Below are 72,089 nucleotides of genomic sequence, written 5' to 3' on the forward strand. Positions count from 1 at the left end.
TTCATACTGTATGAATCTATGTGTAAAACAATCTGAAAAGGGCAAAGCTATAGAAAAAGAAGAGTCAGACAACAAAGCAGTGGTTGCTCGGGACTTGGGGTGGGGAGATAGTGACCCTGAAGGAGTGCAGAGGAGACTTTCAGCTGATGGATAGTTCTATACAGTTGGCCCTTCATAGTCTCAGGTTCTGCATCCAGGAATTCAGCCATCCACAGATCATGTACTATACTAGCTACATCTGTGGATATGGGCGTGCATACTATGGACTTGAGCATCCATAGGTTTTGGTACCTGAAGAGGGTCCTGGAATCAGTCACCCACAGATTATGGGGATGGTTGTATCTTGATTGTGGTGGTGGTGGTTACAGGGATATGTGTGTTTTCCAAAGCTCATAGCACTATACTCAGAAAAAGATAAAATTTATTGTTTGCAAAAGTGACCTCAATAAACCTGACTTTAAAAAAGAATGAGGCACCTGTGTTTTCCTAGAGGAAATTTAAAAAAAAAAAAAAAAAAAAAAAAAAAAAAAAGCCCAGAGTTCAGAGAATAGACAGTATAATAGGGGGTAGGGGTTTAAGGGAAAGATCTCCCATGGTCTTTAGAGTGGTCAAAGTCGTAAGGGTAGGCTTTATTTGATTGGATAGGTGTTCTTAGAAAAGGCATAGACACAAGCAAAGCATGCACATAGAAAAAAACACGGAGGACCCAGTAAGAAGCGGGTTATCTACAAGCCCGAGATACGCCTCAGGCTGAGAAACCAACCCTGCCAACATGTTGATCTTGGACCCACAGACTCCAGAACTGTGATAAATAAGTTTCTGCTGCTTAAGCCACCCATTCTGTGGATTTTTTTTAATGGCAATCTTAACAGACTAATAGATACATAGTACACAGATACATAATACATAGATACTACACTAGATACACAGATATGTAATCATACGTAGTTATCTTTGCATTGTTAATCTGAAAATTCCTGAGATAACCTGTAAGGCCTGAAATCCAGTAATTGCTATAATATATTACATAATATTAGCAGGATCAGTATTATTGATTTAGTTATTGATACTGAAGTTTAGGAATATAGGCTTGGTCAGATTATAAAAGACCTTGAACATCACCTAATAATTTATATTATTTTCAGGGGCGAGTAGTGAATCATCAAAGACCCATGAGCCGGGAAAGTGACATAATCAGAGTTGTACTTTAGAAAAATTAGTAATATCTAGGAGTTACAGTTTAAAAAGTTTTGCACCTGGGAAAGCAGTTTGACAGCAAGAGAAAAAGAAGAGTTCTAGACAATGCTGAGTTTTCAAGGCTAGTTTATAGGGATTGTAATGAGAATGACAGTCTCCATAAAGAAGTCGCAGGCACATGAGGACAAAGCTAGGGTGAAGTGGAAGACGCTCTTGTCTACGGATGTGGCAGACCGCAGCTTGTTGCTGTTGTGGATTAACTGATTATAAGCTTTCAAATATTAGCATATTACAGCAGGATCCTTATTTTTTTAGAGGGCACAAAAATGCCAAAAGGAGCGGTGGTTTATAATGTTTTGCACCTCTCACAGTAGTAGCAGGATGAATACGACAAATAAGATCAATTCCGTGTGCCAGGTGGCCAAAAGAGAAAGGAAATCTCAGGCTTCCTGACTTGACAATGCCAAGAGCTTTGAGCAGGAACAAGCTGCATCGGACACTTTTTAACTGTGCAGAGTTGATGAGAAGAACTCAGAGAACAGAGCTGTTGGAGCCAACAGCAAATACATGAGGGTTGTAACTGTGGTGGGAAGCAGAGCAGCAGTCTGGGCAGAGGAGCCTGGCAACACGGCTGCCAACCTCTGTGCTTATCCTGATCTGAAAATCAGTCCTCCTGCAGGATGCAGGAGGATGACTGCTCCTTGGCAGGGAGGGGAGAAAGTAACGTGGCCCTGGGTACCTGGAGAGGCAGGCTGCTTCTGCTGAGTGCTGAGTCCTCAATTCCCCCTGAGATGCAGCAGCTGCTCCATGCACTCCCAGAAAGACCCTTCTGCACTCCCCATGTGAGTAGAAGCACAAAATGAAGATGGCAAATTTCATCACCATTCTGGTAGAAGAGCTTTTTTTAAAGGGCCCCTGGTGTCCAGCCGTCTCTTCCATCTTGTGATGATTGGCCTGACACTTTGTGGCTATTTCTGTGCTCTTTGGTCAGGAGAGCCTTCCTGCTGTGACTAGAATAGCTAAAGGGCTTGCAGATCTGGGGGCACAGAGTTGCTAGCACAGGCTGGGAGCAGACTGCCTGACACTCCTTCCATATGGTAGGTGATTTCAGCACTAACAGTGTAAGACTGGGAGGATGCAGGGCCACCCTGAGTGGAACTCTAGGTGCAATTTTAACCTAAGGCATCCACCAGACTACTTATGAGAAGTCTTCACAAAATGCAAAATTATCCTCTCTCCCTCCCTCTGGGGAAGGTGATGTCAAGATCCGAGCTCCCGGAAGAAAATCAAGAGACCTCAGTGGTGTAAAGAGCAGATAATTAATTAGACCCTTAATGACAGAGAATCTACTGCTATTTTCTGTGTAACCTGGGGCATTTGAGTTAGAGTATGCCTATTACCTAAAACATTTCCAGATTGGTTTGGAAAGAATTCAGCCTCCTCTGGCGTGCTCTTAGCATTCTTTCTTAACTTGGCTTAGAAAAGAGAAAAAAAAAATGGAGAAAATGCTTCTTAATTACTCATTGCTTTATTATGTTCTCTAGGACTGTGGACTGGACCTAACTAATTCATTTTGCCTTCCTTTGTATGAGATGGGTTAGGAGGGAGCATCAGAAGAGTGGTAAAGATTCAATAGTATAACCTTTTAATATACTGTGGTGTAAACAATTGACCGTAAAAAAAAAATCTACTGATGACTTCCTCTGCTTCAAGTTCACCCAGCTCTGCTGCTTTCTCTGCCTTCTACTTACTTGCCTTCCCTCGACCTCCTGCTCAGGAACAGACATGTTTTACACGGCCCACGGCCACTCTGGGGAAGGTTTCAGACCCATCATTCAACAGTCTCTAGGTCTGTGAAATTCTTCCTTGCTTCAGTCACCAAATTCCCACCACAACACTCATTCTTCTTGGTCCATAGCTTTCTCCACATCCACTCGATGCCCCCTCGCATGTTCATGTTACTGAAAGCCCCCGTACTCATCTATAACTGCAGGTGCTTGATAAGCTGCTCAAACACAAGGGCCTCCCTTTACGCATCCCTGAAATGGGGAATTGAGTATTACGCTTCTTGCACCCTGATATGACTATGACATAGTGAATATTATTATTAATATTACCCTTTTCCCATTATCTTCATCACTATCATCATTGTCATCCCGAGTCAATTTACATTTGTATTTCTAATCCTTCAAACACCATGGTCTGAAAATTTCTCTGTCTCCTTATTAATCATGAATGTGCTTCAACTCATCATTTATCTTAAAATGCGAATAGCAACAATGACTCCGTATATCTTGTGAAGTTATTTAGAAACTAAGAAGAGATACATTTTTTAGACTCGCCTGGTATATTCTTAGATACTGCCACTATTGTTATTACTATAACTAAGTATTATAAATACCTCTGTTTCTCCAGGCCACTGCAGTCTTTTATTTTTATTTTTTAATTGACATGTAACATTATATTCGTTTCAGGTGTATGTAATGACTTGATACTTGCATGCAATGCAAAAATGATCCCCACAATAAACTAGTTACTATTCATCATACTACAAAGGCAGTAAAAGTTTATTTTTCCTATGCTGAAAACCTTCAAGATCTTCTTTTTAGCAACTTTCAAATATGCGATACAATATTATTGACTGTAGTTATTACACTGTACATTACACCCGTATGACTCTCTTAAAAATTAGAAGTTTGTACTTTTGATTGCTTTCATCCATTTTGCTCAGCTTCCAATTCCCCTCCTCTTATGCTAAGTGAACTAAGTCAGACAGAGAAAGACAAATACTCTATGGATTCACTTATATGTGGAATCTAAAACACAGCACTAATGAACAAACAAAAACAAAGCAAAATTCACTGCAGTCTTAATAGAAATCATCAAGATCTCCTAAATGCTTATTTCTAGGACTTCCAAACATTCTTTCTTATCAGCATGAGGTGGTATAAAAAAGAGAGAGAAAACATGGATTCTATGGATAACTAAAAGTCTACCTCATCACAAATGCAGGCATTGTAGAGCAGGAAAAATCCTCAGCCCATATCCTTCCTTCTTGACCATTGTTCAAGTAAAAAAGAAAGTGTTTTAACCTCCCCTAAGCACATGAAAACTGTAACGTAACGACAGTCAAAACGCGTTCTCTGCTAGCTTGTCTTTCTTCATTATACCAGATAGGAGATGAAAATACATGAAGTAATTTTGAAAGGCAGATGTGGGTAATATTTTTGGATAAGATCATCTCACACTTTTTGAAAAAATATGTTTCTTAATTTTTAACTGAAAATATTGATATAACAAAAAATGGTTTAACAGATTTGTGGAAGAAAATATGTGCAGCCTCACAATATAAATAAGTGTAGGTTATGAATAACTAAAAGGTGCTTTTCCTTCTTGCCTTTCAGAAATGTGAATGTTTTATTCTCTCTGATGGTAATATACCGTTACCACCATTAACATCCAAATGATTATAAAAGGTGTCTTTTGGATTTCATTTACAATTCAAGTAACTTTCTCTCTTCACTTTTTAGGCAAAAGATACTGTCAGGAATTACTCAATGTTCCCAAATTTGATTGTTTTCTTATATTGTAAGCTGTCAAAGTGAACCACATCGCTTCAGAGAAGCAACTTCAATTTGGAGGTAATATCTCTGTATTACACGCACACAGTGATTCTACTGGGAGAATGTGTGTGGACATTCCCTGAACTGTGTAATTAAGATATAATGAATTTTGTATTTTCATAAAGTCAAAGGAAAAGAATACCTCTCCCTTTTTACTTTTTATTTAATTAAATTCTCTCCACGTTGCCTATTTATTCTGTAATCTAAATGTCAATTCTTCCCCCAGAGGTAAAGATGAAATTCATAGATGGCCATATTCTACACCCAGGAGCAAACCAATACTCTTCCTATAAATGTTTGCATTTCCAGGTGCTTGAAATCCCCTGGTCACTTCTGGCTCCTGGCTCTAGTTTCCAGAGTGCAGTCTGTGGTTTTCCTCAAGTGCTTTGGGCATTGAACCTATTTTTCAATAAAACAGATTGAAATCCACACTTTCATCCGCATATAAATAAGCACAAGCAAATAAGCAAACAAAACTTTTCTGTGTAAGGGAGGATAACATATTTATCTGAAAATTGGTAGGGAAGAGGGATCAGAGATCTTAAATCACAGCCGACAAGCAAATTAATAAACAGAGAGCTCGATTACATAGAGTTGGGAGACCAGAAGAGGGCGCTCTGTGATGATGATGATGGTGATTGCAGAGACCAGATGGTAAGATGCCTCTTCTTCCCTGCAAAGCTAAGCCAATGCAAAGCCCTCTGAACTTCCTTTTCTCTCTAGCCAAGCATTCTCCTTACCCTGCCATGCTGGGACTTGCATCTGGCTCGCACTGTGGTTGCACACTCCCAAATGCTCGGCTGATCCCAGATAAGCTCATCTGCTGGAGAACTATCTGGCAGTCTATTTGTTTCAGGTCAACAAGTCAAACCAACTTAAAGTAGCATATAGAACTTTATAGAACTTTTGTTTATATATATATATATTTTTTTTTTCTTTTCTTTTCTTTTTTTTTGTGCTAACAGTTACCAGCCTTCCGTCAAGTGTTTTGGCTCCTCACCTCCTCCTCTTTGGTTTTTCTCTCTCCTCTTTTTTTCCTGGATGCACCATCAGATCCCCTCTCACCATTAAGAAGGAACACTTTTATTCACTTTTTAAACTCTCAACCTCTCCCCTTTTTAAAGTGGCAAGTTGTGTTCTCTAAAAAGTTGGTTTGTTCATTGTACAACAGCCAATCATTGCTCCTTTACCCCCCCCCCAAAAAAAGACAGCTAAAGTGAAGGTAACTGTAAACCTTTGATTAAACTTCTACTGTAGACAGTAACTTCTCTCTTCCTCCTGGTGGGCAGGGGACGGGAAGATGGGGGCAGGTGTTCGCACTGCTCAAAGCTACAAGGACAATTGTGCAATGAAGAGCTCAGACGGTTGTGACAGAATATTTTTCTTAAAGAATAACGTGAAAATTTCATTCTTTAAAAAATATTGATGGATCACAGATATTGCTGAGGCACTCCTCCAGGGCATGGAGGTGACTGCAGGGAAAGTTTTCAGAAAGGGAGGACAGCAAATAAAAGTCTGGGACAGGTGTGCACCTGGTAAGTTGAAACCCACAGATGTGTGGGTGGAGCTGAGTGAGGGCAGGAGGATATAGTAAGAATTAGGTCGGTGCATTAATCATCTCAGGTTTTCATAACTGAGAACCACAGACCAGGAGCTTAAATTACAGAAATCCATTTCCTCCCAGTTCTGGGGGCTGGAAGTCCAACATCAAGATGCTCTCTGGGTTGGTTTCTGGGTAGAGCTCTCTTCCTGGCCACCTCTGGTTTCCTCTGTGTTCTCACATGGCTTTTCCTCTGAGCAGCAGAGAGAGGGAGAAAGTCCTGGTATTTCTTCCTCTTTTGATAAGGACCCCAGCCACAGACGATTAAGACACCATCCTTACGACCCACGTATTTATCTCCTTCTCTGAGGCTGTATCTCCAGGTCTTGTCACATTGGGGGTTAGGGCTTTGACAGATGAGCTTTGGGGAACACAATTCAGTCCACATGCATCAGACATAGTGGGACCAAGTAATGCATGACCCATGACTTTTAGTCCTAGGCAGATGGAAAGTCACTGAAGGGTTCTGAGCAGAGGAGAAACACAATCTGATGACCTCACTATGGACCACTCTGGTTTTGCTGTGAAAAATGAACAGTGGGTAAGGTGGAAGGAGCTGAGACACCGCAGCAGCTACATGAGAGTTCAGGAGGAAGATAAAGGTGGACTGCCCCAGGGTTATAAACATAGTCTCCTCCAAAAAGATGGTTGAGGAGAGTTGCTAATGGGCTGGATTGGGACGTGAGGAAAGAGAGGAGTCAGGGAAGGCTCTGAGTTGGGATCTGGGCACCTCAAAGGAGGCACACAGGTGCAGTGCTTCAGGAGCATTCGATTTGAAGGGAAAGAGCGTCTGGAGTTTGGTTTGGAACATGCAAAGTAGTGCTGTCTCCTCCAGATCTATGTGAAAGTGATCTGTGGGTAATCAGATATGCGGCTCTGCAGTTCAGGCTACATTCTGAGAATAAAAATATAAATTTGGGGTTTGCTGGTTTACAGTTGATATTGAAGCCATGAGATAAGATGAGATCACCAAGGGCTGAGGATAAAGGGCTACATTAACATGGCCTCGTGTCAAGATCTGGTTCATTTTGGCCACGTGGGGGTTGCTACTCTTCTCAGCAAGGCCTGTTTCAGTGGAGCAGTGGGGGAAAAGCCTGATTGCAGCAGCAGGAGAGAATGAGAAAAAAGAAAGACTTACAGCAGGAGCCCTGCTCCAAGGGAAACTGAAAGTTGAAGCAGTCCATGGGAAAAATGTGAAGTGAAGCAAGAGACTATTTCTGTTTCTTCGTTCTATAAGACAAGCATTGCTGCAGAAAAATTGAAGGACAGGGACAGGGGTGATCTCCGGGTTGAGGGCTCCTTAACAAAGGAGGGGACCGCAGGGGGCAGGTTTGCTGTGGCCTCAGTTCATCCCAATTACAGGAGGCAGAACCGTGGGTATGGTCAGGATGCCGACTGGCGGAAGAAGATGCGTGTTCATGGAAATTCTCTTCTGGCAGCTTCTAAACTCTCAGTGAAAAAGGAAAAGCTCAGAAGCCGAGAGGAGAACAAAGACGTATTGAAGGACCGAGGAGGAAGGGAATGGAATGGAGTGGGCAACCAGAAGAGTTGGGGAGTGACCGAAAAATTAGAAAAAATTAGGTCTTTCCCTTTAGACTTGACTAAGCTAAAAATATTAGCTCTTCTGAGAATTCAAGAATCAAGTAATTCACTTGCTATGTAAACAGTTCAAGAGAAGATAAATTTATTCTATGACATTGGTTTAAACCTGTTGCAAAACCCCACCAAGTATTTGTGTATTTATATTTTCAAACTAAGCATATTGAAATAATAGAAATAAAACTCTGCATAAAATAGAAACAAATTGAATCCTGTGTTAAAAAAAAAGTAAGCACTGTAATCAGGTAGGCTTTATCTTATGAATACTACCATGCTAAATGGTAGCAAACCTACTTACGTAAGTCATTGGCGCAAAAGATCCATGATTATTCATCAAAAGATAGGTATAAAAAGTTTTGAAAAAGTTTGTTAAAACTCCTGTTTCCCAAATAGATTAGGATATGGGGGCTATAATGTTATTATTGAATTTAACTCAATTACCTCCTGATAAGAATACTAATTCTACATGTCATCAATATGTTTATAGTAGTTGAGTCTTTGTAGCCTACTAGTTGTCAAATTTCTGATCTATTTTTGGGAAAAAAAGTGTACTCTCTAATCATAGGATAAAAGATTGAAAATATCAATTACACCAGTTTTGCTTACCATCTTGTTTGACTCTTAAAATTCTTATTTTTTTGCCTGCTTGATTGATCATTTTAACATTTCTATGATACATTCTCTAATTATGGTCCAAACTCATCAGTGTTACTTAAAATTTTAATTTTTAAATTAGGTTTTTTGCTGGATTGGAACAAGTGTAGAATTTTTTATATCTTCCCAATGAATTGTACCTTTGATTAAGTGATGATTATATTTCATGTTTTTGGCCTTAAACTATTCAATTTTAATATTACTGTACTAGTAATTATTATTAATTAATAGATTACTACTTTTCTGGTTTTTTTAATTTTTTTTTTTTTTTCCTTTTTAGGCCTCACCTACAGCATATGGCATATGGAAGTTCCCAGGCTAGGGGTCGAATTGGAGCTGTAGCCACCGGCCTATGTCATAGTCACAGCAAAGCAGGATCTGAACCACATCTGCAACCTACACCATAGCTCACAGGCAACACCGGGTTTCCAACACACTGAGCGAGGACAGGGATTGAACTCACATCCTCATGGATACTAGACCGATTCGTTTCCACTGCAGCACAACGAGGACTCCTCTAAATTTTTTTTTTTTCAAATTTTTAAACCATTGGGTTTTTGGTCTTTCTAAAAAATACCCACGTTACACTTAAATATATATATATTGCTAAAATATAATAGTAGGCTATATGAATTTTTTAATTTATTAGATGATGCCATTTTCCCCCAAGTATCTGTGTATCTGTGTCAATTTCTTTCCCTAGGATCAGTTTATAAGTGTCTACAACCTGCTCAACATTTAAGATTTCCAATTTTTAAGACTGTATCTATCATGTAGATAGAAAATACTGTCTCCAAAATTTAATTCATTTATTTTTAATCAATGAGTTGGCCTTGTTTTTGCTTGTACATTTGCCAACGTTATATATTCGCTTGTGAAATGCTTCTGCATTTTTTGGCCCATTTTTCTAATTGATTATTGGTTGCTATTTGCTTATTAAATTAACAATACGTAGGAACTCTTTATATATTCTGGATACAAATCACTGTCGATTTTATCTGTGGTGAACATATTCTCCCTGTTTTTGATTAGTTCTCCACCTTTTCAAAGTGTCTTTTAATGAAGAGAGCTTCTGAATTCCAAGGCAACCATACTATTACCTTTTTCAATTTTGGTTTCTGCTTGGTCTGTATTATTCCGCAAATTTCTCCTCACCTGTAGGTAAAAGTGATATTCATTATTATTTTTAATAGAATTGTTTTCTTTCTACATTTAAATTTTAATTTACCTAGAAATATTTGTACATGATATGGTTAGGATCCAATTTAACTTTTTCTCCCAATTCAGATAACCAACAATTTCAGCACCATTTGTTAAATAGTTTTGCCTTTCTCCACTCACCTGCAATGTGGAAACATGGCCTTTGTCAAATATCACATTATATATATATATGTACATATATATATACACACATGTACATATGTATAAATACATAAGATGCATGCTATCCTACATGATATTTACATATATATAATATTTGTACACTCTCTTCTTATGTTTGTCCTGGCAGAGGTCAGAGATGAGACAGTAGTTAACATTAGCTTAATTTGAACATGTCTCTGAAACTCTCAATAAAGCACTTAATAACCTGGAAGGAGAGCACATTTTCAAAATTTGATGAAGATATTCACCTGAAATCAACTGCCCTCATTATTTATAATAGTAGCTCTAGCATCAAAGTTAAAGCTAAACTCAAACAAACAAACAAAAAACAGCCAGTTTACACCAGGTGATATTAGAGAATTATTATTAAGGTTTCTAAGATGTGTGGTTACATGTATATAATAGAATGTCATACGTAATCCAAAGTCATGTAGAATTAATTCTAAAGTAATTCATTGGGAATGAAATGAAGCAGGATTAGCCAATGTTAATTGTTAGAAACTAAGTAGCAGAGGGTTATAATTCTGTTCTCTACTCTTGTGTATGTTTGAAAAAATTAAATAAAAAAATTAACTACATCAAAAAAATGATACATTTGCTTATCATCACTACTATTATTGGTTTTGCTGCATTTCAAAGTTAATTACAGTTGGTGTGTTTTAAACAAGTCCTCAGACTTGAAGGACAGCTTCTGGTTGCTAGGTGCTCTACTATTTGCTATGCAATTTCCTAAACTCCTAATTGTAGCTACTTTTTCTAGTTTTTTGAGGAATTTATAAATTTAAGTAGTTACAGTAGAAAATGTGTGGGGTCAGGAGAGAGGAGCTGTATCCTGTGTGGATTTGGACCGTCTAGTGTAGCTCTCTGGCTAGAAATGTTGGGGTGTTCACCGGGGCTCCCTGAGCTTCCCACAGATATCTCGCCTTTTCCAGACCAGTGTTGCCACTGAACCAACAGTGATTCTTATTAGGACAGCAAGATATCCTTCAGCAACAACCAACAGAAACTTTGAAAAAATAAAGGTTTATTACCTACAGGACCTGAAAATTATAACAGCACACCTGGGCCACACAGTGAGGTTTTGGGAAGAAGAGAGGGTGGGGGAGAGAGAGAGGGAGAGAGGAAAGAGACTTGGGGTTCTGCTTTTAATGCGGTCGAGGTTGGGGGTCTAGGGATTTGTGGTGCTCACCCTTTCTTTTATAATGTTAAAACATAAATGTGAGAATTTGAAGCCTAGGAACAGAAAAAAAAAAAAAAAGTGGCCCAAATGGTCAGTTATCAAAATCAACCACGATCCATAAAACAAAAGAGCATCCTCAATGGTGTGGTGTTATGGCTGGCCTGGTGTTTATCTGAGATTGTTTTCTTTGAAGAAGATGCCTTTTTGAAGTGGATTCCTCATCCATCAAAGCTTAAGCCAGGCACTTGCATTACAGAAGGAGAAGCCAAATATCAGGCCTCACACTACAAGCTGTTTTGCTCTTATTTTTGAAAAACAGTGCTTTAAGTATCTGAACCAGAGAGCCGGCTTTGGGACCAGTATTCCCAGCGCTCACGGTCAGTGGAGGCATTTCTTCAGGGTGTGAGCTCTGGGTCTCTTGGTAAAGGGAAATCTCTGGGCCAAGTAACCACGGCGTGCAAACAGTGTGGTACCTTTTCTCTGCAGGGAGTTCCTTACGGAGGGAACACAGCCAGGGACTGAGAGCTCCGGGCTTCACATCTGCCTCTGCCTTTACCCGAGGCAGGTCCCCAGCCACGCTGCCCCCCAACTCCAGACCCTGCTCTTTACTCTTCCCGTGGGTCCGCCTTTCCAGCTGTTGTCCTGCCACTTCAACAGAAGGACGGCCTCCAGCATGGGTTGTGTGCGTACCTGCTAGCAAAGAAACCTCTCCACTTTCTCATACCCAAAGCTCTCTTTTCCCCTCATTTTGAAGGTTATTTTTCCTGGACATAAAATTCTGAGGTGGTAGTTTCTGTTCTTGTTTCCAGCACTTTAAAGTGCCACTGATGGAGTTCCCCTCGTGGCTCCATGGTTAACGAACTGAACCTGACTAGGATCCATGGGGACACAGGATTGATCCCTGACCTCGCTCAGTGGGTTAAATATCCCAAGTTGCCGTGAGCTGTGGTGTAGGTCACCGATGTGACTTGGATCCCTTGTTGCTGCGGCTGTGGCCTAGGCCAGCCGATACAGCTCCAATTGAACCCCTAGCCTGGGAACCTCCATATGCTGCAGGGGTTCCCCTAAAAAGACAAAAGACTAAATAAATAAATAAATAAATAAAATGCCACTGATATCTCACTGGATGCCCAGCTTCTTTTTTTCTCTTGTGGGTTTAAAATTTTCCCTTTGTGCTTGGTTTTGTTATAGCAGGCAGATTGGAGACATGGGCAAGAGACAGACTGGCACAGAGCAAATGGTAGGAAAGCAGGCATTTTGTAAACAATGGGCAAAGAAAAGCAGGAACCTCCAGTCTGACAGAAAACCACATATTTCGGGGTGATAAGGGTTCTGGGGGCAGGCAAAGAAAGATGGGGAGATGCAGGAATTTTTGCTCACTGTACCCTCATTACAATAAAATTAGCTCTGCAGATAAGAATTTCCCATCTTGCACCACAGCTATGACATTTCCCATCAAGCCTAAATAAGGACAAAAATCCCTCCTCTCAAGACGGTGGAACTGAGATGGTAATCATGGAATATGACCCCCAAACGCCTCTCCCCACAGTGAATATTCTGCCCATTAATTTATATACCCCACATAATCCACTTGCCAAAGAAACTCTGGGCAGCAGCTCACCTAAGTCAGCCCGCTGTCACCTGGAGTGTATGATTGCTTAACAAACCTCACTTGGCTTTCTTGATCTCCCCGTCTGTCCCCGACTTCTTTCTGTGACAAGAACCTACTTTCCAGGAACAGTTTGAGTATGAATGACTCAGGTGCTTTTCTTTTCTCTGCTTGGGGTTGCTGAGGTTTTAGGACTCTAGGAGGATGGTTGGTTTTCATCAGTTTGGGGGAATGTTCATCCTTTATATATTTTAAAAGTTTAATTTAATTTTTGTTGTGTCCACACTTGCAGTATATGTAGTTCCTGGGACAGGGACAAATTCAAGCTGCAGCTGCAAGCTACACTGCAGCTGCAGCAGTGCTGGATCCCTTAACCCATCTTACTGGGCTGGGGATCAAACCGGCACCACCCCAGTGACCCCAGCTGCTGCAGTGGGATTCTTCACCCAGTGGGCCAAAGCAGGTCTCCTTCCTTTATATTTTTAGGTACTTTTTCTGCTCATTCTCACCATCTTCTTCTGGACCTTGAACGGCATGTACACCTGAAGGTGTGAGATTACTCATAAATTCCTTGGGGCTCTCTTCATTCTTCTCTCAATCTTTTTTTCTCTGATTTCTTGAGCTTAAAACATGTCTACAGATCAGTCTTTGAGGCACGTGACCATTTCTTTCACCATGTCCAGTCTGTTAATGAGCCCATTCAGTGAGTTTTCACTGTACATATTGAACATTTAATTTTAATTTTAATTTTTTGTCTATATTTTAAATTTATTTAACATTGTATCATGTATATTTAAAAGAGACGTTTTGATCATGAATTGCTGAGTCTAAAAATAACCAGTTGACCAACAAAGAATCTAAACTTCAAGCCCCTGAAGTCAATGATCATGTCTTAATTTTAAATTTTTAGACTCAGCATTTAATTCTTCTAAAATTTTTCAGTTATATGATGAAATTTCTCATTTACTCCTTAAGATAATGTGTCTTTAATTTTCTGACTACATTTGTAGTGCTTGTATTATAGTCTTTGCCTAACTCATCTCGTGGCTGCTTTTGATTTTGTCCTCTGCTTTCATTCTTCATTGGGAATATACATATATACAACGTATACACATAGTTTACAGACACGCACACATATGTATGTATTCAAACACACATATATTACATCCAGTATTATTTTGTTGTCTGCCAGACATTGTGGATGACTTTCTGGAGACCCCGAGATTTTTACCTTCCTCATAAGTTGGCTGCTGTTTTGCTTTAGTGGGTAGTTTAGTGACTGACTGCTCGCTCTGACTGTGTGGGCTTCCTCTTATGCTTTGTGAGGGGGTTGTTTTTTAGACCCCAGGTGTTGCTAACCCCTTTCGCACGGCAGGGTTCCCTCCCCACCCCTCTCTTCCCTCTGGAGCTTTACAGTTGTGAGGTGGGTCCAGAACAGGCTTTACTCAGGGCGAGGTTCCTGCTCGCAAGATAGGGCCTGAGTGGCATTTCAGCAGAACGCTCCTGATGCTGTAGAGAAGTTAGTGACATTTGTCCGCCCTGGTGGGGGCTGAAGGCCAGCGTCCTCATCACTGCCTGAACCCTGCTGTTTCTGTTCTGCTTCAGCCTGCGGCGGCCTTGCTCTGGTGGGCCTCTGGTATTCCGTCCTGTACAAGTGCAACCCAGACCTCGAGAAAATATCTAAGGTAAACTGACACCCGACAAGGATTTGTGGGTCCTCAGTCTATACGCCCCCCTCTGCTCAGACCCTAACCTGCTTCCTCAGCTTTGTGGCCTTATCTAGACTCCAGCTCATTACGTTACGTGTGGGAAGGTGTCCCCAGGCAGAGAGCTGGGCTAATTGGGAAGCTCATCCCAAGCGTTTCCCTTTATTTCAGGAGATTTCACTCATGTATGGCCCATATCCCAGGATGGAAATAATTGCTCATAGATTTTGTGCACTTAGAGTCCGATTTTTGATGGGAGGGCTAGACCAGTCCCTGTCCCATCCTTGTAATTGTTGGCTGTATACGAGATTATTTCAGTGGGCTAGCAAAAAGAAGCAAAGGAATGGCTGTGAGAAGTTAATACAATTACCGTTTATTTGGAATAGTAATATTGTTTTGCCCATGTATCAAAAAAGTCTACTAAAATAATAATAGAATATTTTAATTGACTGCTTACAAAATAAGTTTATGAAATTAATAGGCTTCTCATATGCAAGCAAAGAACATCTGGAAGTAAAGCGTTAATGAGGACGAGCCATTCAGAGTCACAACGGGAAGTCTAAATTAAATACCATCAAATCCCAGCCGCTGTGGAGTACTTGTTTACAAAAGTAATATAAGCCCTTTTAGGGAAAAAGAAAAATGGTCAGAAAATTGAATAGAGAAGTCAATGATTTATTCAGGCACTTTCTCCTTGATGGGGGCTAGCATATCCGAGCTTCCTTGTATGGATATTCCCAAACCCTCATGTATTTCTACTTATACATTTAATTAGATGAGAACAAAACTCATATGCAAACTAATAGTGTTTCATTCCCCCAAGAGTACTTACTTGTATGTCAATAAAATTTGACCACCTCAAAAATGGTGAGGATACCCATGTGTGGCTCTACAGCTTATTTAACCAACCCTCATTGATCATTTTGATAATTGTTTTGATAGCTGTCCATTTTTCATTTTATTTTACGGCCACACCTGTGACACATGGAAGTTCCTGGGCCAGGGACGGAATCCAAGCCATAGCTGTGACCTACCCCACAGCCGTGGCAATGCTGGGTCCTTGAACACACTGAACCTGGCCAGGAATGAAACCTGAATCTCCAAGCGACCTGAGCTGCAGTAGTCAGATTCTTAACCCACTGCAACACAGTGGGAAATCCTCATAGTCATAAATTTTCAACAAGAAAACTCAGGGATGCAATGATATCAAATCTGCGGTATTGTTCACCCAAATTTTCGCACTCTTCCTCATTCTAGGCACAGAGCAGAATGTCATTGCTTTGTCCCACGAGCAGGGTCCAGAGCTGGACATGCTGTCTGCTAGTGGGCATGCTGTCTGCTACTTTCAGGCCACAGCATCTTACGTTTATGTTCACTGCCCAGTTACATTCCTCAAGGGTGGCCTTTTCCACGGCTGTGGAGACAACGGCATCTGAGATTAGGGCTTCGGAGTGTGGATGAACCAGGCAGAGCCCTCATCTCCCAACAATGTTCACATAACACGAGCCCAGGGTAAACTTTGTCTTTTTTTAGACACTGAGAGATGTGCTGTCTTTTACTGCAGCATAGTCCAGTCAACCTGTTCTATTCCAGCTGATGCAAATATTAATCCATCTATTCATTCCCTAGGCCAAATATGCTTGGGATTGAATCCTGCATCAGAGGCTGTATTCGTTTTATAGTTTGATAGAGTCAAATTATCTCTCTAAGTATGCATGGTAAAACATTATTTACGTGTAGCTATCAATATTGGAAGACCCCAGAAAAAGGGATTTTTTAAAAAAATGAATCATTCTTAAAAATTATATTTTAGAACTGGAGGAAATTTCTTTTGCATTTAATATGTAGAGATGATGTAACCTAACCAAGACTACTCTAGTTTGTAACTCTGTGAAACAGACGGCTACAGGTCCCAATGGATGGGCGGAAAATAGCTCACTCAAGGGTTATTTCATGTGGGGAAAATCTCATAAATCACATGGAAGAAAGATCATTTACTATTGATGGGGAGATACTTTAGAGGTATTGACTGAAACAAAAACGTGAGCAAATGGCATCTCAATAGCAAGCAGATGACACCAAGAGCTCTTTTCAAGAGTCCTAACACATTACTTTTTTCTTTGCCTGAAGATGCTATAAAAGCAAATCTTTCTGGGAAGTGATTTTTGCCACAGCATTACCTGAAGGTAATTAAAGAATTTAATGTAAATTAAAAAATCTCTATTTGCTCTTATCTCTTTTTTTATCAATTTTAAGTAAATATATAAAGTTTATGTTCTAAGATTAGGTGGAAAAATATGGACATGTATTCATTACATTTCTATAATTAAATATTTTTACTGTTTTTCATTGCCCTATATATATTGTAATGTATACCTATGTATATCTATAAAAACTGTTATATGTACACATATAAAAAACTGTTACAAAAGTTAATCCACTCTTTCATTAAAGAATATGTAACAGAAAAGCATGTCATAAAACATGAATGCTTTTAAGTTTCTTTTTTCCCCATATTTTAAATTTCGTACTCTTTATTATACCATAGGAACTAAGACATTGTTTTCCATTATTGCTTTCAATTTTAGACTTCTAAGTTCCAGGAACAGAGCAGGCCAAATTGTGCTTTCGGAGGGCAGTCGTCATCTTCTGAGCCCATGTGGTCCACATCAGCTGACGGAGGTTCTCAGGACCCTGGCTGCCTCCTGGAAGGATCCAGCTCCCCAGGCAGAGGCTGAAATGTCATGCACTCGATTTCCGGACCTCTAACCCATCCAAATCGTTGGTGTGTGACCTAATCCTGACCACTTGGATCTTTAGGAGCGTTTTCTGGGGGACTCTAGGAAGGGGTTTTCCTTCCCAAAATATATTACCTTGGCTGGATATTTTGCTCACCTTGATGCCTGAAACTCAAAGAACAAGCACAGCATGAATCTGGTAAATTGACAACGTCGCAGAAATATGCAAAGAGACTGAGTCTTTGATACCATGATGGAGCACTTGTAATAACTCTGAAACTACTAATTTCAGGGCTTTGTACTGATTGAAACAATAAATATCTCTACTGTCTAAACCAGCCTTAGTCAGGCATCTGTCATTTGACACTGGAGGCACCTTAACTGAGAAATTCATCAGTCTGTGTGTTTCATTGTCAGCAATCTGATAATCAAACAAATAGACCTCATGTTTACTTTCTTTTGTAATTTTTAAGTTACTAGTGGTATATGCAAATATATGTATTATTAATGGAGTATATTATATTCATACATACATATAAATTTATTATTATTATTAGTTTCTTTTTAGGGCCACACCCACGTCATATGGAGGTTCCCAGGCTAGGGGTTGAATCCAAGCTATAGCTACCGGCCTACACCACAGCCACAGCAATGCCAGATCTGAGCCACGTCTGTGACTTATAACACAGCTCACAGCAATTCTGGATACTTAACCCACTGAGCGAGGCCAGGGATCAAACCTGGGTTCTCATGGATGCTAGTCAGATTTGTTTCCACTGAGCCATGATGGGAACGCCCTAAATTTATTGTATTACATGTATATTTCATATACGTTCAAAATTATTTAAATATATTTAAACATATTACTAATTCAATATACACCCAAATTATTTCCTTTCCTAATTTGTGCTTATTTATTTCTTTATTGTCTTCTATTTTTACATTAAAATCTCTATCTACCAGGAATTGAATTTGGTAAAAATAAATAAATAAATACAATCCAATTTCTAGCTCTCTAATGTTTCCAAATGGCTTGCCAATTGCCACAATATCACTTATCAAATATCTATTATTTCCAAACTTATTGGGAATTTCTTATGACATTACAAGATTTTGATCCATAGTTTGGTGAATTTTTGTTTTTCTGCTCTGAATTATGAATCTGTCTTTCCATTCAAGCATATTTAATGTACAGTTTTTATTATTGTATTTTATATTAAGATGATAAACTGGCACATAAATATGTATTTTCCTATGATTATTTTAAATACATATCTGTTGAATATATAGTAATCTATGAGTATAATTATAATATATACTATATATAATCATGTATTATGTAATACATATTTATAAAATTTTATATTAATTCTTATGAATAATCTAAAAAAGCAAGGGGAGGTGGATAATAAATCCATTTAAAAAACTGAAAAATCAAAAAAGGGAATTATCAGATACACTGCGTGGAGTTGTGTCTCCCAAAGTTACCTATCAGGTCCTAATTCCTGTATCCTGTGACCCTTCCCTTATATGGTAAAAAAAACTTGTAAATGGAATTAAATTAAGAATTTTGGGATGATATTATCCTGGATTACCAGGATGGGTCCTGAATGCAATCACAGGTATCCTTTTTCCCTCCAGCTATATTGAAGTATGATTGACAAGTAAAAACTGTATATATTTAGGCTGTGCAGCATGATGTATGATTTTTATGGTGCACAGTATCATGACTTCACAGATATATACATACATATCATGAACTGACTACCATACTATCAGGTTAATTAACCCATATATCGCCTCACATAGTTAACTTCTTTTTGTGTGTATAGTGAGAATATCTATATCTCTCTTCTGAGCAAATTTTAAGGATACAATATGTTATTATTAGCTATAGTCAGAATTATCCATCTTACACCTGAGGAATATATCCTTTGAGCACCGTCTCTCCCCTCTTCCTCACCTCCCCACCCTATCCCTGGCCACCACCATTCTATCCTCTGGTTCTATTAGTTCAGCTTTTTTAGATTCTACATATAGGTAAGATCATGCTATTTTTTTCTGTATCTAGTTTATTTTACTTAGACTGATGTTAACTACTGCAGAGCTATTGTAGCATTAAAATGCACTTTAGTAATCACGGGGCAATTTTTTCCTTATTTCTCTCTTTTATAGTTACCTTTTTTTACTGTTTAAAAATATACCACAAAATTATTTTATTTAGTTACGAAAACATCTCCATTGAATTATCATCATCTGTTATCATGCCTATTTTTTTTCCTTAAAATCCTTTCAGATTGCCATTTAGTCTGTATTTCAAGTCTGCCTATATTACTCTATTTCTTCTAGTAATATTTGGTCCTTTGCTGTTACTCTTTCCAACAAGTCCTCAAATGAAATATGTTAATTACATGGTATCACTCAAACTTGTAACACTGTATACACATTGATGTACAAACATGTGACCAAAACTGTTATTTAATGTCAGTTATTCAACATGAATACCCTGAAAACATTTTTAACTAAAAGGCTTATATCGATATTATCTGTACTCGATAATGTATTGAATTTATTTTATACAAGGAAAATATTAATTATATTGAATATTATATAATTATACAATTATACTACTTCAAAATTAATTACACAATGCATTGATTTCTAGTGATTCAACTTTAATTAAATCTAAAATACATATATATTTTTTCTTTTTCAGCCACACTTGTGGCATACGGAAGCTCCTGAGCCAGGGGTTGAATCTGAGTCACAGCTGTGACAATGCTGGATCCTTAAACCCTTTCTGAGCCACAGTGGGAACACTAAAAATATTCTTTTTTAATATAATTTATTATTAATATTTATGCCTCCACAGTGGGAACATAGGAGATATAGAATTCTAGATATTTAAGTAATTTATTTTAAACTTCATTTAAGTTTTTATAAGAATATGTGTCAGTCTATTTGATGATATGATAATGATTTTAAAAATCAATTCTGTATCTGTTACCTCTTCTGTGGTAGCTGAGCCTCACTTCATTGGCCAATAATAGGAACTGACTCAGAGTAAGGAAGAAAAAGGTGAAGAGGAAGGAGAAAGAAAAAGAGAGGGAGGAGAGAGGTTTTGCAGGAGGGTCAATATGACAAAATCAATGTGTTTTCACCAGGGTCACTGCCACTTGAAAAGAAAGAAGTAGGGGTGACTTCATCCTTCAAGAATGCTAGCTTAAACTGGCACTGTTCTTTGCTAAAGGAATTCGCGACATTCAAGGTAGCAAAAGCTAATCTAGGGCAAAAGAGAGCATAAAAATATCTTTACAAATTAATAGTAGTCAAATATTTTTGGATAAATTTATATCTACAAATTTTGATGTAGGGAAAACTTAATTTGATGAAGTAATGGTCTCCCCAAAACACAGCGGCAAAAGCTGTAATTGCTAAAAATTTAACAAGTGCAAAATTAGCAAGAGGGGGAACCAGTGAAGGCAGTTGAAGTTGGTCCAGAGGAAGATGATGGTAATGAGGATGTTGTTAGTGAGAGAAGGAAAATGGCAAATAGAATTGGGAGACTTCGTGATGGAATAGATGCTGAGGATGAGGCAGAGACACCCTGCAGATAGATGGTTGGGTAGGCAATGGTGCTATTGGAGAAACATCAGCATTAACCATCAATAGTTTGCCAGTTTCACCTTTGTTTTTATTTTTGTTCCTTTTGTTTGGTGTTGGATAAAAGGTTTTAAAAATTTGTAACTGCATTATTTCTCAAATGAGTAGAGAAGAGGTATCTGATCTAATAAGTATTTCTGGGACAATTGCTTGATTATTTCATGATGGAAAAAATAACTCGGCCATGCATTTTACATAAAAAGTAAAGTTTTTAAGTTAAAGAATTAAATGTAAAAGGTGAAAATAAAAAAAGGATGGTCAGAAAGCGAAAGACAAATACCATATGATATCATGTATGTCTGGAATCTAATATACAGCACAAATGAACATTTCCACAGAAAGAAAATCATGGACTTGCAGAAAAGACTTGTGGCTGCCAAGGGGGAGGGGGAGGGAGTGGGGTGGATTGGGAATCTGGGGTTCACAGATGCACACTATGGCCTTTGGAATGGACTAGCAATGAGATCCTGCTGTGTAGCACTGGGAGCTATGTCTGGTCACTTATGGAGCATGATAATGTGAGAAAATAGAATGTGTACATGTATGTGTAACTGGGTCACAATGCTGTACAGTAGGAAAAAAAGATTATATTGGGGAAATAACAAAACTAAATAAATAAAATGAAAAAAAAGAGTAGTAATGCATTTTGTTGCACAAGCACATAAAGAAGAACTTGAAAAGCTAATATTCATGAACATTAAAGTTCTCTATATTTCAAAAGAATAAAAATGTAAAGCAAGCGTAAATTGTAAAAATTACTATAATATGTAATGTCTGTATATGTATATATACACATATATTTTATGTGTATATATATATTTTAACAGGAAAAGAGCAGGGCACGAACATGTAATATAAAAGAAATATTATAATGGTTGAAAATATATAAAATATTTAACCAGATGGCTAATTTTAAAAAAGCAGAGAGTAAAGTTCCACTTTACCATTTATCAAAATGTTTTTAGTGATAGTATCAAGCATAAGGAAGGCATATAGAAAAGACATATTTTTACATTTTCAAGCAGATGGTGTGCAGTATAAATTGGTACAATATCTCCAGGACAATTAATAATATTTACCAAATGCTTTAAAATTATTAATAAAAATTCTATACTTGAAATTTATCTAAGGAAACATTAAGAATATATGCAAAATTTTTCTACGTATAAGTTAATCATAATTGTATGAAAAATTTTTGTAAAATGGAAACAAACAAACCAATAATGCTTAGTTACTCAAATAATTTTATCTCTATGATGGACTAGAAAATAGAAATTGAAAAATGCATTTGAGGGATATATAAAGAAATTGGGAAGTATTCATAGGTTGTAAGTTGTTTGTGGAGAAAAAAATGAATCTGGAGTTCCCGTTGTGGTGCAGTGGAAACAAATCTGACTAGGAACCATGAGGTTTTTGGGTTCGATCCCTGGCCTCGCTCAGTGGGTTAAGGATCCGGCACTGCCGTGAGCTGTGCTGTAGGTTGCAGACATGGCTGGGATCTGGCATTGCTGTGGCTCTGGCATAGGCTGGCAGCAACAGCTCTGATTAGACCCCTAGCCTGGGAACCTCCATATGCCATGGGTGTGGCCCTAAAAAGACAAAAGACAAAAAAAAATGAATCTCATATTCTGAAAAAGAGTGTATGTATTATATGTTATTCAAAGATATTAGAATAGTCTGCCTCTGATTTTAAGATGAGATGAATATAAAACAAATAGCAATATGAAAAAAACAGAAGGATGTTGTTTTTCCATGTGTAACTAAAGCATGACTTGTAACTTTCTTCTTAAAACTATGTTATCCAAAATTTCCAAATTTATATACATACATATATATTAGTTTGTCCTGAACTTGGGTGGTGATTGATGTAGGAAACTTTTTTGTGTATGAGATGCCTATTCCTAGACGTAGGATAACTTCTGCTAATGTAGTATTCCCAAAAATGCTGAAAGGAGGATTTTTTTTTCCTCTTTGCCTAAAATATTTGCCTACCCAATTCCTGGAATAGATGACTAGGTTGTGTTTATCTTCCAATTGATCTCTTAGTCACTGCTATTGGCAAGGTATTTATTGGGCTCTTAATCTGGAATCAGTACATGGTAACTCTATGAAGTTGAATAAAATATAAAGGGTCCTTGTGTTAACAGATATTACTAGCAATCATACAGGGATATCTTGTCATTATTCATGCTGAAATTAGAAGTTCTTAAAGCACTTTTCCTCCAAAAAGATAAATGAATCTTGACAACCCCTTCTCTGCATAAACGCCCCTGAGATGAGCATTAGGCATGTCCTGGAGAAGTGATCTGTGCTGTCTTTGACAGCGTGGTCTCTGGTGACTTCCTGCTCTGCTCTGTGACATCGGACAAGTTCCTAAACCAATCCTTCAAGTGCGTAGTCAGTCTCAGTAAGAGTTAGCCAGAGTCGTTCCTTGTTTCATTTCAAAAACACTAATGTAATTTTCGTTCAGTCCAGGCATTGTTTGAAAATCTCTCCAAATATCATCTCAAGTAATGCTCACAACTCTGTGATGTAATTGCTATTATTCTATCCACTTTTATGGATGCAGAAAATGAGAATGAGAAAATAAGAAAGGCGGGTGATATGCCCACACTCAGACACTGAGGAAGAATCCTTGTTGCCATGACATAAAGTACCCAGTAATCCACTCTACAGGGGAAACAATATTAAGGAAAGGCTTCACCAAGAAATCATCCTTCAGTTGAGAATCAAAGTGAAGGCTATAGTTCCCTAGGTGGAAGTGATCTGAGACAGATTAGCCACATGGAACAGAATTATCATTAGGGAAAGATGCCCTTCTCTTTCTTCTTACTGCATTCTTAGTTCTCTCTTATCTTTTTCATGAGGGAATATTAATATACCTACACTTTGTTTCCAATTATATCCATGTTCATATGGCAGAAGTAAATTAAATGCAGAATGTTGGATATTACAATTATGTTAGAACCAGTGACATTGCCTCCAAGTCAGCCTCTTCCTGTGTTTCATATCACGGTGAAGGGCACCAGCATCTCCTGTGCTCCCCAAGCCAGAAGGCACGTGGTACCACCCTTAGCTTTTCTCCATCCTTCATACTCTGCATCCAATCCGTCACCCAGGTCCTATTGATTCTACCTCCCAAATGCTTCTCAAGTCCATCCACTTCAATCATGTTCAAGAGTGCCAGCCTGGTCTAATTGTTATAGATGGTGCTGGAGAGGGACTCAGGCTCTTACTGACTGACCTTGATGTCCTGCAATGAGCCAGCAGCTCACCTTGGAAGGAATGCTCTCTCAGACCCTGCTGAAATGTCTGCCTTGTTAGGATTAGAGTGGCTTTAGGTACTTTAAATGCTCTGTTTTCACCTAAAAGATGTGAGATGGTCATTTCATTGCCTAACCAGTTATAATCACTTTTACACATTATGATCTCATGGATTTCCTTTCGTTTTGGTCTCTGTTATTTGCAGTGAATATTTCTTTGAATGAGAGTTTACATATAGTCACTTCTAGAGCAGCACAAACCAACGTCTGTCTTCCTTGATCGACTTTGTTTCTAAGGAATTTGGAAAGAAATATGCTTTCCACTTTGTGAGGAGCGTCTTTGCATAGCATAACCTGGCCTTACCTTGAAGATTATGGAGGGTACACTACCTCATTGGTTCACTTCACCGAGCCTCAGAGGGCAGCAAATCAATTTTTCAAGGCTCCTACTGGTTTGACTTGCTGGGGATATGCATGATGCCTCTTGTTTTTCTGAATCTTACCTGACAGCCCAGTGATCCAAAAGGGAAGCAGGAGGATGTGTAAGCCAGGCTATTCTCAGGTCTGCATAAGGTACAGCTGCCGGGTACAGGGCAGCAGCCGTCTGGCTCTGCTTTCCACCTCCTCTCCCCTGGCCGCAGAGCATCCCCTGAGACATAATCAGACTGATTAGCTCTGAATCCAAGAGTCCCGTTGTCCTGAATTGACAGCTCTGGTTTTTGTGATAACAATAAACCTGGGCATAACGACACGAATTTTGAAAAGAAAACTACCGGCCTACCCTTCTCTGACAATCAGACAGCATCTCCATGACTCCCAGGTACTGCTGTGGAGGGTTTTCCAGATTGGTGAATAACCCAAAATGACCTACTACAAATTCCGCAGGCAAACTTACCTTCATGCTTTCCCTCCCCCCGCTGCTGCAGCTGGCCTTCATTTGCATCCAGAATTTACCTTCCTTTCTCTTTCCTGAGTCTAGCCCTGCTTCTCTTTAAGGACTTGGTTGTTAAAAATTAAATTTGCCAGACATGTCGTATTTTAAATTTATACCAGAGCGCCTTAAGAAAACGCTTTCCGCTTGCCTGAGCACGAGGAGGGCAGAGCTCTTCCATGCCGCCTCCTTCAGACCTTTGCCTTCCCTCCTGGGTTTTATGACGAGACCCCTGGTTTCTGTTGGAAGCTGTGAAAATTCTGGTATAAATGCCATCCCCCAGGAGAATGTCTTCCTTAGTTATAGACCTGTCACATGAAGACAGAAGCCCTCCTTGGCCAAACCTGTGGTTGCATGATTGATGCCTCACCCCTTAACTTTCCATTTCAGGGTTCCCTGCAGGAGTGATAGCGTAAGAGCAGGCATCCCAGCCTCACCTGGCTTATGCCCCTGGACCCTTTTCCCCACACGAGGCATCAGGTAGTAGGGCATCCAAAGGGCAAAGGGGTGGGTGGATGACCACAGGGGAAAGGGGTCATTCAGGGCACTCAATGACAAACTGTATCTCCTCAGCAGCACCTCTGACATCGTGTCCATTTTTAGCAAGTAAACAAAACACATCGCGATTAAAGACTAACTTCTCCTGCGCAGGCAGCCAGAAAATGAAAGAGTTCAGTATTTCAGCTTCTCATGGAGAAGTATTTCCAGCTGGACACTCTCTTATTTATTCACTGTTTACACCACCCTTTCTCTCCTCTGCTGACATGAATCTGAGTTGGTTCCAGGTTTGAGTCACGGGCAGGTTCAGGATGGCACACAGGTGTCCACGGTCTGTGGGTGTCTACAAAGAAGGTTGTGTATGTTGGACTGTCTTAAATACAGGCTGCTTTTCTCAATGACCACAGAGGATTTAGAGCGGGGGGTAAAATTGTCACTATTTATTAATCAGTAAATTAGTGCTGAAGCTCAATGAATCTATATGAAAGCAGCATCTGTAACTGACATGCATATATTCTTTAAGAGGAGATCTGGGGTTATTTGTGGGACCAAATGGTTGGTTGATTCCAGCAACGATGCCCTAAATAAAGGCCACCCAATTTTACACGAGGACTTTAGCTAGAGAACCAACATTTTCATTGGAATTTAGAGCTTACCCAGATGAGAGATGCAGGTACTTAAATTTAACTCTAATACAAGGAGATATAACCAAATTTAATATGTTAAAAGGTAGATACACTTTCATTTTTCTTATTTTATTCTACAGCTGCATGCAAAGCAATGAAACCCTCACACTATGCACAAAAATAAACTCAAAACGGCTGAAAGACTTAAATATATGACAGGACACCATCAAACTCCTAGAAGAAAACATAGGCAAAACACTCTCTGACATCAACATCATGAATATTTTCTCAGGTCAGTCTCCCAAAGCAATAGAAATTAGAGCAAAAATAAACCCATGGGACCTCATCAAACTGAAAAGCTTTTGCACAGCAAAGGAAACCAAAAAGAAAACAAAAAGACAACTTACAGAATGGGAGAAAATAGTTTCAAATGATGCAACTGACAAGGGCTTAATCTCTAGAATATATAAACAACTTAAACAACCCAACAGCAAAAAGGCCAATCAATCAATGGAAAAATGGGCAAAAGACCTGAATAGACATTTCTCCAAGGAAGATATGCAGATGGCCAGCAAACAATGAAAAAATGCTCAACGTCGTTGATTATAAGAGAAATGCAAATCAAAACTACCATGAGATACCACCTCACACCAGTCAGAATGGCCATCATTAATAAATCCACAAATAACAAGTGCTGGAGGGGCTGTGGAGAAAAGGGAACCCTCCTGCACTGCTGGTGGGAATGTAAACTGGTACAGCCACAGTACCAGTGGAGAACAGTTTGGAGATACCTTAGAAATCTATACATAGAACTTCCATATGACCCTGCAATCCCACTCTTGGGCATCTATCCGGACAAAACTCTACTTAAAAGAGACACATGCACCCGCATGTTCATTGCAGCACTATGCACAATAGCCAGGACATGGAAACAACCCAAATGTCCATCGACAGATGATTGGATTCGGAAGATGTGGTATATATACACAATGGAATACTACTCAGCCATAAAAAAGAATGACATAATGCCATTTGCAGCAACATGGATGGAACTAGAGAATCTCATCCTGAGTGAAATGAGCCAGAAAGACAAAGACAAATACCATATGATATCACTTATAACTGGAATCTAATATCCAGCACAAATGAACATCTCCTCAGAAGAGAAAATCATGGACTTGGAGAAGAGACTTGTGGCTGCCTGATGGGAGGGGGAGGGAGTGGGAGGGATCGGGAGCTTGGGCTTATCAGACACAACCTAGAATAGATTTATAAGGAGATCCTGCTGAATAGCATTGAGAACTTTCTCTAGATACTCATGTTGCAACAGAACAAAGGGTGGGGGAAAAATGTAATTGTAATGTATACATGTAAGGATAAATTGATCCCCTTGCTGTACAGCAAGAAAATTAAAAAAAAATAAAAATAAGAAAATAAAGTGTGTTGAAATTTTTTGTGACCTCGCCTCTTATTTCCTTCTAACTTTTTTTTTACACATAATGATTTTTATTTTTTTCCATTATAGCTGGTTCACAGTGTTCCGTCAATTTTCCACTGTACAGCATGGTGACCCAGTTACACATACATGTGTACATTCTTTTTTCTCACATTATCTTGCTCCATCCCAAGTATCTGGTTTGATCAGTATATCAAATGAGAGAAGTCTATACTCCTAAGTTTTACCTGAGTTGGATATTTAAAACCCAACTCAGATACTTAGACTCTTGAAAAAGATGATGTATGGAGCAATGACACAAGAAATCTTAGTAGAATCAAGCGTCCACAACAAGGAATCACAGATGCTCAATTGGTTGACTGTAATTGACTGAACTGCAAAAGCAGCTAATACAGGCCTACTTCTCTATATGGGACTGATTTAAGCTTGAAAGTTTGATTTGTCTTTAAATTTTACATTTAGTACTTCATCTTTTTGGACTCACATAGTAAAATTAGAATTAGTTTTACCACAAATTATTTTGTATCCATTAAAACTCAAAAATGCTCAAGAACAATTATACATCATAAAATATCTATTTAAAGAAAGTGATATTATTATTAAAAACCACACTGATAATTAAAACGCATGAGAAATTTAAATGCTGAGAAAAGTTGAGATGATCATTTGGTAAAGTGATACAATAACAAGATGAGAATCAATGTCTTCCTGTTTTAGGCATAATGGTAGATGAAGATGCAGGTATGCATAATAGGAGATATCTTTGGGCTCGTCTCTTGCTTTATTGTGTATCAACAAGTCTGTCTCCCTCTCCCTTCCTTTTGAGACGTGTTTTCTACTTATTGCTCCCCTTGTTTTGGTAAAGCATTAAGTAATCTCTTAACATATCATTGCTTATACACCTTCTTATTGGTAAGTCGCTTAGTGTTTTCAATAATTCGAGAAGCAATAGATTATAAAAATCCAGAAAATGAATCTACTTCTTAACTCTTGAGGCTATCTTGTTGGCCTCGAACATAAAGGACGAAGCCTAGTGCCAAGGAATGCCAGCAACCTTTAGAATCTGGAAAATGCAAGGAAATGAATTCTTCCCTAATACTTCCAGAAGGAACAGAGCCAGCAGGGACCTTGACTTTTTAGCCTAGTAGAACTGATTTTTGGACCACTGACTTTAGAACTGTGAGAATAAATCTGTGTTGTTTTAAGCTAAAAGTTTGTGATAACTTCTTCTAGAAGCAATAGTAAATTAGCAGCAATAGGAAACTGATAACAATTATTTGTTGAGAAAACGTAAACGTCTGTCAAATTTTGTGATTACTCCATTTAAAAATGACAAGTGCTTCTTCCTACCTTCTATGTCTTATTTTCATGCTTTATTTTTCTCCTATCACTCATCACTAATGGACATTGTTTATTCTCTTATTCCCCCATCCCACTAGAATTTATGTATCCATGAGAACAGAAATGTTATTTAGTTACTATCGCTTTTCAGCACCTAGAAGTGTACCAGACTCCTGCTTGCTCAGACCATTTTTATTCTTTTTCTTAAAGTTTTATTGAAGTAAAGTTGATATACAAGTCTGTGATAACTTCTGCTGAACGACAAGGTGATTCAGTTATACAGGTACACATATCCATTCTCTCTGAGATTCTTTTCTCATGTAGGTTATCACAGAATATTGGGTAGAATTCTCTGTGCTATACAGGTCTTCACTGGCCAATCATTCCATATACCTCAGTGTGCATATGCCACTTCCTAAACTCTGTCCATCCCCCACCCCCACCTCCTGTCCCCTTTGGTAATCATGTTTTTCAAAGTCTTGAGTCTGTTTCTGTTCTCCAAATAAGTTCATTTGTATCCTTTTTTTAGTTTCCACATGTAAGTGATATCATATGATGTTTGTTTTTCACTGTCTGACTAACTTCACTTAGTATGATGATTTCTAGGTCCATCCATGTTGCTGAAAATGACATTATTTCATTCTTTTTTATGACTGAGTAATATTCCGCTTTATATAAGTACCACATCTTCTTTATCCATTCTTCTGTCAATGGACATTTTGGTTGCTTCCATGTCTTGGTATTGTAAATAGCCTGCTTCTGTGAACACTGAGGTGCGTCTATCTATTTGAATTATGGTTTTCTCTGGATAGGTGCCCAGGAGTGTTTATTCTATGAATAATAAAACTAGAAGGAGAAGGAAATTCTGGACTATAAGTACATTGAGTGGAGAGACATTGCTTTGCCTTCGTCTATGCTGCTGCCTCTCTTTATCACTAACCATTGTTACTTTTCTGGGCTCTGCAGTCTTCTGTTTGTATCTTCATAAATGGCACTTGGCACATCACTCTATATTTAGTTGTTATAGTCTCTCTTCACATTAATTCTGGAAGAGCAGGGCCACTGTAAGGTTTGTACTACACATCCAAGCACAAGTTCAGGTACACAGCAGGGTTTCCAGGTGTGGCTAACAGGTCCAAAGTCAAGACTGTTAGCACTCTTACTGAAAAGGCCGCACATCTGCTGAAAGGGTCCCCTCACCCTAGCAAACGAGTATAGGTTCTACCAATTCCTGGCCATAATATCCCCGACAACATGCTAAAACTTTCTGGGCCATCTTTGCATTTAGCTAGAACATGAACCTTACCTCACAGGATTATTTCAAGGTTCAATTGTGTATTTATATATAATAGTCACACTTATTACCATATAAATATATGTATTTCTCTGTGAATTATAAAACATTATAATGTTATAAGCTTATAATATCCCCAGATCAAGTAGGAGATAATTTGGTGTCTGATGAGGAATGACTCTTTTTTATAGAAATATTTCTATGTTCTTAACCAAACACACCCACGACTTCTACTATAAATTAATGACAAGCAAGTCTAGATCTTCACCCCTGAGTTTTGTCTTCAGCTCAGGAGTAGACATGCTACTTCCATTACTGGATGGAACTGTGAGAGTGTGCATGGTTGAAATACAGCGCATTTTCATCCATCAGTTCAGCACACATATTGGACAAATCTTCACTGTGTGACGACAGTGCTCCAGGGCACGTGTTGTGGGAGATAAAATGTCCTCTCAGCGGAGTGCCATGGCCACTTGAACTTGAAAGCATCAGCCAGTCGCTGTGTGGAGGATGACTTTAAGGGCCAAGGCAGAGTTGTGAAGATCCACTGGTGGCTCTCCTCTTACCCAAGGAAGGAGCGACGGCCCCGCTAACCAAAAGCATCTTTACTGTGGATTTGCTGGAGTTCACTGTGCCTGAGAACCAGAAAACAAAGTATTCAGATTGCAGTGTGGGTGACTGGGGTTTAGTCAACGCTGCCATGATGGAAATGCAGGGGAAGGCACTGGTTTAGAGGGCAGATCATTGGTTTAATACAAGACAAGCTGTTTTGGCCGGTTGACTTGAGGCATCGCAGGACCAGGTACAAAGATCCCCTTGTATTTGGACAGTGGATAAATGACAGGGCTTTTAGTTTTTTTTCTGAAGCACTGCTGGGATAAATTGTATCAGCAGGCCCCTGGATTTGATGAGTAGGGTAGATGTTTCCTTCTGTCACATTGAAACACCCACGTGTTAGAGGATAAAATTGGTGAAGTGATCTTATCCCCTTGAGTGATTTGTTAGAATACGTTTAGTGCCCAGTGGCAGATTTTCATCTTTCTAGTTAATGAAGAAACGTAAGCATTAACACTCCCGAAGGGACTTTCCAACAACTCTGATAAGCGCGAACATAACTGCCCTTTATGAAACACTGCAAACGGAACCATCACAACACACTGCTTTGAAAAAGTGTGTCGTACATTGATTTTTTTAGCTACCCTTGGATCTTCATTATCACACATTGTAGATGCTTTTTCTGAAATCACATGCCGTTTTCCTGGGCTAAATGTATTTTACAGAGGAGCTGAGACAGATCTGATGTGACAAGCACTGTTTTGCAATTACTGTGTGTCTCTCACACTGACCTCCTCCAACTCATACTCAAGACATTCTTGTGCATGTAGCATTATTGGCGATTATTTTTAGATGAGAAAACTAAATCGATGAGTGAAGTGACAATCAGGTAAGAGTACTGACTATGAAGCCCAAAGACTTACGTTTAAATAAAGCCTTAAGAAAATCATTTAATATCTTTGCACCACAATTTACTCATTGATTAAGTAACTACCAGTACAACAGGAATATTTTCAAAGTATTATTTATTTAGCGAATGCTGTTAATTAGCGCTTAATAACTAATGCATAACAAATACTGGTCCCCTTCTCTTCCCACAACTTATCCTATGCTGCTTATTTCACTTAAAAAACACTAAAAACCAAAAATAAATTAAACAGGAAATGTCTGCTTCTGATAGTAACAGAGCAGAATAAAAGTAGATCTGTACAACTACCCAGAATAACAAAAAATCTTGGAAGATACACAAGTCTACTGAATATATATACAGTTGATTTTCATTATTCACGGTAGTCGGTTTCCAGCTCATGAACCCCTGAACTAGTTACTACTGAACAATTTCTTCTAGGGGGAAACTCAGCGTCCGTTTCCTTCAAGCCTCTGGTCATGATTTTTTGTCCGCTGGTCAATCCATAACCTTGTTGTATATATATTTCTACTAGATACGGTTTATTTAGCCTGTGTTATTGATCATTAGCATTGACGTCATGCTTGACTGCACTTTAACTACAACTCATTTCTGAAAGAAGCTTCTCTCTAACATGTATTTTCTCTACAAGGCACATCAGAGCCTTTGGGTGCTTTGCCAACACTTCACTATCATCGTTAACTACAAAATCATCAAAAAGAGCCCCAAACTCAAAAAAAAGGTAAAAATAGACCACAAAAAGGCCACTTCTTTATAGCAAATGAGCTGAAAACAAAAAGGTAGCCATTGCCTCGTACAGCCTTAGCTGGGAATATGTATCCAGGTGACTCCATTTCTTTTTTTACTATCCTATAGATGTTTGCAAATGATCATGCAATCACTGTAGGTATTAATTTTTGAGTTACACATAAATTTTAGCAAGGAAGTGAATTTGTAAATATTGAATCTACAAACAGTGAGGATCAGCTGTACAATGTAAATATTTCACATCCAGGAAAAGTATTTTTCAAAACTAAAAGAATAAAAGGCATCATCAGACAAACAAAATCTGGAAGAATTTATCAGTAGCAGAACTAACTGCAATAAATACCAAAGGGAGTTCTTTAGGCTGAATAAAAATAATTACACTATGAAGTGTGTGAAGTACAGAACCACAGGGATAAATCTAAAATGATTAATATTTGGTGACTTTAAAAATGGAAGAAGTAAAGGCATGCTCATGCATAAAATTATTTAACTTAATTATCATCTGTCATATACATGTTCAATTTTTAACAAGTTATTATGTGGAATACAAAAAAGTAATAAAGTACAATCAGAAAAAAATATCAGAAACAGACTGAAAACTTAGAAATATGGATTTAAAAATAATTATGATTGTTACATTAAAGAGTAATGGAAATGTTAGACAGTGCAGGATCAGGTGGGTAATTTGAGCAGAGATTTAATCTAAAAATAAAATCAAATTGAAAGTCTGGGCATCAAAAATAGAGTAGCAGAGATGAAGAAAATATTCAATTGGGTCTTCAGTAGATTCCACACAACCTAGGAAAAAGTCAGTGAACCTGAACACATGAATAGAAATTACCTAAAGTGAAATCCAAAAGGAAAAAAAATTAAAAATAAAAAGACAGAACTTCTTAGGGCTATGAGAGAAAAATAGACTCACATACATGTGCAATTGACCCTTGAAAAACAGGGTGTTAAGGGGGTCAACCCCCATGCAGATGAAAATTTGTATATAAATTTATAGTCCATATTCACAGTTCTATATCCACAGATTAACCAACCACAGATCATATAGTATATGGTATGTATATATTGAAATAATCCACAGATAACTGGACCAGTGCACTTCAAACCCATGTTTTTCAAGGGTCAATTGTGATAGGAATCCCAGCAGAAGAAGAAAAAGAGAGAAAATATTTGAAGATTTAATGCCCAGAATTTTCCAAAGTTAGTGACAAACCTCAAACCATAGATCCAAGAAAACAAGAGAACACAAAGCAGAGTAGGAAGCTTGCAAACAGGTATATCATATTCACATCACTGAAAACCAAAGAAAAGGAGAAAACCTTCAAGGAAGTCAGAAGTTTGGAGCAGCAGGAGGGGTCACCTTATCTACACAGGACTTAAGATGTTTTGTAAGAAACTATGGATTGAGGACAACCATGGAAGGGGGTCTTTAAAGTGGTAGCCACAACAGAAATGGCCAACTGAGAATTCTACACCCAAAGAGATGAAAAGGGGACCTGGGGGATATGCTATTTTAAGGTCCTTGTATCACATGTGAAATGGCATATTATTATTTGATGGTGGACTCCATTTATTTTAAAATGCAAGTCATAAGCCCTAGGGAATCTGCTAAAATGTTTTTAAAAGATTTATAAATAATAAGTCAATAGAATAGATAAATATATATTCATAAAGCTGCTCAATTAAAAACAAAAATCTAAAATAGAAAAAAAATAGAACAAATAGGAAGTAGATAAATAGTTGATTGTAATTCAACTATACCAATAGCGACTTTAAATGTGAGTGATCTAAATACACCACTTAAAACACAGAGGTTGTCATCTTGTATAAAAAAGTAACACCTACACATAGTTTTTCTACTATATAAAGAAAGGAACCTATTTTCTTTAAGAAGGTTAAAATTAAAATAATAAAGTAAGATAATATAATATGAACTATTTAACCAAATGATATTTCAACAAAGTAAAATTCAAGACAAGGAGGATTATTAGATATAAAGAAGGACACAGCATAATGATAAAAAAAAAGCAATTATCTAAGAAGATGTTCTAATTACCAATGTGTTTGTACCTAACAACAGAGCTTCTCTTTTATAAAAGCTCATCACTTCTAGGATCTTAGTTTTGTATATTTTTTTAAATGTTTGTTACCCTAAGTTTTTAAAATGGGTTGCTTCATTGATTAATGTTAAGTTTTAATGCTACTTTATACATTCTATATACAAGTCCTTTATCAGAAATTTGGTTTGCAAATATTTTCTCCCAGTCTTTTTAATTTCTGTGTCTTGAACATAATACTCATTTTTAATAAAGTCCAATATCTGTTTTTCCATTTATGAACTTGCTTTTGTTGTAGTATCTAAAAATTATTTTCCAGGCATTATCACTGTGGTGCAGTGGGTTAAGAATCTGAATGCAGGAGTTCCCGTCGTGGCGCAGTGGTTAACGAATCCGACTAGGAACCATGAGGTTGCGGGTTCGGTCCCTGCCCTTGCTCAGTGGGTTAACGATCCGGCGTTGCCGTGAGCTGTGGTGTAGGTTGCAGACGCGGCTCGGATCCCGTGTTGCTGTGGCTCTGGCGTAGGCCGGTGGCTACAGCTCCGATTCAACCCCTAGCCTGGGAACCTCCATATGCCGCCGGAGCGGCCCAAGAAATAGCAACAATAACAACAACAACAACAACAACAACAACAACAACAAAAAAGAATCTGAATGCAGGAGCTTGGGTTTCTGTAGAGGCTTGGGTTCAATTCCCAGCTGGTGGAGTGGGTTAAATGATCTGATGTTGCCACACATGTAGCATAGGTTTCAGCTGCCCGTTGGATTGGATCCCTGTTTCAGGAAATTCTATATGCTATGGTGCAGTCATAAAAAATAAAAATCTGTTCTCAAAACCCAAAGTTATGAATATTTTCATGTTTTATATTTTCTTGCAAAAGGTTGTATACTTTTGCATTTTATATTTAATACTATGATTGATTTTGAATTATTTTTTAATGAGATATGAGGTATGTGTCAAATTTTCTTTTTTGGCATAGGCATGCCCTGGGGAGCAGCGGAAGGAGGTGGAATCACCATAATGTTGGAAAGGAGAAACTATTCACATTTTTAATGACTGCTTCACAGCTAATGGAATGTCGGCCTCTTGAGGAGCCACAGTCAGATCAGGTCAGCCACTTCCTGTCAATCATTTTCTATGGACCCAAGTTGAGGTTACAGGGCAATTGTGCTGAATCCAGATCAAGTCAGCTCAGGGTATTCCCCTAAGGGGAATACAACATTCCTGAAGTCTAAAGCAGCAGTGCATGGAAGATTGCAGACTGGGGGAGAAAGTGTAGGAAGAAATGATTTTAAGCAAGAACCTCCCCTCCTGCAAATCACGTTCTGCTGATGGCTAGGGGAGGACATGGAAGCTGCAGAGGAGACCCTTTGCAGGAAAGCTGGAGATGAGACAGGACTGCCGACAGCCCTATAGACACACCCAGGGTTCTTACAAACAGAAATTATCATTCCGCAGATGCTGTGCACAGAAACAGAGGACATAATGAAATCCCTCCAATGCATCCTGGGTCTTCACCATGAGACTCATGGTGAGGACCCAGCATTTGGAAACCTGGGGAAGACCCTGCGTTTGGAAGCCTACGCTCTTTGGTGGTGGGCATAGAGGAATCCCTGCAGTGCAACAACCCTCTGCAGGTAGAACACAAGCAAATCCTCTGAGGCACACCAGGCCTTTGCTGGGGCTTCAGCTGTAGTCCAGTGAAAAATAGGGGCAGGGGAGAAGGTGGAGGAGATCTCCCTAGGCAGAGCCTTGTTCGGGAAGCATGACAAAGAAACGAGGAGTCCAGAACCTTGGACAGCCGCCAAACTCCCAGAGGACCTCGGGTCATTCTAGGGCTGAAATCACTGAGTGGTAAATTATATCAGTGGAGTTTAGACACGCCATACCCAGAAATGGGAAACATAGCTAAGTGATTGAAAAAGAAATTCAGAGGGAGTAGAAGTCAGTCAGGAACTCAGAACCTTGGCTACTTTGGCTGATTTGGTGAAAATGAAACTAGCTGAAAATGTCTGCAATGCTGTCAGGTCTTGAAAGCTACAGCTGATGACATCATCTGTAAAGGGCATGGATGTGACGCAAGAGGGGACCTGGGCTTGGCTGGAATATGATGCCTATCTGAGCAATAAACACAAAGAGAATACACATGTCCCTGAATTGTTGAATATTCAATCTAAGGGAAAATAGCTTGTTTATGAGTATCCATCACTTCTTAATAGAACACTACTGAAATTTTTCAGGGCATTTGACACTGGTGGTCAAAGAGCTTTTTTTTTTTTTGTGTGTGTGTGTGTGTGTGTGTGTGTGTGTGTGTTAGATTTTGCTTAATGGGAAGTATCTTAATTATTGCAAAGGTCAGTCAATTAGCTACACAATTTTCAGAACGTGGGAGGTAGACAAACTCCCAACTGGTGAGCTAGATGGGGAGGGCACATAAAATATATCTTGAAAAATAAATATTTTCCATCCTAGGTGTTCCCTTGTGGCACACCAGGTTAAGAAACCAGCATATACATATATATAATATCTTCCATCCTCACTTTTAAACACTAAATGGAATACCCTCTCTGAGGCTGCTGGACCTATAAATGGGGTTTAATTGTAGGGAATATAAAATCATAAAAAAGAACAAAATAATGCCATTTGCAGGAATATGGATGGACCCAGAGATCATTGTATGAAGTGAAATAAGTCAGACAAGGAAAGACTTATGTGTGGAACCTAATAAAAATGATCCAAATCAAATCACAGAATGCCAATCTTTTTAGCTTGTGGCACAGCTTGAATTTTTAACACCATAGTGGGCACAGCTTTCACCATTAAAAGCATGATTTGGGGGGAGTTATTTAGGGTCTACTATTAATCTCCAGGAGCTATTGACGTTTCCCCCAGTCCATTAAGAACTATTACATAAGGGGTTTGCATGTACTAATACACTGCATCTAATACATCCTTAAAGTCAAAACTTCTTGATGGCCCTAGGTATATCAAACTGCTTTAAGTTAGCCTCTCCAGATGGGTTAGGTTTCCCTCTAGCACAGCTAATTAGAACAGGATAAAGAGATTTATACCACATCCTCTTTCCCCCCAGTGGTTTATATAAAGAGAAACCTTCCATCCAGACCTCACATCTAGTCCTACAATACGTTCTGGTAGGGAGGATACACATCCTCATACCACATACTCCTAACTTAATTAAATTCCCTTTGGCCTTTCTTTGGAAGGATTTAGTTTGACGGTACATACTGCACCACTCTTCAGACGTCCCAATAAGGTTTCTTTACCACCCCCTGAGACTTTCCTCAAATCAAAGCAAATGGTCTCAGGTCTTCTTCTGGGAGTTGCCCCAAGAAATTTTGTCATTTTTTCACTCAGAAACAAAATAATTTTCTTTACCTTACACTTGTTAAGATCATCCTTAGATGGGAAGGGTTACGGATTTGTTTTTGTGTCATCCTTAGATTTTTGCATTTATCAAAGCTAGGATAAACTATACAAATCTGTCGCAGTTTATTTTCCAGTTGGGCTGATGATCGAACAGCCAGAACTCCCAGTCTCTTATGGTGTTTATTACTCATAGGGCAAACACTTGCTAAATGTGCCTGTTAAGAGTCTTTGGTCCATAAAACTATGATATATTTGAGGATGACTACCTATGTGACAGTACCTTGGAGACCTCAAAGTTTTGGGAGCACAAAATATATACTCAAGTTGCCTCCAAACAGTAAACACTCAATTGCAGCATTTTTGTTGAGTAAACACGCATTGGTAGAAATGCTTTAAAGGTCTTGGGAAAACTTAGTGTAGATTTAGTGGTCCTAGGAAAAGCTTAAGTTCTCGTTAATGCGGAGAAAACGCTGAGGGAAAAGACGTACTCTCCCATATTGCCTGCTTAGAAGAGATATTATTTCAGGAGGAAGGAAAAGAATGGTAAGTATCCTAGTGAAAAAGACTTAGAAAAATAGTTAAACCCAGAAGATACCTAGGTAGTATGATGCTGGGAAAAGATGATAAAGTATATTCCCTACCACTGATCCAGGCACAGCCATTATGCATGTTCTTCCAGATGAAAATAGAGGTCATACTATGAAATGGACTGGCATCTTGGCAGTGTGTGGTAGGCAGGATTCTGGAGGCACCTCAAGCTCTTTGCCTCCGCCCAGTATTCTTATACCTTGGTTATTCACGCAGACACTAATCTGGATACTTCTATGCAGGTTTTGCAGGTATAATTAAAAGTCCCAACTCAGTTGACCCTAAGACAGAGAGATTATCCAGATGGACTTGACCTAACAGTATGAGCTTTTGAAACGTTGGAAGGAGGCAGATGGCAGACTTTTGCTGCCCTCCTGGAAGAGACCAAATAGCTGTGCCATGAGCTGCTTGTGGACAGAAAGGTCTCCAGAGGCTGAGAACAGCCAGAAAGAAAACAGGGGCCTTAGCTGTACAACTGAAGAAATAAATTCTGCCAACACCAGTGGGCTTGCAAATGGACCCAGAGCCTCAGATGAACACATATTGATTTCAGCCTGCAGAGTGGAGCCAAGGATTCCACGAACTTGGGAAAAGACTGCTTGGTGATCTTGTTCTTTGGCTCCCCTAAGATCAGAGATCTGGTATGAGGCCAGTGGTAACACCTGAGGAAGAAACACATGCTGTGCATTGAGAAAGGAGCCTAAGCTGGACAATCAGGCCCTCTCTCATCTCTCTTTGTACCTCCCTTCCCCTGCTGTTCTCATCATTTATCTTTATTAATGCTGTACACGAAGGTACTCTGTGTGCCCCTGTAGCCCTTGAGTGTCCTGACTCTGTGTGATCAAGCTCTGGTAGTCGAGGTGGTATGGCATAGGCTATGGGGCAGACATAGCCATAGTGGGGGCACAGATTAGAGCCCGGAAACAGACCCACACGTGAGGTACTTAACTTACGACAACAGTATCAATATAAGTCCACGGGGAAAGGATGTCATTTCAAGAAATGATGCATTCATATGGGAAAAGTAATATTGATTCACTCCTTACACTAAACACAAACACAAAGTCTAAATGGATCGTTAGTCCAAGGGTGAAAGTTAATGACCAAAACGGCTTTTAGAAAGAAGCTCAGTTTTCATGGTCTTAGGTAAGCATATCTCTCAGGTAGAACCCCTGCCTTTGAGAAAAGAGTTGATAAATTGGGTTCCATTAAAACTAAGAACTTCCATTCTTCAAACGACACTGCTATTCAAATAAAAATGCCCGGAACAAATCGGAAGATATTTGTAATACAAAAAATGAATGCTGTCCAGAACAGAGATGAGCTCCTACAAATCAATAGGAAAGAGATGGATTACTCAATAGAAAAATGAATCCAAGTAATTAATAAACACTTTTCAATATAGAATATGTAAATGGTAATAATATGCATAAGGGAAAGAGGCCTCAACCTCAAGAGATACCAGAGAAAGGCAAATATATTATTGCCACACATGGTTAAGATTTTTATAAGATCGTCAATAGCATTACATGTTGAAAAGGATGTGGAGCTTGTGAAATTACGCTCTACTGTTGGTAGGAGTATAAATAGGTAAAATCACTCTAGAAAACCATTTTTTTTCAGCATGTAATTTACTCCAAATATCTTAGCACCATGTTTTAGCATTTATATTTTTGCTTTATGCCCAATGACCATATATGAGCAGCAATTCAAAAATTATCCTAATAGTGTTATTTGTAAGATTCCCCAAGCTAGAAATTACCCAGTGCCCACCAAGTCTAGAAGAATGAGTAGATAAACTATGGAATGCCCATACAATATAACCCATACCATGCAACAGTGCCATAATATACTACAGTATACATGGCTCTTGCAATTGTAATGTTGAATATAATACCAAAACACCAAAAAGTATGCAGTGCAATTCCTTCTGTACAAAAACCAAAAGGAGGCAAAACTAATCAGTGGTGGCAAAACTTAGGGAAACGGTTACTTCTGGAGGAGGGAGTGGGTGGTGACTAGGAGGGCACACGACCATGAGCTCTGCGGTGCTCATGTTTTCTTTCTTGATTGTGTCAGTGTTTAAAAAGTGTCTTGAACTGTACTGGAGTTTTGTACTTTGTATTAGACACACATTAATAAAAACATATTTAAAATAAGATGTAGTACATACACACAATGGAATATTACTCAACCATTAAAAGGAAAGAAATAACGGCATTTGTAGCAATGTTGATGGACCTAGAAATTACCATGCTAAGTGAAGTCAGCCAGACAGTGAGACACCAACATCATATGCTATCGCTTACATGTGGAATCTAAAAAAAGGACACAATGAATTTCTTTGCAGAAGAGATACTGACTCAGAGACTTTGAAAAAATTATGGTTTCCAAATGAGACAGGTTGGGGGGTGGGGTGAGGAGCCTGGGGTTTGGGGTGGAAATGATATAAAATTGGGTTGTGATGATTGCTGTACAACTATAAATGGAATAAAATTCATTGAGTAATTAAAAAAAAAGAAGACGTGTTCCTCTTCAGCTGTGGCCCATGAGTACGTGGAGGCTGAGACGAGTTCAGCGATCTCTGAAGGTCTCTCCAATCTGCACACTACATGTTTCTTTAGAAAAGATGTATATTTTGTATGTCTGGTATTGTTTTTGTTTATGAAGAATTATGTCTGTTTAATAAACTTGAATAAAATATTAGCCCTTTAAAATGAAAAAAATAAAATAAAATATACACAAACAATAGTCTGCAAAAATAAAATGCTTTAATATTTCTAAAGTGAAATTTTAGGTTTTTGTTTCCTGATCGGACAGCTTCCTCAGCAAAATTAGGATTCTTTGACTCTATGTCTCTAACCGAATATAATAAAATGAAATAAAATAGCCTGGCCTTGTTTTCCAATTAGAGACATATACATATGTCAACACTTTGAAACTTTAGTAGCAAGTTGACAGAGTACTTTTGTGTCTGTTGAATCTAAGACAAAATATGGGGTAGCACTTTGTCTTAAAAATCAACCTCAGGGAGTTCCCGTCGTGGCGCAGTGGTTAACGAATCCGACTAGGAACCATGAGGTTGCGGGTTCGGTCCCTGCCCTTGCTCAGTGGGTTAACGATCCGGCGTTGCCGTGAGCTGTGGTGTAGGTTGCAGACGCGGCTCGGATCTCGCGTTGCTGTGGCTCTGGCGTAGGCCGGTGGCTACAGCTCCGATTCAACCCCTAGCCTGGGAACCTCCATATGCCGCCGGGAGCGGCCCAAGAAATAGCAACAACAACAACAACAAAAGACAAAAAAAAAAAAAAAAAAAATCAACCTCAAAAAATCAACAAAATGCACAGAGAATCAGAGGACAGTTTGATGATTTTGACAAATATTTATATCCCCACCACGCATGGATGAACCTTAAAAAAATTAAGCTGAGTAAAAGAAGACACAAAAGAATAGATAGTACAATTTGATTTCAGATTATTTTAAAGCTTAATTTGGGAAATCATCAAAAAATTATAGGTCAAACAACAGGTGGCTTATTACCTGGAAGACTTCTGGCATTCTCACGGAACTTTCCTCCCAGAACACGCTGTCCTTTGCATGATTCCTGGCTCTGTGTATGCCCCCTGGAACTGCCTCAATACCATCCTCCCCTAGGTTGCGATGAAAGAATGATAGTATCTAGAAGTTTAAAGAATCCTCAAGTTTATTTTAAATTTCTCTCCCTTGAGCCATCATAGCACATTTTACACACCATTATAGCACACATTTGTGTTTTCCATACAGTGTGAGCTGACAAAAGAGTAGGTACCATCTTATGTAACTGTGTTCACATCACCGTGAGGGCACGATGCCTGGTAGAGCTCCATCAGTGTCTGGGTGAGGCCTGGGTACGTGAAAGCAAAAATCTGCAAAACAACCATAGCAGATCAGTGTCTCATGTTTGCCGAACACCTAAATGAGCACGGAACCTGTCCTTGCCAAGCATTACCTAATTTCTTTCTCCATACATAGAGTGAACAATTTTTTGAGTTTCCTATACAGCATAGCCTTCAGCTTCCCTTTAATATCTCATGTATAAAGTTACAACCACCATCCAAGCTCTTACAGAATTTGTTAGTTTTTGAATGCAAAATTCCAATATTTTTTCATGGGAGAATATCTTGGGGAAAATTAAGAAATGAATAAAGGAGAAAGGAGTTCCCGTCATGGCACAGTGGTTAACGAATCTGACTAGGAACCACAAGGTTGCATGTTCGGTTCCTGGCCTTGCTCAGTGGGTTAAGGATCTGGTGTTGCCAGGAGCTGTGGTGTCAGTCACAGACGCGGCTCTGATCCCGCGTTGCTGTGGCTGTGGCACAGGCCAGTGGCTACAGCTCTGATTAGACCCCTAGCCTAGGAACCTCCATATGCCGAGGAAGCAGCCCTAGAAAAGGCAAAAAGACAAAAAGACAAAAAAAAAAAAAAAAAAAGAAATGAATAAAAATGGAAATAATATTATTTGTAGTCCTCACATCCCGGTAGAATTATTGTCCAGAGATTCCTATGCCATGACTATTTTCCCTGAACTATAGATAGGGTCTACCCTCATAATTACATAATTTGATGTTCCAACCTGTATTCAGGTCATCCATATGGTTTCTCGCTATTGTTTTTGCCTATAAATATCACTCCAAGTCTTGACTCTTTCCCCTACAAGTCCACTGTTTGCATCCTTCTTTATGCTGCTGCTAACTGTGGGCTGTTGGTCAGTCTAGGCCACAGAAGTTGCCAGGCTGCTCCCTTCCAGAAACCCTACTCTGACCACTTTGGGAGAAATTTTGGTACTTGAGACGGGATAGACTTTGCACTGCTGCAGCGCCCAGCAGCAGACGCCCTAAATGAGAGCAGAATATAAGAACACAGGAAATTGGAGATACTGTTGGAGGCAGGAAATTTGGGTCTAGGGAGAGAAGAGGGGGCAGTAAAAGGGCAAAGACAGGCAAATGGGTGACTTGGTGGGGTGGGTGGGTTGGTTTAGGAAGAAGGGATGAGAGCACTGGGCATCAGCTGAGTAAACTCACGATGAAGGGATGAGCCGGGAGGGCAGAGAGGCCATTGACAGCGCACGTTGCTGCAGGCGTGGCTCCACCGGGTGTGTTTCCACGTAGACTGAATGATAATGACAACCATGAAATGTGCTCTTTCAGTTGCAAACATAGACTGGAAGCCAGACTGTGATTTGGATCCTGATTTCATGTCTTTCTAGTCATGTGACTTTAGGCAACTTCCTCGATTTCTCTGTGCTTAGTTTTCTCATGCATACAATTGGAGCAATATCAGAACTGACTTCATAGTTATTGCAAGGAATACATAAGTGAATATACAAAGGATTTATAACAGTGTCCTGCATCTATCTATAGTTAGAATATTATGAGCGATAGCTTAATATTATAAAAGAATGTTGATTTGGACATTTAGTTAATTTAGAAGGCTATTAAATCTAACATAAAGACACTATAAAAGAGAGGTTTACCTATTTAATGCTCTCTGTTAATCACAGCTCCTCTTCTACTCGTTTCATGAAAGCACTTGTAGTTGAACCATCATCAAAAGCAAGCATTTGCAGGAAAATAAACCAGTTTTTTTTTTTTTTTTTCTGATGCTCAAATCGGAGAGACCACCTCAAGAAATCTGCTTGGTTTGTTATCATCAGTAGTTGCTCAGGTGGTGGTTGTGCCCTGTGGTTAATAGTCAGGGCTCTGCAGGCTGGTCTCACCCTTAGACACACATCCACTCGAATTTTCTTTCACTCCTTGGGCATGGACTGCACAAAAGCAGAACTACTGTGAGAGGTCCCCTGGAAGCAAATGCTAGGTCAGAAGATCCAATGTTAGGGCAGGTTCGACTAAGAAAAAGTAAAGTTTAAATTTCTTGCAGGAAATTGTAGAAAACACTATGAAATGTTAACAAATAAAACAGGAGTTCTCTTGTGGGCTAAGGATCCAGTGCAGTCACTGCAGTGGCTTGGGTCACTGTTGCGGCACGGGATCTGATTCCTGGCCTGGGATCTTCCATATGCCATGGGTGCAGCCCCAAACAAAGAGACAAATAAAACAAATTACTGAAAGATTTCTGCTTTTTGCAACATTATTTTTTAAATTCGTATGTGTAATGGGGTCACCATGCTGTATAGTAGAAAAAAAAAAAAAACTGAATTGGGGAAATAACAATAAATAAAATTTTTAAAAAAGAAAAGCAGGAGTTCCCGTCGTGGCGCAGTGGTTAACAAATCCGACTAGGAACCATGAGGTTGCGGGTTCGGTCCCTGCCCTTGCTCAGTAGGTTAAGGATCCGGCGTTGCCGTGAGCTGTGGTGTAGGTTGCAGACGCGGCTCGGATCCCGCGTTGCTGTGGCTCTGGCGTAGGCCGGTGGCTACAGCTCCGATTTGACCCCTACCCCTAGCCTGGGACCCTCCATATGCCGCGGGAGCGGCCCAAGAAATAGCAACAACAACAACAACAACAACAAAAAAAGACAAAAGACAAAAGACAAAAAAAAAAAAAAAAAAAGAAAAGCAAAAAATATTGAGTTAAAAATAGGTATTTGTGTTAGCCTGGGAAGTTGTCTTTTCTAATAGATCAATCTGTGACTTGCAGGCAGACTGTCCCCGCACGGCTTACCACCTTCACGTGGCCGTGGGTTAATAAGGATCATGTAAGCTTGACTTGCTGTTCATACTAACCTCTTAGTTCCCACAGACCCCAGTTTCAGGGCACTTTCTTTTGAAAAATAAAAATGTTTTAAGAGGCTCCTATTTTAGTTGTCTTTCTATTGTATTTGCAATATTCACTAGTTCATATGGTCATGAAATGTTTGGATTTTCAAAGAAAATTAAAAGCATTAATTTAAAAAATGTGAGCCCACTTAAGAATGAAAAAAAAACAATAATATTCAAGTCATAAATTCCTACATCATTGGTCTTCCATCTGCCTCCTCTTTGTTTCTGCTGTGTTCCCCCCTTCTTTGGACTGTGACTCTGCTTTACTGGTGGCGTAATTCCCGTGCAGAATTAAACCCTTTGCTACCAATCCCTGTTCAGTAATGAGTCACGTTTAAAATTAAAAAGGAAAGCTCTTTTTACCTGTCTAAAAGAATCAGGATAGTTCCGGGGTTTTGACGTATATACATGAAATGTGGGAGGTGGTGAATTAAACATAATTTCAGGAGACATGCAGAAATGGTTACGGAGAGAACATATACTTAAAGTACCTTATCGGAGGCAGTGCAATATTAATACCCCTTACTGTGAATTTTCTCCGCATTTTTCTGTCCCCTTTCAACCCAGCAAACCTGTAGATGTTGAAAGAAAAGGTTTTTGCTCAGTTCAAGAGTCAGAACCTTATGAAGTTTCAAAATTGAAAAAATCTTTTGGGAGACAAAAAAAAGTGGCTTACGTGTATACTTTCTAGAGTGTCTTTTTGGAACGGTATTTGAAATTCAAGAGGCAAGATCAGAGGGCTTCCTTCTCAGACACGGGAAACTTGTTACAGTGCGGTGACCATAACCATTTCCCAGCTTAGGCATCAAGGTGCGAGGCTGGGCATCCAAGCCATCCAGGGGTCCAAACTCCCACGGCCCTGAAGATAGGGGAACTCCATTTAGGCAAGTCCCCTTTCTATTTGTCTTCCTCCTCCAAACCCTTTTCTCCAGCTGTAAGTTGGGCCAACTCTATTCTGCAGCCCCCATGGAAAAAGCAAATTGTTCCTGTCGGAAGCAAAAGTGGAAGAAACAGCCTTTGTTGCTTCACAAACCCTACTGAATAAATGTCTACGATCTCCTGAGTGAGGTCCTGAGGTGGGCGCAGACCACATGCAGAGGTGTGTGGTGCTGCTGCCTGCTCTGCCAGCCCCATCCCTGCTCTGCCATGGAGGCCATGAAGGCAGGCAGAGTCGGGGGTAAGAAAGGATGAGGGGACAAACTGGTAAGAGACTCTGCTGAGTAAGCACCTTCCGCCCCTCCAGGGCCTCCCGGTGGCCCCTCTGCAGGGAGTGGGATTTGGTGAGAAGAGAAGGGATAAACTCACCAGTGTTTGCTTATTGGGAAAAGAGAAGATTATCAGTTCCCTTGTAGTTGGATGGAGACATGCTAGCAACTCTTGCCAAGAATAATAAGTGGAGGCGATGTCAGACATTCTTTTCTGAGGCAAATAAGGCCCAATATGACCCCCTCGCCTCTCTGTCCTCTGCCACAGCCCAGTGTGATGTCCTGGTGATGGATGTCCCACCCCCTGGCCCTGAAGCACCACCTCTCACCTCCCCTTCCCTACTGCAACCTAGATTCCCTGAGTGAGAAATTAAGTGCTATGGAGACAGACACTGAACTGAGGGCTGTTCAGAACCATTGCGTACACATAGCCTTTCCTGAGGAAGACAGCTGGTAAGAATAAAGACCCCTCCTGCTAGGGTCTGGGCGAAGGGTACAAACACTCACAAATAGTCTGTGATCTGGGGAGTCCTGGCTTGGAGCCCTGGCTGACAGTTTTCACCAATCAAGTAGGATTACTTGAAATCATCAATAGTTAATATGCAAGATGAGATTCAATTCATGAGAGAGGTTTATAAAAGTGTTCAAAAGATAACTGTAGAAAGACTGAGTGTTGGCTACACAGTTACGTTGCAGCAATCATAGTGTGAGACTCTTAATGACTTAGAATTTGTTTTCTCAGTTTTACTCCTGGGTGGCTGGTAGACTGGGCTGGAAGCTGCTGAGATGGAAAGGCAGAGGTAGTCCCAACGCCTGGCCGAGCTTCCAGGTGATATCATGAGCGCACTGGAAGAGCAGAAGGGCAGAGGAGCTGTAGGAGCCAAAACAAATTAAACAGTGCACAGAGCCTCCTGCTGGCTGCAGAAGAGAACAGGGTCTCCCAAAGGCAGAAAAATGGCACTGAAAACAACTCCACAGACTCGGACGGGCACTAATTACTCCGCGAAGAGATTCAAATATTCAGCCGTTTTGCAAAGAGCAGCATGAGGTACCTGTGGACGTGGTGAGAGTAGGGAAATATTAATAAGTGGGTATTTTTTCCAGAGACTTGGAATCCAGTCTTGCATGTGCACGGTGCTTTAATATGTACAAAAGTGGCTCTCAAGGTCACTATCATAATTGATGCTTGCCACAGTCTCACAACATGGGTACTAGTGTGACTCCACTTCTATCAGGGGTGTCACAGAGATGCTTAGATGTGGAGTAGCTTGTGACATTCACACACTGAGCTGTTACTTAGGTCGAGGTTTTAAAATTTCTAAGTCTGTCTCTTCATTTAATAATTCATACCAACTTTTCCTCATTAAAGATATGCATTGATTTTACGTAAAAAAAAATTGCTTGCCTAGACGTGATTAGAATAATTAGAAACTACATTCCACAAATTTTTATTTACTGCTATATAGATGTAATATTTAAAATTAAAATATTAAATCATTTTCATTGAAGTAAGTATTATGCTGTCTGGATTGCCTATGAACAGTTTTAAAGCACTTTATAGATGATAATGGAACTTGGTATAAAATGCTGATTAAAGAGAAGCATAGAAAATTTTTCATGCATTACATATCTCCATAACATATGATGAAGCACATGCTCTATTAATTTATTATGGAAGGAGTAGTCACAATTAATCAGATATTATAAAGTGAGTTTCCTTAATCTATGCTGTGGTACTATTTTATTTTATATAACATTATTCATGCAAATGGTATAAATTGCCTTAGAGAGTTAAACAACAGCTATAGACCATAATGACAAATAAGAGGAGAGGAAAATATTAATGAGTAGAAGAAAGTGAGAAAAGATACATGATCAAATGAGAACAGAGAAGGGATTGAAAGCATAATCTAAAGTCTTGCAGGAATGGATTGGTTGTTTCTAGGGAGAACATTTACATCATGCTCCCAGAACATCTACCAGCCAGCGGTCTGAATAATATTTCACTTTAGTAAGAATAACGAAGATGCAGCACAGTGCAGCTATTTTAAAGGCAGATGGAGAAAATTCAAACTCTAGTGAAGAGAAAAAAACATTATTTTTTTTCATGGAAAAACTTGAGATTCTGAAATTCTCTAGCACATAGTAACCTACAGCACATCCCTTTCATCCTATTAACTAAAATCCCAGGACAGGTTTTTCTAAAACCAAAGCAGTTATTATTAATTTCTTTGAGAGGTAGTGTTCAGAAAATGTTGAGCTTAAGGAAAAAGTGCTATGAACACAGATATTCCCTGAAAAGGGAAGCACAAGCACAATCTATTCATATTCCTGGATCTGTGATAGGTTGACCATTCACTGGATGCAGAAGAATGTCACCAAGACGCTTGGGACCATTGAGGGAGAAACGCTGCCATGGAAAATTATTCAAATACCAAGACAAGAGGCTTCTGTTTTACCAAGATAGGAATCAGTGATTTCTCCTTCTCAAAATGTCAAATGCAGGTAATAATCTCGCTAAACCTGAGTAACGCTGATTCTAAAAATGATATAGATATTCATATGTGACAGTTGGAAAATTGTCTTAATACTGTGTAGTCGGAATCAGCACAGAGCTGAAGGGCTGGGTGCATGGCCTCTGTATGAGCTGGTGAGACTAGACTCAGCATAGAGGACAAGAAAAAAAAAAAAAAAAGGAAAGGAAGAACAATTTATTGGTCACAAATTCAGAGCAAACATGGCATACTGCAAGAGACCATCCCAACTTTATAACACGTGGACAATTCTGCAAGGAAGTAATTAGATGTAATTAACAGAGACAAGATTCTTGGTAGAATAGAAGGACTTGAGCTCACCTTCTTTCTGAAAACACCAAAATGTCAACTAACTGCTGAACAACCAGCAGCAAAAGAAACTGGAAGCTGCCAAAAAAAGACACCTCACACCCAAAGACAAAGAAGTCACATTAAGATGGTAGGAGAGGTTTTTTCATGATATAAGCAATCCCATACCTGCCAGGTGGGTGACCCACAGCTTGGAAAATAACTATACTGCAGAGGCTCTCCCACAAAAGTGAGGGTTCCAAACTCCACATAAGGTTCCCCAGTATGGGGGTCTAGCATGGGGAGGAGGAGCCCCTGAAACTTTTCATGTTAAGGCCAGTGGGCTTTGAGTGCAAGAGCTCCATAGGACTGGGTGAAATACAGACTCCACTCTTGGAAGGTGCACACAGGGTTTCAAGTGTGCTGAGCCCTAGGGCAAAGCAAGGACTCCATAAAAATCTGTATCAGGGTATTCCCTGAGGGTCTGGGCGGGTCTCTTGTGGGGGCAGCTTTGGCTTGCTGTGAAAGGACATTGGAGGCAGAAGTCTTGGGAATAATTATCAGTGTGAACTCCCCTGGATGCTGCCATTTCAGAAAAATTTGGCTCTACTCATCAGTGCTGAGAAGCCCTAGGCCAAACAACCAGGAGGGTGGGAATGCAGCCCTACCCATCAGCAAAAAGACTGCTCAAAGTTCTCTCAGGCACACAGCAACTTCTAATCACAACCAGAGAAAAAGCCCCACCCACCAGAAGGAAAGACACTTCCACGTACCAGTGGGCAGGCACCTGTCCCAGTCATAAAACAGAATTTGCAGCAACATGGATGGACCTAGAGATGATCCCACTAAGTGAAGTTAGTCAGATAATTAAAGAAAAACATCATATAATATCATTTATTTGTGGAAATTAAAAAAGGATACAGGGAGTTCCTGTCTTGGCTCAGAGGTTAATGAATCCGACTAGAAACCATGAGGTTGCCGGTTCTATCCCTGGCCTCGCTCAGCGGCTTAACGCTTGGCATTGCTGTGAGCTGTGGTGTAGGCTGGCGGCTACAGCTCCGATTAGACCCCTAGCCTGGGAACCTCCATATGACGCAGGTGTGGGACGCAGAAAAGACAAAAAGACCCCCCCCCCCAAATGGATACAGATGAACTTACTGAAGAATAGAAGCAGACTTACATACTTCAAAAACAAACTTCTGGTTACCAAAGAGGACAGATTTGGTGGGAGGGATGGACTGGGGCTTGAGATTGGTCAATGCACACTGTGGTGTAAGGAAAGACTGGCCAGCAGGGATGTACTGTATAGCACAGGGAACTCTACCCAATATCTTGTGATAAACTATATGGGGAAAGAATGAATGTGGATACATATGTAACTGAATCACTTTGTTGTATAGCAGAAATTAACACAGTCTTGTAAATCAACTATACTTCAATAAAACTTTTAAAAATAGGGAAAAGCATTAGCACAGATGTGAGCACTTGTAAATCCATGAATATTTCTATAAACCTAAAGGATAATTCTACCAAATCAATTTATTTTTGTCCTTACCTTTAAGCTGAAAGATGGCTGTATAATCAAGGATGAGACAGCAGGAAAATGGCAACTACCACCACTTAAGGAACAACAAAGCAAAAATAAATAAATAAATAAAATATGAAAAGGAACAAAAATTTAAATAAAGGGTAAAATAAGAAATGAGTAGAAAGTATCTGTTGGAGATGTTCTCTTAGTCCAATAACCTCAAAAGTCATTTTATAAACACTGGGTCGCATGATATATGATTTTTTTCCCCCTTATCCAATGAATTCTGTTTTTGTGAACTTATCAGCCAAACCATGTCTTTTCCAGAACATTTTTCTGCTTCTTGATGTTGTTGCTGCACATCTATTCATTTCCCACAGGAAATAAAGATAGTGTGGAATTCACTAAAGACAAGAAGTGTGGCTCCCAGGGAGCAGAAGCAGTGGTGAACGAAATCAAAAATTTTGTGGACACTGGGGGAAATGGTGTAGCAGACTAAGGGTCAGCAGAGCCAACGGAGGCCAATTTTAGATAAATAAAATCAAGAAATAATATAGAAAAGAAACGATGTTAGTTAAAATTACTGAAGGTAGTTTGCATTGTGCTACATTCCTGAATGACTGTTTTATCCCAGCAAAGATGTGAATGGGTGTATAGTCCACATAAAGACTTAATGATGCACAAAATCTACCATAGAAATTCAGGAGGGCAACGACCTGAGTGATTGGGGCACTGGGCAATTTAACAAGAATTAATAATCACAAATTGAAGGACAACCTTAGCGAGGAAGTCAATTGAAATTTGCTATCAGGAACATATGTGGTCATCTTCACCTGGCATAGTAATCAGAGTACCAGAAAGGTGCTCCAGCTGAGCACTGCAACCTGTGCAGCAGACAGAGGCTCCCAAACACCCACCCTTGCTGTTCTTCTCCATCACAATCATTTCAGTCCAGAATGAACTGCTTATTTTTTTTTAATGGCCAACTCAAACCAAGATACAATGACTTATTTCTAACACTTGTTAGAAATTATACACTTTTTAGTTATCTGAACTCCTCTTCCTTCCTAAGAGAATTCTTTTTTTTCCTCATGTACCTGCCTCTTATCCTTGTCGTGTGCCTCAGGAGAGGCTGAGCCACCAACTTCTAGGAATTGACCGAGTTGGATTCAGGATGATCCTATTCCTGATAGTGATTGGGTCGCAGAGTCTAGAGGACTAGGCTCTAGACAAAGACACCAGAAGAGAACTCTGTCGGGAAATTCCTGGCAGAGATTCCCAAGCGTAAGAGAAGTTTACAAGAAGGGATGGCCTTTGTGCTCCTTCTGCACATTTAGCATCCGCAGCACCGGACGTGGATGGAGCCCTCCTGGTCCTTGCCCATCCTGAGGATGGCTCTGTGGACTGAGGCAAAGAACACGGGTTCTTGAGACGCCATGGATCCTGCGTCATCTCTGGGCTTCTTGGTCGGAGGTATAACAAGTCCTTTCTTTCTCTCAAGTCGTTGAGTGGATTTGTGCTCCTTCAGCCAAATATATCTTTTTGAATATTCAGGAAGAATTAGTTGGACATAGAGTAGCTATGCCTCATTATATTCAAAGGATTCCTTTGCACTTCCTGAATAATTCACTACAGGGGTGAAAAAATTGATTAGGCCCCCAATTCACTGAATTTTTACTACTATTTCGCTTGAAACAAAATTGTCATGTAAAAAAGGAAGGACATTTATTTTAGTTTTACTCTTTGTGTATCCTGCACTTTTGAAGATAAACATTATGTAGGCAAATGTGACTTTATGGCACTTACACAAATACGTGTATTGATCCCCAGCTATGTAGTACATGGCACTTTGCTTGATGTAATCTTGGAGAGAGAAAGTAAAGGTGAAAAAGGTCTACTCCCAGATTCACAAAACTTAGAGGTTAGCCAATTTTTGATCCCTTCTAGATGCTGTGCTTTTCCTGATCACAGCTAAGCTGACTATACTAACTTCCTCACTTATTAACTGCCAGGTTGGACCACTTCACTGGAGCATCTGGATACACAGGGATACGCATATCTTCTCCAGCTCAGCAGTTTCAGCCTCTAGTGAGTGTTCACCACAAAGTGGCTACTCACAAATATCTGTGGTTAATGAATAAATAATCACCACCCTCCTTAAAGTCACCTCGAAACCTGGCCTCCAGCCCAGGTTTCCATGTAGCAGATCACAAACAGACATGTGGAGTCATGTGACCATGCAACCACTAGGTAGTATAAATACAGGTCTTAGAGAAGAAGTACTAACTTCTGCAGAAGAGCAAAGTCCATGTTCTTGGAAACTGCCTGCCACAAATGACCTTCTGCCTCCTGTCTCTGGCAGAAACACACCATTCATGCATGCCAGCGTGCCTTTCCATAATTTATCATTTGTAAATAATTTAGCGGATTCTTTGTTAACCAGCATATTAACACATGTAATTAAAACCAAGTTTACAATCACACTCGCTGAGGGTACACAAAGATTATTACTGGGCTTTCGAAATGTCAGCCAACAAAAATCTGAATTAATTATCTGCCTTCCTCTATGCATGCAGTTTGTGGCTAGCATTGCACTTTCTCTGTGATGTTCAACTCTTCTAAGCTGCATCAAGGAACTCATTATCCTAAAGTTGAAAATTTGTAAGACAGCTTCCTTTTCCAGGCCAGTCAGTTTGTACTGACTGGGATTTCTACCAGCAGTGAATATTTTGTTTAATAAGCATCCTAATTAGTAAATGATGGGAAGATATTTTATTTCCTGGTAAGATGCCAGCCCTGATAGCCAAACAGGCACAGGGCATCAACATGAACTTCGTCAGTGACCGGAGAGTACAGCCGGGGACCTGTGTTTAGAAAGGGACCTGAGTTTGACATACTCAGTTTCCCCCTCCCAGCTTTCCTGCAAAGCTCATTGTAGCATAGTCCATAGTCATTGTCACACCCTGATTCAGACTGTGGGTTTGATAAACATGGGTGTGGGATCCTGGCTTTTCCTCTGTCAAGGGAGCTTGATCCCTCACTAAGTTTCTCTGTTTCAATGTGTCACCAGTGAAATGAGGATGATGGTAATATCTTCATCACTAAGACTACTAAGTATATATCACATGGGAAGCCCAATATAAGAGTTTCCTATTAGGAAGAGCAGGACCACAGACCTGGATAGATGGGTAGAATTAACATTTACTGTTCATGCAATAGGAGGAAGTTACCTAATCTATTTAAGCTTCAGTCTTTTTGTCAGTGAAATAGAGTGACTGTGTTTCATGGGACTGTTTTGAAACTAATTTAAACACTGTATATAAAATAATTTGAATACACTTTATGTTAAGTACATGAAAACTGCTGTTTGGGTTTCTTAGCTCTTTGGATTTTTTTTAATACGCACTGTGTATTATTTCCTCCTGCTTCTTTGCTGTTATATTATTTCACCTATCTCCACGGTGACTGCTTCATAACATTGGGATTTTACTAAATGGAAACGAATGGACCTATCATTACCTTTAGGCAATCTGTGGACTAGACCTCTGTGTAAAGAAAGAGCCGTGGGAACAATGGTATTATTTCTTACACACCTGGCCAGTCTCCAAGGAATTCGCTTCTTTTAGACATGAACTTTCTCCAGACTGGAAATCTCTGGTGCTAAAATTAGCTGAGAGCCACCGTTATGCTAACTCTCCAATAGTCAGAAAATCACTGCTCTGAACTTTCATATCTCCTCCTGCAAAGGGTGGATGAGAACTGGGGAAGGTTCTTGTTTCCACCAAACATTGACAGAGGCATACACCAAGGAAAGTGTGCAAAATGCTGCTGGCTGCTTAGAAAAAATAAACACAGAAAAGCATTTTCTTGTTTATCTCGCATTTACCTATGTAAATTTTAACCAGACTGATTTACATAAATGATGGAAATTGAGACTTTTTAAAATTGTACCTCAGACACATAGAATTTTGTAAATCAAAACCCCTGCTTTGCATTTTTTTTCACATTTTCATGATTCATCTGTGCATTAAACAAATTTTAACTTTACTTTTAAAATATAATCAACTCCAATGAAACCACCACTAAAAACAGTTATTAAAATAGTTGCCATCAATTATTAAGGAAACTTTTAAAGATATGCAGTAAATGTACCAAAAAGAAGAGGAGTGCCTTTCCAAAGAATCTCTGATGTCATGGAGCATGTCAAGTGCTTTAAAAAAACTCTTTCTCTACTCCTCACTGAGACTTCAGTTAAACATGAGGAAATGATCACAAACATATATGTTTGTTTTGTGGGGGAGAGTGACAAAAAATTGAAAAAGAAAATTTATCAGTTAAATTTAAACAAATGTTTCTAGAAACATGATCCACAGACCAATTAGAACAATTTAAAATAGGGAGTTCCTGCAATGGTGCAGTGGGTTAAGAATCTGACTATAGCATCTCAGGTAGCTGCAGAGGTGTGGGTTTGATTCCCTGCCAGGTGCAGTGGGTTAAAGGATCCAGCTTTGCTGCAGCTGTGGCAAGGATTGCAGCTGCATCTCAGATTCAGTCCTGGCTCGGGAACTTCCATGTGCCATGGGTGTGGCCATTAAAAAAAACAAAGTTCTAAAATATGCATTAGAAATGACATTGACCCATCCTCCTGTTATCAAATGAGAATCTTTGTACATAGAGCAAGTTAAATTGTGTTTTGAGTTTTGTTTGCTTCTTTGCTATGTTCCGTCCTATTTTTACTAAGCCCCAGGGTTTTTTATTCACTGTCAATTGAGAAACACATTGAAGACGTGAGGACCACCTAGGCTGACTGCTGCTTCAACTGTGACAACACTAATGCCTAAAACTAAGGATGTTTTAAGAAATGTGGAGGTCAGCCAAGAGATGCCCTTTGGAAGTGAGTGCCTTGAAAAAACCGAGTACCAGGTAACACAGGGGAAGATCACCAAAACCTAAGAATAAGACCAGGGTATTCCTAATTTTCAAATGTTGAAAGTTACTGCTCAATAAAAACATGCGTCCAACTCAAATATGATACTATGCCATATGGAAGTTTCTGGGCCAGGAATCGAATCTGAGCTGCAGCTGCAATCCGTGCCACAGTTACGGCAAAGCTGGATTCTTTAGCCTACTGAGTTTGGCTGGGGATCAAACCCTCACCTCTGCAGCTACCTTGTAAGTATGTTTTCAGTTGGCATTTTTACCTTAGAGTTGGGAGAAATGTATGACTTCTGAAAGAATGTACAGTAAAGAAGCTTCTAGACTTGGTTCACCTGAAAAGTAATCTTTACACAATTTATCTGAATTTAAAAAATTTTATCATAAAAGATATTTCTTTGGGCTACCAGAAGACAATAAGTAACTTCTGGTACTTTTAAAGGCTTCTTCATTATAAGAGTAAATTCAATTTAGATTACCAATACACCCTTCTTTCTTGCTTAGAAAATTATTTGTGTTACGTAAAAACTATTAAAGTAAAACAAATATACCACAAAATCATGTAGAAATGAAGCAGATGAGTTATTTCACAGTGTGATTATACCTGAGCAGATTTTCCAGGGTGAAAGGAGTATTAAGAAGACAGTGTGTCTTCCTGTTTTTCAGAAATATTATACCTCTATCTTTGACAAGGTACAGGAAGCCAACTTTTTTCACTGATTATACTTATAAAAGTCTGTATTTAGATGTTATAAAACATTATTTTTGACACATTTGACTATTTTTAATTCCTATTTTTGTTTTATTATTTATTTATTTGTTTATTTACTTTTTAGGGCTGCACCCACAGCATATAGAAGTTCCCAGGCTAGGGGTCGAATTGGAGTTGCAGCTGCTGGGCTACACCACAGCCACAGCCATGCAGGATTCGAGACGTGGCTGCGACCTACACCACAGCTCATGACAGTGTGGATCCCTGATCCACTGAGTGAGGCCTCAGTTAGAACCTGCATCCTCAGGGATACTCGTGGGATTTGTTTCCACTGAGACATGACAGAAACTTCCTGTAAGTTTATTTTAATTTAGGTAAAAAATATATAGCAGCATCAAACTCTTCAAAGAAGGAGCCATATTTTAAAAATAGGCACATATATGTATATACACATCTATACATCTACATATGTATATATGTATATATATATACATATAAAATTGCTTTTATGTTGAAATAATTTAAAAAGCTCAAATTAGAAATGTTTACTTAGCATGATGACCTCAACTTTCAACCATTCTGTCACTATTGACAAGATTCCCTCCTTTTTTGTGGCTGAATAATATTCCACTGTGCATGTGCATATACACGTCCTTCTTTAGCTGAACTCACAGAAACATAGAGCATGGTAATGATTAACCAGGTCTGGAACATGTAGGAAATGGGGGTGGGTGTCAGTCAAAGGAAACAAACTTCCACTGATAAGATAAACAAGTTCTGAAAAATCACAGGTATAGCAGGGTGATTGTAGATCATAACACTGTAATAGACACTTGAAAGTTGGAGTTCCCATCGTGGCGCAGTGGTTAACGAAGCCGACTAGGAACCATGAGGTTGCGGGTTCGATCCCTGCCCTTGCTCAGTGGGTTAACGATCCGGCGTTGCCGCAAGCTGTGGTGTAGGTTGCAGACGCGGCTCGGATTCTGCGTTGCTGTGGCTCTGGCATAGGCTGGCAGCTATAGCTCCGATTCAACCCCTAGCCTGGGAACCTCCATATGCCGTGACAGCGGCCCACGAAATAGCAAAAAGACAAAAAAAAAAAAAAAAAAAAGTTGCTAAGAGAGAGTCAGTGGATCTTAAATGTCTTCACCACAAAAAAGAAATGGTAACTATGTGACATGAGGAAGGAGTTAGCCAACCTATGGTGGCAACTGTTTTGCAATATGTAAGTGTATCAAGCCAAGAGAATGCATGTCTTAAATTTACAAAATTTCGTACGTCAGTTATCTCTCAATAAAGCTGGGGAAAATAAATATTTTTAAATTAAGTTCATATAATTATCCTCTAAAATAATTAACTAAACAATTAATATAAAATTGTAAAAGCCATTTTATAAGCTTAATTTAAAGTTTGAGCATAATTGGTAAATTTTTATTTATCAAGTGATTTCATTCTTAAAACTTTCAGGGATATTTATATTAACATAAGGATACAATTGTACTTAAAACAAATATCTTGGTTTTTAAATTGTGATGGTGCTGTAACGTAAATAATTTAAGCACTTTTAATTGTCTCACTGATGGAAACTTTTGTTCATTATTTTTAGAACTGCAAACAAGTAGTTTGAATAGCTGACATGGTCAAAGAGGTTTAATTGTAGAATTTTCAAAGATTTTACTTGCATTGTATGTACTTATCAAATTATCTCCACATAAAGAACACTAATATAAGAGTCACATAGATATCTTACCATTCATTCATGGGTAAATGCTCACCCAATAAATACTAATTGAGCACATACTATTCACCAAGATTTGGGCTAGATTTTAGAGTAATGGTGAAAAGCTAACAAAATGAATGAATCTTGAGAAAGTAGGTAGAAAGATGACAGATAGATAGATAGGAATATGTTCTAAATACTTTTTATATACACATATATAACACAAATTACTCATATAATCCTCCGACAACATGAAGTGGGCAATGTCATTTCTCTTTTTACAGAAGATGAGAAAAGAGAAATAACTTGCTTAGTTAATATTTTCATTATCACTCTGTGTACTGGCTCTCTAAACACAGCCTTTTTCCTGGGATCCAGTATTGACAAATAATATTTAGTAAATAAATGAAAAAGTAAGACTGAAAACAAAATAAGAAACATTTCAGATGTCAAGTGAAGAGAGATTTAAGTGAGAGGACAAGAAAGATAGAGGGAATTACTTTAAAACAGGAATAAAAGGTTAATATGTGTGAATGAATTTGTTTAGAAACAGAGAACAGCCGTTGGAATGTAGCAAGAGAAGAGTCCAGTTGACTAAAGTACAAAATTGTTCTGAGTCTTAATGTAAGAGGTTTCAATTTAATGTAAGTGGCTATTGTGAGCCCTCAAGGGCTCTTAGAAAGATGGTGATGATTAATCCTGGGCAGGAGAAGATAAGTCTTAATGTTAGTATAGAACTGATCAAAGTGGGTGAGGCGAGAACCGAAGGGCCAGGTCAGGAATAGTGGCTGATGTGCAGAATTCTCTCTGTGTCACAGCCAAGGAGACAGAGAACCAGAATCATGCCAGGAGAGTGACCACAACTGGAAACGGACTGCATGGAAGGGATGTTTGATTAAAAGAAACAGGTGTGAAATGACCCTCCCCAAGGTAAAGAATTATGAGGGCTCGTATATGAGCAATATCTTCAGCTGTCTTAGATGAGAACCACAGAAACCTGAGTATTGCAAAAACAAGTTATGTTTGTGAAAAAAATGATATCAAGTTCAAACTTTTTTTTAAGGTGCAGACAGACTGCTATTGTTTAGAGATATTTGCCCAAAATACTGTCCCTCTAACAGGGCATCTTAGGGTAGGCCATCGAATTACATGAGTTGTTGGGGCTATCTTTATAGGAAAGACCTAAAGGAGAAAACAATTATGAACCAGAAATTACTAGGAAAAACCACTACAGACATGTGGACCTTCGACCTCCGTTCAGGTTCCTTCCCCGGTGTCCATAGCAACAGGCATTTCACAGGAAGTGCAAACAGACACATAGAGGAATCAAAGCCTCCAGAACTTTTGCAAGGCAAGGTGTTTATATTCAGTGCCAGTGCCTTTTAGCTAAATAAGCCGTCCACCAGGGATCATAAAAAACAAAACATAAATACAGTGTGCCAATCCCAGGAAAACATTTAAAAGCTTATTATGGGAGGGTGTTAACAAAAATGTTCCTAAATCTCTTCTGAAAAATTGTGAAAATACATAGCATAATGATGGTAGGCCAGCACTTCCCAAGATTACATCTAGAAGAAAACTACAAAAACTGACACCATTGGGTATGAAAAAGAAACACAGTTTATCAAATAATACAGCACACACAAACACACAAAAATGTGGAAACTCAGATGATGATGCAGTCTCATTTTGTGTAAGAGGAGGCATCACGTTTCATAGATTAGTTTGGGATAACCGGTTATTTGGAAAAAAAGTAAGCTAGATCTCTACTTATTACTAAATCAAACAGCATTCAAGTTTGATTATGAATTTAAATGTAAAAAATAAAACAGCGACAGTTGAAGAAAAAAGTGCGAATTTTTTATCACTGTGATGTGCAAAAGTATAAACAAAAGCCAAAGGCCAAAACAGAGAAATTGATACATTTAATTTAATAAATACTTAAAGTTATTAAATATAAAAGTTAATGTGATAATTTAAGTGAAATGTCCTTTGACAAACTAAGGATATAGCTCATAACCTAAACATGCTAGTGAGCACTGAATTTCTCAATTTATAAAGAGTAAAGGGTATATGTGTGTGTGTGTGTGTGTGTGTGTGTGTATAAAGATGAAGTGATGAATAACTCAGTAGGAAAGCTACTTATATGACTAGACAATTTATAGAAAAAAACACAAGTCAAGAATAAATAAGTTTTTTTTGAGTTCCCTTTGTGGCACAGTGGAAACAAATCTGACTCGAGTCCATGAGGGTGTGGGTTCGATCTCTGGCCTTTCTCAGTGGGTGGGAGATCCTGTGTTGCCGTGAGCTGCGGTGTATGTTGCAGATGTGGCTCAGATCCTGCTGTTTCTATGGCGTAGGCTGGCAGCTGTAGCTCCAATTGGACCCCTAGCCTGGTAGCCTGGAGTTTCCATATGCTGCAGGTGCAGCCCTAAAAAGAAAAAAAAAAGAGTTGATGTGACTCGAAATAAAATAAATGCTAGTCAAAATGATAAATATTTCAGATGGCAAAAATATTAGGAATAATAAAATTAGCAAACTGATGATAAATATGACCCCCACACAGTAGCATTTTACATTAGGAACCCATGAAATCCTCCCAACCCCTCTGTGAGATAAGGAACCTGGACAGCTTCTCAAAGTGAGTAAGTACAGGAGCTGTGATTCAGATTCAACCAGAACTGGCTCCAGAGTTCACTCTTCACAGATACGCAGAGAAAATTAAGAGTGTTTTCCTTACTTTTTGTTTGCTTGGATACAAGGGGAGAAGTACAAACTCTCAAAACAGGCTGGTGGGAGTGTTAAGCTTTCTGGAGACGATTTTGGCTGGATTTGTATCATTTAATCCCAGTGGTTTTATTGCCAAGAAATCATTCCTCTCTAGTCACTTACATAAATTCCCATTATCTTGGAAATGAACTAAAGTTTCATTTGGTTTGTAAGAGCAAAACATAGGTCAAGTGCACCATTGGCCAGTTGGAAAGCTGATTGAAAAATGAATTATCACAACCCTCCATACTTTTAATCAGCTTATTGTATGAGAATCACAGAATTTTATTTCAAAATAGGTAAGAAAATTAGAAGGAAGAATTATAGGTCTGTTTAACCTACAGATGCAGATATAAATAAAAGACTGTTGGTTCAAATCCAACAGGGTAGGAGATTAATAAATCATGACCAAGTAATGTTTATTCAAGAATGGAGAAATAGTTCAGTAATAAATAATCTATCAATGCAACTTACAGACTTAAAGGAGAAATTATATAATTGTCTCAGTAGATTCAGAGAAAGTATTTGGTCATATTCAGAATCTATTTATGAGTTTAAAAAGCCCTCAGTATAGTAGGAATAAAAGAGAATTTTCTTAACTTGCTAAAAGTTGCATATCAAAAATCTATAGCAAGCATTATTCTTCATGGAGGAATTACAGACTCATTTCCTCCAAAAGGCAGAACAAGACAAGCATGTGTATTTACAATGCTGCTGTTCAACAGAGAGCCCTAGAGATCCTAGCCAATGTTGTAGGGGAGGAAAAAGGAAAGAAAAAATAAGCAGTGTAGTGATTTTCAGGTAAGAGAAAAGCAAATACTGTTATTTGCCTATGATTTTCTCATCTATGTATGCAACAGACAATCATCATACACACTTATAGTTAATGAGAGAGTTCAACATATTTATTGAGTAAATGAACAAATTCTGAAAATCAGCATAATTTGTCTGTAGTGAAATAATAGAAAATAAAATATTTATGATAAACATGTAAGAAAATGCCTTATGAGGATTACATATAAACTAAGGTATAAAAGAAGATCTGAGTAAGGCATCAGGAAATATCTAAATAAATCAGCGAGATGACATACTATATAAATATTGATTTACTCCAAAATAATTTAGACACTCAATACTATTTAATTAAAATTTCAGCTGGGGAGTTCCTGTCGCAGCTCGGTGGGTTACAAACCCAACTAATATCCATGAGGATGTGGGTTCAATTCCTGGCCTTGCTCAGTGGGTTATGGAACTTCCACATGCTGCAGGTGCATCCCTAAAAAGAGAAAAAAAAGAAAAAGAAAAATTTCAGCGGGAATGTTTTGGAGGAATTCAAGAATCTTAATTTAAAAATTACATGGGTGGTGTTCCCGTTGTGGCGCAGCAGATTAAGAACCCGACGTAATGTCTGTGAGGATGTGGGTTCAATCCCTGGCCTGGCTCAGTGCCTTAAGGATCTGACATTCTGGAAAGCTACGGTGTAGGTTGCAGATGCAGCTCAGATCTGGTGTTGCCCTGGCTGTGGTATAGGCCTGCAGCTGCGTGCAGCTCTGATTCAACCCCTAGCCCGGGAACTTACATATGCTGCAGGTATAGCCATAAAACAAAAACCTATATGGGGGAATAAAGAACCAAAGATAGCTAAGAAACCTGGAAATTGTTAAAATATCAGAAATAACTCTCATAATTAAAATGCCATTTTATGTAGGGAGGGATTTTTGCTTTTTTGTTCTCTGCAAAATCTCTATTATTTAGGATCACACCTGTCACATAACAGACACTCAGCAGATACTTGTTGAATGAGGGCAGGTTGCAAACAGCATGCTACATAATAGATTGCACTCAGTTCTGGGAGTATGGCAGGGATGATGAATGGTCCCTGACTCCATGGAGATTAGAGACCTGAAAGATATATCAACTTTACACAAGCCAACGATCAGATAAGTTTTGTGAGGTCTATCTAAAGGGAAGAATGGGGTACAATGAGTTCTCATAAAATGTGAAGCTAACATGCTGTGTCCTCTGAGATTGGCACTGGTAAACGGTGGATGGACATTGCTAACAAACCTTTCTTTCTTTACCACTTAGCATGGGGAAGGCTCTCGATGGGCACCTTTGCACAAAACTTAGAGAGAAGTTATAGGTTAGGAAATATTAACTGATAATATCCAGTTAAGCCACAAATCAGACTGTTTCTTTTAAAAGTTATATGTAATTTTAAAGAGCATCCCATAACTATCTCAGACTCCTAGGTCTCAAGGTGCATATGTAAACAAATGAAAATAAATCAAACAAGTTATTTTTAACATCAAAAGTTGTTTGGAATTCCACACGTGTAATGTCCAAATTTTGCTATTTTGACTTTTAAGAGAACACTTAGGTGACATTATTCAAATTAGTATTTCAAAACTGTTGATCCAAACATAAACGAGTTCTATGATTAGATTTCAGTTAATATAAAAGTTAGATTGACGTTAGGAGAAAAAAATGAACTAAGAAACAAAGGCATACATTTTTCATGAAAGCATAGTCAGATATTGCCTTTATTTTCCTAAGAAAAATACCTGTGGTAAGCTACAATGTTAAACCTATGAGTCTGGGATCACAATCTTTCCTAAACAAGATAACGTCACCAAGTAGCCACTTGAAGGATGCTCCCGAAAGTGAGGACAAGACTCATCACCAGGCTCCATGATATCTGGCTAATAATCTCTAGAACAATCTATGCCTTCTTCAAGTTTGATAATTCGCAATGAAGGAATTCATAATTGGGAGAAAGACTGTAACTACTGCCTGTGGAAGATGCTAAGAGCACTGCATCCTAGACTTGGTGCTGTTACTTTGCAATGGTAATACTTTGAAAAGTCTCAGTACAGCCATGAACCTAGCCCAAGTTTTAAATATTAAGAAAAATGTTCATCCTTCCCTACCACCCAAATCAACACCCTGTGAACAACACTCACTATAAATCCGCTCGTCCCCTTTCCCACAATAGAGATAGTGGAGATTTTGGTTTGACTTTGGGGCTTTTCACTTAAGAACTTTCAGATGCATGTCTATTGAGAAGGTCTTTATATACTTCCCCCTGCAAGTTTATAACAGGTTTTCCTTTATTATGCCATTTGAAAAATTAATTATGCAATAATATTGTAACCTGAAAAAGCAGAAGACTTTATATTTGGAGTGGAAGCTGAGTGCCTAGGTGAAAGATAAAATGAATAGTCAGCCCAGCTTGTTACATCCATGCTCTCTTTAGAATATGACGGTATTCTTCTGATGTCTCTTTATAACCATCGCTGGGATTTATGGCAGTTAAAGCATTATCTAAATGAGCAGACGAAAAAAATAAAGTGAAAGTCTCTTACATGACTAACTGTAAAATATCATAAAACAAATAAATTAATTCAATTGCACGCTCCAAATGACATTTTCAGAGCATTGCTTTTGCTTAATGTCTTTCTGAAAGAAGAATTGCTAGGCTCTGTAGAAAGGAGAGCATTTTGAAGACTATTCTTTGATAATTGTCACTGATATGTTTCCAATTTACAAAATGCTCTGCCTGGAAATGAAGAGCACCCTTTGCTGTTCTGTGGGTGGCAGAAAATGCTTTATTTGGGCTATAATTTCTGAAGTAGTGAAAGTTTATCTGAATCATTTGTAATCACAGAGAAGGCGGAATGTCTGACACAGGCAGGGAATGGAGCAACTGTACATGGGAAATTCCAAGAAGGTTCGAATTTTTTAATCTCAAAGAATAATCTCATATTTCTTATCAGCAGAGAATGAATTAGCAGCAGGTCACTCCAGCTGAAGGTAAAGGGACACACTATCAGATGAGAGGCAATTTCAAGGGTGGTGAATCCCACCATTGAGAGATTTTAGCAGCAAATCTTCTCATACTGTGGTGTGTTTCAAGAGGAGACTGTTAATGGGAGGAGAATTGCCTAGGTCAGCAGGCTGAGGCATAATGGGTTGGCGCCATTCTCCAGGGTACCGTTGTCTTCCATCCAAGCCTCTAAAGAAAGACATCCAGATATAAGACAGGTGCAAACCCATGTTGGGGGGTTCCCCACACTCCCGAGTCCCAGGCGGGTGAGGGGTGAGGCTCCTGTGTTTTCTGAGAGCCAGACTAGAAACCAAAGGCTTGGCGCTCCTGATTTGAGTCAAACCTGGGCACCCGCATTTGTTGTGGGGCTGAGAGTGATAATGGGGCAGGACTACTTTAGCAGTTTTCCTCTCCTTGAAATCTTCTAAGGAAACCTGGCCACTTAGGCCATTGGCAGAATGGAAATAACAACAACAACAACAAAATCAACTTGTTATTTCAATAATTATGTATTGAGCAGCTATTATGTGTTTGGCACTGTTCTGGATTTATGACTGTAACAGGGAACAGAATACATGAAGAATCTGCTTTCTTGGATCTTACCTTTGAATTGAGAATGACCGAAAATAAACACTAGAAACCAGGAAGCAAAATAGAATTCCAGATGATGACGGTAGATGGTGGCGTGTGGCTGGGCCCGGGAGTATGACACAGGTCATTCAGGGAAGGCTTCTCGGAGGCGGTGATATTGCACTGAGACTGAATGATGAGAATGAACAAGCTGTGCCTTGGTGACAGGGAAGGGCCTTCTGTGGAAAGAGAGCAGAGAGGGCAGAGACACGGAGGCAGAAGCAAGGCTGACATGTTTGAGAGACATAAAGGCCAGTGTGAGTGGTGGGCAGTGGGTTCCGGAGGGCTGCAGAAAGGCACAGTCTTGCTGTGCACGTGCTAGGTGATGCAGATTTTAGCATGCTAAGGAGGGAAACAGGAACACTGGAGGGTTCCAGGTGGAGGAGCAAAATGACCTCCTCAAGACAGTGAAAAGATCCGTCAGGCTGTGATGTGGAAATTGGATAGTAATGTGAAAAGAATAGACCACTTCCACCGCGACTGTAACAAATTAATACAAGCTCAATGGTTTCAAATACACACCAGTGCCTCCCTTGTAATTCTGGAAGTCAGAAGTCCAGCATCAGTCCTCCTGGGACAAAGCCGTGGTGTTAGCTGGGCCACCTCCCTCCTGGAGGCTCTAGAGAGGGATTTAGTTTTTTCCAGGATGAATGCTGTCTCTCTCCCCTGGCTTGTGACCCTGTGTCCCTTGTCCTTTATTTTTCCCTCTGCTTCCATTAGTCCTTCTCTTTCTTCTCACTCTGATTTCCTGCCTGTGTCTCATAAGGGCCCTCATGACACCTTGGGACACTTGATAAACCAGAATGCCCTCCCCATCTTCAGGTCCTTTCGCTTTATAAAGAGTGGCATCCAGGGTTTCAGGGCATCCTTGTGTACAGCCCTTCCTCAGCCTTCTGTGTGGGAAAGGATTCCTGTAGGGGTCTTTACGACATAACAAGGCTGGTGGCAGCAAAGAGTGAATTAGAGAGATCTGGGATATGTGTTTTTTGGAGGTGACAGGAGTCGCTATTGGAATGGATATGGAGGTATAAAGAAAAACAAGAAATAAAATATCCACAGACTGTCTGCTGCTCTGCCTTAAACATCTCACTTGAGAGAACTCTCTGCTCCCATGTGCCTGGACAGCTGAGTCGGGCCCAGGAGGCACCTAAAAGTCATGCCCACATGCCCACATGCATGCTGCCTTTCTACTCTAAGCGTGTGAATCTGTCGTTGGTCTGACTCCTAGGTTACCTTAGACTGAAATTATTGTGGGACAACAGAAAAATAAATGAAGTTCCAGATATAATTTTCTTTGGCTAATTTGAAGGACAATGACCACTGACTGCACTGAGAGGTGAACTAATTAATTCCCACATTAATTTGCACTCATTCAACAACTACTTAGAATTCTACTTGTGCCATAAACAATTCTAGGGACAGGGAATAGGATAATAAACAAAACAGGTAAAGCAGTTGCTCTTACGGAGTAAGGGAGATATGGGTCAGTACTTGTTCAAGGAATTATTTAATTATGCATGTGATTGGTGCTGCAAAAGAGAAATAAAAGATGCCATCAGAAAGTTAGAGAGGGGAACCAGTCCCATAGACCCCTTATCCTGAGGACAGCAGAGTGAACTATAAACCTCTAAAACCATTAAAATTACCTGCAGATTTACCCAGGTCAGCAAGTGCCCTCCTGGGAGAGGTAATTGCAGAGCGCCCTCTATCTCTGTGGGCTCCATCTTCGCTTAAACATTGATGCTATGACATTACTTTGCCAGATTCTGTGCTATTTGAAAGATATTTTTAAAATATTTACCCATCTCCTTTTAAAGGGGGTGGATTTATCCAAATAAAACTTGAAGAATTATGAGAAATAGAAGGCTATGGTCAAGCATAAAAGAGGCAGAACCCATGTAGCTCAGACAAGTTCTCCTGAGAGGCAGATTGTAGAGATGAGTAATTAGCCATGCCCGTGGATGATGGAATCAGATTTGTATTTTAAAAAGATCATCTTGGGAGTTCCTTGGTGGCTCAGTGAATTACTGAGGCCTCTGTGTTGTCACTGTTGTGGCTCTGGGTACTGTGACGTGGGTTGGATTCCTAGCCTGGGAACGTCTGCATGTCACAGAAGGCAAAAAAGAAAAAGATCATTTCAGATGTGATGTAGAAAGTATACTGGAACGGGGCAGAAGTGTCTTGGTCAAACCAGGGAGGAGAATCTTGCAGTAATCAGGTTAGAGGCAATGTTGCCTTTGACTAAAAAAGCAACAATGAGCTGGAAGTGAGGGAGGTGGCAATAAGATGTTTTAGATATGGAGAATTTGTAGGTGTCTTTAACATTTTCTAGTTTTTTGTAGCATATTCTAGAGTTCAGAACAAATGTAAGGACATCACGTTTTTTGGCTTTTTTTTTTTTAGAAGCAAGCCCTTAACTTATTTTTAACTATCTTCTTTTCTAAGTATAACTAACACTGATTTTAGTGGTTTTATTCCAAGAAAGTTGTGCTTTCACCATCCCAAAGTCTAGTTAAAGTCAAACCCCTGAAGTCAGAAGTAACAACAAAAATGGTACATAAAATATTTTTGCTAACTTAAGAAAGGAGTAGATACACTTGAATTTCTTCTTGGTGTAGCATCACATCTGGAGTTCCACACTTGAAAACAGATTGCCTTTTCACACATAAAAAAAGAGTAAGATTTCTTCTGTTTCAATTTTCTTGCATTTGCTTATGTTATTTTAGTCATTTAAATTATACTAGACTGTTATAAAAAATATAGAAAATTAAACCCTTCTGGCATCTAATATAGCAAGCGAAATAGATTTAGATGACTAAACTTTTGAATGATTTTTAGGTATCTGATTGGAGGGTGTATTTTATCAAGATGTTACCTTTCAACAAACATTGACACCTTTCTATCCCAAATCTCTTGACGTAATTGAAAATATATTGCAAATCTGGAAAAAAGAAAGTAGTATAATTAGCGAACTAGGAATTCTGAGTAATGTCTCAAAGATAGAAAGCAAAATAACCAGGCTGGAGGAGAAATGGAAATTGAGAAGCTACAGCTCAATAAGCTCTTGGGAAAACACTCCAGTAAAACCAGGGGAACTAATTGAAGGATGAATCAATAAAAGAGCCAAAGGGAGAGGAAAGCATTTGGGAAATTACATGGACTTGCTGTAAAAACCACATTTAGTTCAGCAGGAACAGTGGGTCTATGGCCTTGAACTGGGAATGAGCAGCAGAGCCACTTCCCACATGGCTGTGTACACTAAAGTGGGTGGTTAGATGGAGAGATTTTAGAGCTTGAGAAAAATGTAAGAGAGTGGAGCTTGAAGGATTTCTAGACTGCAGGAAAGGAGAGCCGAGGAAGAAGAAAGGGAGGAGTATACAGCTCCATATGAATATTCAGTTCTTAGAGGCAATAACAAAATCCTCTCTAATTGTACGATAGATTGGGCAAACATGAGTAAGAGGATGAGTTATTGGTATAGTACAATAAGAGCTTATTCACGGAGTTCCCCTCATGGTTCAGCAGAAACAAATCTGACTAGTATCCAGGAGGACGTGGGTTCGATCCCTGGCCTCGCTCAGTGGGTAAGGATCCAGCATTGCAGTGATCTGTGGTGTAGGTCACAGATGCAGCTCAAATCCTGCATTGCTGTGGCTGTGGCTTTGGCTGGCAGCTGTAGCTCCAATTCAACCCCTAGCTTGGGAACTTCCATATACTGCAGGTGAGGCCCCCCCCAAAAAAGAGCTTATTCACCCCCACCACACACACACAAACACACACACACACACACACACACACTCCAATACAGGGTATGTAATTAACCAAGAATAAAAGTATTTTATAAGAAGCTTGGAAATTATAAAAAAGTTAATTATATATTAGGCTGCAAAGAGTTTCAGTAAGTCAAAAAATCGTAAATAACATTTTCTAAACACAGTATTATAATCTAATTAATATTACGACAAAAATGTATAGGTTGACATGCATTTATTATAAAATAAAAAGGTTGAAAATAATTGAACTACATATTCAAATAATGAATATAAAAACATAATTTAACTGTAGAATTAATGAATTAATAAAAATTGAATAATAAAGTAATTAAATGCAAAGCACAATAGTTTACCTGATTGATGAATCTAAAAACTGGCTCTTTGAAAATAATCAATTAAAAAAAACTTAGTGTGACAATACAGCTATACACAGTGCATGCAGAATGAGAAAAAAGACATGAAAGTGACTGAAAAATATAAGAAAATACTATGTATTACTTTAAAACATATTGAAAATATAGAAAAATTAAAATTATCCAATATTATTCAAGAAAGAATGGGAACTGTAAGCAGTAATATCACCTATTACAAATGTTTCTATATGTGTATATCTTAAAATATACTATTATTTATTACAATAATGGTATTTGACTCAAAATATTGATCAATAACTTAGAAAAAATAAATACAGAAATAGATCCATATATATGATTAAGGTGACATTTCAAATCAGAATTCCTTGGGAAAAAATGGATCTCTACAACTTAAAAAAATTATATGCTTTCTCTTATCTTGTACAAAAATTAATTTTATTGCTTAAAATATATTAAGTTTTTAACATTTATACATATGTTAGAAAAACATGAGACTACTTTTTGCGACATTGATGTTGGGCCGCTCAGCCTTGGAAGGCACAAATCTCAGAAGCAGAAGAGTTTGAATGGTTTGATTACATACAAATTAACAACGTATTTCACGGAAACTAACATAAATAAAAGATAAGTGAATTATTAGGGAAAAGGGTTAGAGCTTATATGACTAGGAAAATATTAGTAGCAGCAAGGATTAAAGAAGTTATCCAAATTATAAAAAAGTAGAAAATACGGACATGAAATCTGTGTTGTCCATTACGACACTTTTTAGAATGAGCAGAAATAGCAGACAATATAAATATTGATCTAGAAAGATTTTTTTTTTTTTGCCTTTGGTCTTTTTAGGGCTGCACCCGTGGCATATGGAGGTTCCCAGGCTAGGGGTCTAATTGGAGCTGCAGCCGCTGGCCTATGCCAGAGCCGCAGCAATGCAGCATCGGAGACGTGTCTGCAACTTACACCACAGCTCATGGCAACGCCGGATACTTAACCCACTGAGTGAGGCCAGGGATCGAACCTGCAACCTCATGTTCCTAGTTGGATTCGTTTCTTCTGTGCCATGACAGGAATTCTGGATTTTTTTTTTTTTTTAATTACATCGTGACTGTTCCAAAAACTATCACGGAAAAGCCACGAGTTACTTATAATTTTTCTTATTGCAAATATCTTTGTACAAACATGTCAGGGCATATGACTTATTTTTGTGAATATATCTATTTGGTAGGTCAAGGATTACCCACATATTAAAAGTTCTAATTCAAATATATAGATGGTTTTTCAGAAATAAACTTGGTAAGTGATATTCCTACCAGCGGCATCAGGACCAAGCACATAATGTTCCCTTTAACTGACATGTCAAAATTTCATGTGCTAATATTTTTAATTTTGAAAATGTCCTATTCAGTTTCTTTCAACTAATACCTTTTGCTCATGTACCCTTTTGTTCATTTTGAATTATTCCCTTCTGAGGAATATCAGGAGTATAATGACTGGGTCGAAGGTTAAGAGTTTTGTGTCTCTTGCTACACATCACTGTATTGTTTTCCAAAACATTTCAGCACAGTTTTTAACCCAACATCAGTTGTCTTAGCATTGGTTGCCAAGTTTTCTGCTTTACAAAATCAGCTTTATTTAAAAAAAGTGTGTATATAATAAAAATAACATCTGGTGAATTTGGGATATTAGGAAAATTCAATAAAAAAGATAAATAATCTTGCTACTCTTTAGGGATAACCTCTCTGATGCTTAGTTAACACAGTTTCAGGTGTTTTGGCACAGGGACCAGAGCGGGAGTATATGTGCATTTTTTTCCTCAGAAGTGAAGATTGTCCAGCAGAGACTATAGTGGACTCTTAAATATGTAATGCAGTGTAAATATTTTTGCATTTTAGACACTCATCTATATTTACAACTTAACTCGATGTTCTACCTGTATAAGTATTTTACTTAATAGGTTACATAATTTAGAAAATTAGTGTCAACATTTGTTTCTTGGGTGGCATCTTCTTATAAAAACAAAAACAAAAACAAAAGAATAAGAAAAATTTAGTGAATCAAGTTCATGATTTATTGGGAGCAGGAAGTATGTGGGAAACCTCTGTACCTTCTGTTCAATTTTTCTGTGAACTAGAACTGCTCTAAAAAATAAGGTCTATCAAAAAACAAATTAATGACATTATGTAGCCATTAGAGGAATAAATATCAAAATTATGCCTCATTGAATGAAATATTTCTAATAGAATATTATAGTATTAGCATAGAATAACTAAACTAAGTTGCTTGTGCATTCTGCTTTCCCTCATTTTAAGCTATGAATACCTCTGTAAAGCCAAAAACCTAGAAAAATAAAAAATGCATTTTGTAAATATGAACTGTGTTTTGAATTGTAAGATTTCTGTATTTTATATCCT

At 38.8% G+C, this 72,089-nt stretch overlaps 1 long non-coding RNA gene across 1 annotated transcript; it reads right to left on the bottom strand.

Annotated features, from left to right (window-relative positions):
- Positions 1-14,903: 14,903 nt before the first annotated feature.
- LOC146405881 (uncharacterized) lies at positions 14,904-25,184 on the bottom strand. Its single transcript, XR_014843611.1, has 3 exons — positions 25,111-25,184; positions 24,719-24,864; positions 14,904-17,454 (listed from the first exon to the last, which is right to left on the bottom strand). It is a non-coding gene; the product is annotated as an uncharacterized LOC146405881 (long non-coding RNA).
- Between the last annotated feature and the right edge of the window lie 46,905 nt (positions 25,185-72,089).

Source organism: Sus scrofa, chromosome 1 (assembly GCF_054392235.1).
Source record: "Sus scrofa isolate SSC_HxYL_T2T_F1_AM1 chromosome 1, Sscrofa_HxYL_maternal_Yorkshire_Landrace_v2.0, whole genome shotgun sequence".
Taxonomy (NCBI): domain Eukaryota; kingdom Metazoa; phylum Chordata; class Mammalia; order Artiodactyla; family Suidae; genus Sus; species Sus scrofa.